At 38.3% G+C, this 72,089-nt stretch overlaps 4 protein-coding genes and 1 long non-coding RNA gene across 8 annotated transcripts in view; 4 read left to right on the forward strand and 1 right to left on the reverse strand.

The window, feature by feature from the left end:
- The first annotated feature begins 464 nt into the window (after positions 1-464).
- creb3l3b (cAMP responsive element binding protein 3-like 3b) lies at positions 465-24,476 on the forward strand. Its single transcript, XM_027150889.2, has 10 exons — positions 465-623; positions 6,147-6,263; positions 6,636-6,990; positions 7,465-7,589; positions 14,068-14,178; positions 16,197-16,303; positions 16,723-16,791; positions 18,018-18,102; positions 19,306-19,402; positions 21,868-24,476. Exons 1-10 carry the CDS (start codon positions 603-605, stop codon positions 22,101-22,103), a joined length of 1,323 nt encoding a protein of 440 aa, XP_027006690.2. The 5' UTR covers positions 465-602; the 3' UTR covers positions 22,104-24,476.
- A 2,064-nt stretch (positions 24,477-26,540) lies between these two features.
- rxfp3.2a (relaxin family peptide receptor 3.2a) lies at positions 26,541-29,106 on the forward strand. The gene has a single exon (XM_027150891.2). It carries the CDS (start codon positions 26,782-26,784, stop codon positions 27,991-27,993), a length of 1,212 nt encoding a protein of 403 aa, XP_027006692.1. The 5' UTR covers positions 26,541-26,781; the 3' UTR covers positions 27,994-29,106.
- A 17,998-nt stretch (positions 29,107-47,104) lies between these two features.
- Positions 47,105-65,886, reverse strand: sirt6 (sirtuin 6). 2 transcript variants are annotated; one of them, XM_027150779.2, is made up of 8 exons: positions 65,676-65,886; positions 64,085-64,212; positions 58,644-58,826; positions 56,376-56,435; positions 53,044-53,139; positions 52,822-52,902; positions 51,366-51,489; positions 47,105-50,467 (listed from the first exon to the last, which is right to left on the reverse strand). In XM_027150779.2, exons 1-8 carry the CDS (start codon positions 65,739-65,741, stop codon positions 50,045-50,047), a joined length of 1,161 nt encoding a protein of 386 aa, XP_027006580.2. In that variant the 5' UTR covers positions 65,742-65,886; the 3' UTR covers positions 47,105-50,044. The 2 variants fall into 2 exon arrangements, with proteins under 2 accessions (XP_027006580.2, XP_027006581.2); XM_027150780.2 differs by lacking the exon at positions 56,376-56,435.
- Positions 60,997-69,450, forward strand: LOC113645340. Its single transcript, XR_007139119.1, has 6 exons — positions 60,997-61,489; positions 66,318-66,587; positions 66,668-66,970; positions 68,368-68,418; positions 69,245-69,272; positions 69,356-69,450. It is a non-coding gene; the product is annotated as an uncharacterized LOC113645340 (long non-coding RNA).
- A 1,931-nt stretch (positions 69,451-71,381) lies between these two features.
- Positions 71,382-72,089, forward strand: part of LOC113645089 (low affinity immunoglobulin gamma Fc region receptor III-A-like) — a 3,552-nt gene continuing 2,844 nt past the window's right edge. For 2 of the 3 annotated variants that reach the window (XM_027150379.2, XM_027150377.2), the window contains exons 1-3: positions 71,382-71,578; positions 71,663-71,689; positions 71,771-72,076. In XM_027150379.2, the coding sequence (XP_027006180.2) occupies positions 71,542-71,578; positions 71,663-71,689; positions 71,771-72,076 (370 nt within the window). In that variant the 5' untranslated portion in view covers positions 71,382-71,541. The remainder of the gene's footprint in view (positions 71,579-71,662; positions 71,690-71,770; positions 72,077-72,089) is intronic. The other variant, XM_027150378.2, reaches the window with a different exon arrangement.

Below are 72,089 nucleotides of genomic sequence, written 5' to 3' on the forward strand. Positions count from 1 at the left end.
GGAAACCCCCGAGGCACGGGGAGAACATGCAAACTCCACACACAGAAGGCGGAGGCGGGAATCGAACCCCAACCCTGGAGGTGTGAGGTGAACGTGCTAACCACTAAACCACCGTGCCCCCCCTGCATCAAATCAAATAATTATTATTTAATGAATATGTAATGAATTCAATAGAATAACTTGATACAACCATTCAAAAACATTAATCATTTTTTATCTTCCTATTTTAATTAGCAAATGAATAAGTAAATGAATGTACATGAGGTCATATCTTAACCTATACAGGTTCCAGCAAATGAATCTTCCAGAGAGAAATGAAATCATTCTTTATTACATCTTGCTCAGATTAGATAAGGGAGTCATGCAACCCTCATAAAGGAACGTAAATCATGTACATCAATAACACAGGAAGTAGGTATTCTTTCCTCATGACAAATAAGCCTAGGCAGTCATAGCATTTGGACCAATAATATGTGGAATTCCCACGTCAATCACCCAGTGATATGGTGATTCAGACTTTACCCGAGGACATAGAGCACCAGAAGATTCCCAGAAGAAAACACAAGAGAAAAACACTAAACTGAACCAAGACAAGTTTGAACATGGCGCTGCTTTCTGACAAGGTACTGAAATGTTTATTTTTTTACTCATAAATCTTAACTTTCTCTCTGGGTAATAAAGAAACTTCCTTAGAAATATGTTAGAGTTGAAAATATATATATATTTTTTACTATAGATTAATGTTCTCTGTCTTTATCATATTCACCCGGTGTTATTCTAAGTGGCTAAAAGAACTGTGTGTAACCAAAATATCCTGAAAGTTCATTTGCAAATATACAAAACAAAAAGATACACAAGTTTATACCAATAATCTTCATTTAGTATTCCAAAAAATTTTGTATTTTTGTTTAATGGCACTTTTTACTAGACCGATTAGCAGCTATTCCTTATATGTCCACAGTATATAAGGGATTTGTGGCAAAAGAGACAAGGAATGGTTACAGATAAAAAGCAAGAAACAATGGGAAGAATCATGTCATGGGCTTTGTTTATTTCATTTCATAGTAATCACTGAAGAGAAAGCAGAAACTTTTAGGCCTCTAACCTTAAGAAGGAACATGTAGGGCTCTCAGTTTGAGCAGAAACTTGTAGGCCTCTAATATTAAGCAGGAACTTGAGCAGGAACTTTGTACGGCTCACACTTTGAGCAGGAACTTTTAGGCCTTTAACAATTACCTGGATGATAGTTGTTGAATGGATGGTATCAGAAATGAGCTTTTAATAAATGACCTAAAATGTTTTAATGGAGAGAGTAAAATTAAAAACAAAAGCAAGATCCACACACACTGGAAGACAGCTTAACAGCCTAATGGACTCATCCTAATGATACTGGAAAATTCATAGTGTTTTATAGTGAAAAGTAAAGCCTAACTCATAATTACCATGTATGCAGTTAATTAGCTGTTTTGAGGTAAATCTGAAGGTCATCTTCATGTCTGTGGAAATGAAGAAAGTGTGACTGAGGACACAAAGTCAGCAGACAGAAGATCTTTAATGGCTCTTGGTTGAGTGAAGAGAAAATGCTCAGAAAAGTAGCAACAATGCTGTGAAGCAGCTGCAACGTTTCAAAATGACAAATAACTCTAAGCATGACAGGCAGTTTAGGTTTCCTAAAGTTTATCACAGGGCAGATGAAGTGGTAGATACGGCATGATATAACAGATGAAAAGACTTTAATGCAGGAGGCTATGACAGATCTGGCAGAGTAAGTCAAGTAATATTCAGAGTAAACAGGAGATAATGGGACAGAAGGAAGGAAAGGAAAGGAAGCACCAGTTACAATAGAAGCTTGTTTGTAAAGGTGAACAGGGTTTCAGGCTAACTGGTGCACGTGTTGAAAAAATACACTAAAAAACTTTTTTGATTTTTCCAAAAAAGTAAACAAACATTGAGACAAAAAAATTGACAGTGTTTTATTGAATAAGGTTTACTCTATTTAGTAACTAAAGTCTGCAATGTGTAAATCCTATCTGATATTTTATAGTTTAGTTTAGTTATAAATTTTACCCCCCGTACTTACTACAAAGGTAAATTTGAAGATTTAAATATTATAAAATCCAAATTGTCACTATTATTCTTATCAGTTTGGATCATTGCCTTTATTATAGAAATAAATTAAAATCTAGTTCTGGTAATGCTATTTGAAGTATTCATGTTAATCATGTCAGTATTTTATTGATCAAGTTCTCAATCTGCTACACAGCAGAACACACATTTCTCAAACAGTCAGCATAAATGCTGATCGATGTTGTGCTTTAAACAAGCAAGTCCCCAAAACGAGTCTATTTTTGGTGCAGAAATCCAGTCTAGAAGCTTTGTCGAAATCCTACTGTAGAAGGTATAAACACTGTTAGAGCCATGACTTTATTTTTGTTTTGGATTTGTGCTAAATCAGAAATGAAGACGTTCTGAAAGTCTCTCAAATTTATCTATGGTCTATCTTATGCTTATAAGCTTCATAAATTTGGACTAAGTTGATAGTTAAAGATAGTGTTAGAGTTAGCTACATATATTTGTAAAAAAAAAAAAAATAAAATAAACACAATGCTAGCTCTAATTTTATTAACATATCAAACGTACTGTGTTGGTTATTACATAAGCTATTATTAGTTAGATCAAGAGGATATGACAGCTTAGCTTAGCTTAAACTCAATGAGGAGATCATTAGGAATACCGAAACTGTCTACACAATGAAATACAACAGAAATAGTGCTTAAAACCACCAACATTGTGTGTCTGTGTCAGCAAGTATGAATATTTAAGGATTGCAATTTAGTTTGTTAACACAAATACATCAGTGATATGTTCAAATGATCTAAATATGTTGAAAAATATTGAAATATATTATTGAATATAAATATATTTCTATAAATATAAATATTGAAAATATTGCATTTAGGATGTGTGACACTTTAACATGACAAGACAGACTTCGAACAGCTCAAACTACAGTATTTTGCTTCACTACTTTCACTTTTTCTTTATCTTACTACACAAACTCAGCTCTGTGATGCTTAGCTCTCCCTCGGTTGTTGTTTATCATCGCTATCGCTCCATAAAACACAGCTAAATGGTGTACATCCGTCCCACACACTTTTCACAGTTCTGTCCGATCGCTTTGTTCTTGCCCTCGAATCCACAGGGTGCAACATAAGTGATAACTAGGAACATTAGGAATACAGCCACAATTTATAGAGCTACATACTCAGAAGACATTTGACCACATAGCAAACAGAGCACATGTCGTTGATGTACTGTACTATACATACGACGTGTTACAACACAAACGGTTTTTATGACTTTAAATCAAAACAACTGCAACATTCTCTTACATGTGTTCCCATAGGAACACATTCAAAGAGCTATTAAAAGACTAAAAGCTGTGGGTTTTTGTTGAAATACCAAGCTATAACAGATGAAGCACAAACAACAACAAAAGACAACAAAGCCTTCTGTTATTCTACAATCAATAGTGCAAAGGCTCAAAGCAGAAAGAAAGCAGAAGTGAGACAGTCTTGTGGTCTTTGAGGACATCAACCTCCTCATCAATACAACATTTGTGGGACTTTATATTTATAATCACACCCTCCAGTGTCACCTAGATGAGGATGAGGTTCCCCTTTGAGTCTGGTTCCTCTCAAGGTTTCTTCCTTTACCATTAAAGAGAGTTTTTCCTCCCCACAGTCACCTCAGACTTTTATGTTTATATTCTGTAAAGCTCCTTTGTAAAGCTCCATTGTTTAAAATTTGTATAGTATACAAATAAATTTGAATTGAATTGAATTGCAGAAAAGAAATTCTGTTCGTTACCACTCTCTGACACCTGAGCTTCTTTCCAGAAAGCTTCATCGGTTTTTTATATATCACTAAATTACTATATTACTAAATAACCGATAAAAGAAATATTCATATTGACAGCAGCGCAATAACAAATTTTCCCATTTTTAATGTCCAAGAGCTCTAATAACATAAGTTCATTTTTGTCAGCAAGAGACAGAAGAGAAGATAAGAGGGATCTGTTTGAAACACAATATTATTAACACAAGCCTTCTGTGAAAATGTTTCCAAGAAAATGCATCTGATCAATAGCAGAACACACATCTGTTAAAACAGCCGTGTAATTGGTACTATACAGTAGATATCTGTCAGTGTTGGAGACAAAAAAATCGTCTGCCATGAGCCAAGTGTTAAGTAGAGGTTTTTTACACCCACAATATCAGTCTAAGATTTTTGACAGCTGCTGTGTCTGAATTTTAGCCCCATCACAGTAACTATGTCACAGAAACCATATATTTTCAAAAACATAGTAATAATCAAAGCCAAAAATGCTTCTTACAGAAACTATGGGCAATAGAAGATTGGCAAGAGATTTGAGTGATCCTGACATCTCTGATCCCACTTTCATTATGTGTCATCTGACAATTCTCAGTCAGAATAAAAGAGTAGGTTTCTATTAAGGGTAGAAATAATGGTGTACAGGGTATATGCACAAGGGGAAACGTGTGGTACTGTATTTTAGACTCATGGGTGTTTCTTTGTACTCCCAGGGCTCATACTCTGCAATCAGAAATCTATTAACACTTCTAGTTTAAGATAAGAGATCTGAAAAGGTGAGAATGCTCTGAAACCTTTTTTACCTTTCGCAATTTCCTGTCACTCTTTCTGCTTTTGTCTCTTCATGGATTCTGGATTATCACTCATACTGAAAGTGATTATCAAAGTGAAAAGGTCAGCTAATTTTTCTAATTTCTTTAATGTTTTATCTGTAGTTGTGTTATTCTTGCATGAGTAGTCTTGACACTTTACATAGTGATATTACAGTGATATCTTCTTATTATTATCATTAGTTGCCATGGTAATTTATGTCAATTACTGTATTCTAAGTACATGTATGCTTTATAACAGAGGTTGTGAGGTTGCGTACTGGCAGCATGTGGAAAAGTTTGAACTAAAAGGACCTAAAGGGAGACAGAAGGAGATCAAGGCACCAGAAATAACCGTTAGAATTGTTTAATAGCAGCCAATGAGTTATGGAGAAGAAAAATTGGATTTTCATCTATTTAAGTTTCTACTGTAAATGCTGCTGTACTTTGACCATCATTAATTCCTACATAGATTTTCCATAAATGTAATTTTTCTTGGACATTATCTTTTACATAGCAAATTAAAAAATATAATGGTACAATAAACAATGGTAAAGAAAAAAATAATATTAAAATAACATTTAAATGGTAAATATGGTAAATGTAAAGATTTACTTAAAAAAAGCCCAACATAAATAAATAAACAACAACAAAAATAAATAAATAATTATATTCATTACAATAATTTACAATCATAATGTGTTAGATATGCCAAATAATTATAAGCTTAATTGTTTTTTTTTTTATTTAAAGTGAATAAAACTCGATATTACGAATGTGAGAAGGGGCGGGGCTTCCTGCGTGTCAGTCAGTTCATAACAATTGTGTAACTGTCAATCATTCGTTCATGAAATGGAGGCCAAGATGGATGCAAATGCAGACTATTTATAAATTAAAGTGCTAAATAAACGGTAAATGACATAAAAACAAGTAACTGAAGTGAAACTGGAACGAAGCATACAGATTATGAGTGACACTGTGACACACATGACAACACAAGAAGGTTATCAAAGAAACACAGAGAAACTAGAAAATAAAAATAGAGGTGCTAACGGTGAGTAATATAAAAGAGGTGTAAAAGATTAGGACAAGTGACACCACATACTGTGTATTTCGCTATGTACAGTAGATAATAGGATGAGCTTCAGGAAGTTTTGATTCTTAAAGGTTTGATTCTTGCATGGAATCCTGATTGTGATTTTTAAAGAACTGTACAAACAGTGAAGTATCCAAGTATGACTTATTCTTTTGTTTATCTTAGATAAATGAATACACAATACATAATGAAGCCTTTCCTGCGTTCTGATGCATTTGTGGGATAGTCATAAAAAAACATTCTGTTTTTAAATGATGGATTAAATGAAAATGTTCATGTGATGGACAGCTTGGTTCAACCTTCCAGTTAGATATAATCAAAGTTTGTTTTGTTTTTGTCTCTGTCAGAGCATCAATGGGATGGAACTCTTAGATCTCCTCTTTGAGCAAGCTGATGATGACTCGGTTCCTGAAGAGCCTGAGGGTGGCTTTGTTAACCTGGCCTGGCCATTCCCCGATCAAAGTGTGAGTATAGTGGGATACGACACATCTGAACCGAAAGTTTCACTGACTTCTTATTATTAGATGCAGCACAAGCCAAGCTTCCATGTAGAGATTGTTTGGTTTGATCTTGTGGTTCCTTTTTCCTTTAAACAAGTGATCAGTGATGTCATACTTTTAGCAAAGCGAAGGCTTCATCTTGATTCACAAAGACATGGAGTGGGTGGTGTGTTCCTTCATGTACTCGCACTGTGGGGAATAAAGTTCCTTTGAAAACAGATACTTGGATCATTATGAGGATCTGACCTACTTTTGTGTGTGTGCGTGTGTGTGTGTGTGTGTGTGTGTGTGTGTGTTGTGTCCATGTGTTCTGTGTGCATGCGCATCTTTCTGCAGTTACTATCCCACAGTGATGATCATTTCCTGGACTCCTTGTTGAATGTGTGTGAGTGTGGATCAGGCTCAAGCTCACCTCTATGGGCCCCATCACCCTGTGATAGCGGAATCAGTGATGATCCCCTCTCTGACCATTTAGACAGTCCTCCTCCTCCTCCTCCTCCTCCTCCTCCTCCTCATAATCATCCTTCTTCCAACATACTCTTTGACTCCTTAATCTCTCAGCACCACAATATTTTTCCTGTTTCTCCTCCTTCTCTTCATCCTCCTCCTCAGTCCCATCATCAACTTCAACAACAACAGCACTCCACATGCGCCTCAAGCTCAGCAGAACATGATGTTTCTATTAATGTCGGTAAGAAATCTTGGTTCAATTTTAACATTTAATGTAGTAAAATTATGTAACCTGAATGTGATTGAAAGTCATGATAGGTTTTAAATATAAAAAAGAAGCAATTTCTTCTCTCAGTTCACTCACGTTTATAGGAAGAGGATAGCTGCTGAAAGACTTCGGGGACTAAAAAGAAAAGAACATTTTTAAAACATTTAGACATTTAGAAAGAATAATGAAGATAATGTGTCATACTGTAAATCTACTCAGTAAATTTATTCATTTTTTTTTTCTAAAATATAAATGTTTTTAACCGAGAAATGAAATGAAAGTCATATTTTTGTGTGAAAATGAACTCTTATTACTTAAAAAAAAATCGCTAACTATTGTGTGCTAACTAACGGATGTGTGTGTGTGTGTGTGTGTGTGTGTGTGTGTGTGTGTGTGTGTGTGTGTGTGTGTGTGTGTGTGTGTGTGTGTGTGTGTGTGTGTGTACAGAGACCTGGGAGTCCAGTCTATCTTTGTACAGTTCGACAGTTCCTCAGTGTGTGTCAAGCTCGGATGCCCCTTCAGTTTTCCATCTCAGCGTGAAAGATCTGCTCCTCTCTAATTTAGGAGAACCTGTGAGTGTGCTCATATTATACAACCAAACTGAATATATATGTATATTATATCCCAGAATACCACTTTCTGTATCTGTTCAAATATTGCTCCAAATATACGAACCTCTATCTGTTAGAAGGAGTCTCCAGTGTCAGTGCTTTGTAACGCTCAGACGTTAAGCTGTATTCTGCTTTGACTCTTAAGGGCTTTGAATTCTGAACGCTACCATTTAGTAGCTAGCAATTCCAGCACTGTTAGAAAGGCAAAAATAAATTCTGTAAATATATAATTACATTTGCAGTATTTGGCAGACTTCCTTATCCAGAGCAGCTTTAATTTTTTAGCTCATTTGATACATCTGAGCAATTATGGGGTTAAGGATCTTGATCATGGGCCCAGCAGTGGCAGTGGCAGTTTGGTGGACCTGGGATTTGAACTCACAATCTTCCAATCGGTTGTCCAGCACCTTAACCAATAAGTTACAACAAAGACCACATTATGCAACTTCCGTTCCTGAAATTAGTTTATTCCAGATACACATCTGCCCAATGAAACTTTCTGGCAAGTTAATTATTTATTTCTAAACAATTAAAAAGCATTTGCATGTATTTGGTATACCGTTCTAATCTTGTAATAGCAGACATGTAAACCAATAGTGCGTGTAGCTTTATATCCAGTGGGGTTAATACTTATGCAACCAAAAACAAATGTCTGCTTTTTCTTTGAATATTGGCAACTGATTCTGTACACGTCACTACAACGCACACACACACACACACACACACACACACACACACACACACACACACACACACACACACACACACACACACACACACAGTTATTATAATAAGGTTTGAAATGCAGCAGGGACGGGAAGAGAGTGAAAGCGAGATGTCTCTTATGGGGTTCACATGCTAATAAAGCTGAAAATGAGGAGGCAACCGAGTAGAGCGCCAAGTCGAGGGACTGCAGCAGACACATCGCACACAAGAGTACGTAAATCTGCATCTCACTGCATAAACAGAGTTATTCTGAGCCACTGATAATTATGTATGGCTTTGAGTAAGAAGCCTGTCTGTCAAAATTGCAGGAATTTTTAGGAGCATTCTGACAACAGTAGTGATGCACAGTGCAGCTTTAAGTATTTTATATATATATATATATATATATATATATATATATATATATATATATATATATATATATATATATATATTAGTCTCCATACACATTGCATATTCAATATAGCCTGATAATGTCACGGGATTTGATACAGAAAAAGTTTTGACTCAATTATACAAGCATCTTTACTGTAACTACTGAGGATATACTGTCTTATAGATGAATTGCTGCAGCACATCTCATGTAAAAATAAAAGGTAGGATAAAAAAAGATAGGTTCATTTACATTTACATTTACAGCATTTGGCAGATGCCCTTATCCAGAGCGACGTACATAAGTGCTTAAATCTCTAACATTGAATACATTAATGCTGGTTCACTAGGTTACATACTTAAGATACCATGAGTTTAAAACATTTGTTCAAAGTTACAATGAAAAAGTGTCAAAGGTTTTTTTTTTTTTTAAATGCAAAGGACAAGGAAAGAAGTGCTAGTTGAAGTGTTTCCTGAGTAAGTAGGTCTTCAACCGCCGCTTGAAAATAGCCAGTGACTCAGCTGTCCGGACCTCTATGGGAAGTTCATTCCACCACCTTGGTGCCAGTACAGAGAAGAGTCTTGTAGTATACTTGCCTCTTACTCGGAGAGATGGTGGAACCAGTCGAGCAGTGCTGGTAGATCGGAGGGTGCGGGGAGCAGTGCGAGGAATGATGAGGGCTTTGAGGTAAGAGGGAGTTGGTCCATTTTTGGCTTTGTAGGCCAGCATCAGTGTTTTGAATCGGATGCGTGCAGCTACCGGAAGCCAGTGGAGGGATCGCAGCAGCGGGGTGGTATGCGAGAACTTTGGCAGGTTGAAAACAAGCCGGGCAGCTGCATTTTGGATCATTTGCAGAGGACGGATTGCGTTCATAGGTAGACCTGCCAGCAGTGCATTGCAGTAATCCATTCTAGAAATGACAAGAGACTGAACAAGTACCTGAGCAGTCTGTGTGGACAAAAATGGCCGAATCCTTCTAATGTTGTAGAGAAGAAACCGACATGAGCGAGTCACATTAGCAACATGAGAGGAAAAGGACAGTTGATTGTCTATGGTTACCCCAAGGTTGCGAGCTGTGGCTGAAGGGGAGATCAGATCGTTGTGCAAGGATATAGCAAGATCAAGACCTGGGGATGATTCACCTGGGATGAACAGCAGTTCAGTTTTGCTAGGATTGAGCTTTAACTGATGAGCAGTCATCCATGATGAAATTTCTGCCAGACATGCTGAGATCCAGTCAGAAGCTGTGGCATCTGAGGGTGGGAAAGAGAAGATAAGTTGTGTATCATCAGCATAGCAGTGGTAAGAGAACCCATGTGATGAAATAACTTCCCCAAGAGAGTGAGTATACAGGGAGAAAAGAAGAGGACCAAGTACCGAGCCCTGTGGGACGCCAGTGGAGAGTCTGCGTGGAGCAGATGTCACTCCCCTCCATGTTACTTGATATGAGCGTCCTTCCAGGTAGGAGGCAAACCATTCCCAAGCTGATCCGCAAATCCCAAGACTCTTGAGGGTGGATAAGAGAGTCTTGTGGTTGACCGTATCAAACGCTGCTGAAAGGTCAAGGAGGATAAGGACGGATGATAGTTTGGCTGATCTAGCAGCATGTAGCTTCTCAGAGACATCCAAAAGGGCTGTCTCTGTGGAGTGAGCTGCTTTAAAGCCAGACTGTTTGGGATCTTGGAGGTTGTTCTGTGAGAGATAGACAGACAGTTGATTATATACAATGCGTTCAAGAATTTTTGAAAGAAATGAGAGAAGTGATACCGGTCTGTAGTTACTGATGTCTGATGGATCCAGAGCAGGTTTCTTTAGGATGGGAATAACCCTTGCTCTCTTGAAAGTAGTTGGTACCTGACCAGATGCTATGGATCTATTGACGATAGTGGAAATGAAGGGCAAGAGGTCTTGTGAGATGGTCTGGAGCATAGTGGTAGGGAGTGGATCCAATGGGCAGGTGGTAGGATTGCAGGACTGGATGAGTTGTAAAATCTCTTCTGCTGCCACAGTTGAGAAACGAAGGTGTAGGGGAATGCATACTCTGAGATGTAAGTGTGGTCTGGGCTGAAGTGAAGGTCCGTCAGATTTCCTCAATCTACTCCTGGTAGAAAGAAGCAAAGTCTTCTGCAGTCAGGGAGGAGCAGAGAAGAGATGATGTTGTGGAATTTCCGAGGGTCATGTGAGGAAGCTTCAAGCTTTTCCTTGTAGAAGGAAGTCTTGGCAGAAGTCACATCTGAGGAGAACTTGACAAGAAGTGTTCTGTAAAAATCAAGATCTGCATCAAGTTGTGATTTCTTCCACTTTCTCTCTGATGATCTTAGCTCTCTTCGATTGTTGCGCAGCACATCTGAAAGCCAAGGAGCAGAACAAGAAGTCCATAGTTGAGGAAAGAGATGAGAGGAAAGTATCTGTGGTTGAGTCCAAGGGTAGTGAGGAAAAAGACTCAGTATCAGGAAGGGAAGAAAGAGTGCCAGAAGCTACAGATGAAGGAGAGACAGAGTGAAGGTTGTGGCAAGTAAGAGCGAGGGGGTGAGAGGTAGTTCTAGGTAAGATAGGTAGAGTGATGGTGAAGGATACCAGGTGATGATCAGAGACGTGTAGAGGGGTAGCAGTCACGTCTGTAGCTGGAGAAGGACGGGTGAAAACCAGGTCCAGGACATTGCCTCCTTTGTGTGTGGGGATGTAGCTGTTGAGTGTGAGGGAGAAAGAGTCGAGAAGAGACAGGAGGGAAGAAGAATGTAGCTTGTCAGAGGGGAGGTTGAAGTCACCAAGCACTGTCAGGGGGGAGCTATCGGAAGGGAAAGCACTAAGCAGTGAGTCCATTTCTTCCAGGAAGTCTCCTAGGGGACCAGGAGGGCGGTAGACAACAATGATAACAAGATTGATAGGAGAGGTAACTGAAATGGCATGGAATTAAAAAGAAGAGATGGGATGAGATGAGAGAAGAGTAGAGGTGTAAAGCACCATTCAAATCCATTGGAGAAGGAAAAGCAAAAATATGTGTATGGTAGTACATAGTGCTTTTCTAACAACTTGTATCACCGAATTAACAGTATCACCGAAATAACCAATAAAAAAATGGTCATTTCTGTACATATAACATAAAACCCTACTGTATTTTGCAAAGACGATGTGTGTAAATTTCGACTTTTGTCCGTCAGAGCTACCAGCAAAGCTCGACTGGTTCTACCGTCTCTCAGAGTAAGAAGTACAGTAGGTATACAGCAAGACTCTGTCAAGTTTCTGTTCTGGCACAGAGGTGGTGGAATAAACTTCCCCTAGATGTCCAAACAGCTGAGTTACTGGCTATCCACAAATGACGGGTGAAGACCTACCTCTTCCTGAAACACTTTAACTAGCGCTTCTTCCCCTGTTTAAATATTAACAAAAAACAACAACTGAGTTTTAGGTTGATGGTATCGTAAGTCTGTAACCCAGTGAACCAGTATTCATCAATAGAGAATTAAAAGCACTCTGACAAATGACTTAAATGTAAATGTGTGTAGTCTCATAAATCTCAATTACTTGGCTGAATGAAATGAATTTATAACTCAGATGACATCCTATAATTTTTTTTCTTTTTTACTCTATAATTTCAAAACCGGGCACGGTGGCTTAGTGGTTAGCACGTTCGCCTCACACCTCCAGGGTCGGGGGTTCGATTCCCACCTCCGCCTTGTGTGTGTGGAGTTTGCATGTTCTCCCCGTGCCTCAGGGGTTTCCTCCGGGTACTCCGGTTTCCTCCCCCGGTCCAAAGACATGCATGGTAGGTTGATTGGCATCTCTGGAAAATTGTCCATAGTGTGTGAGCGTGTGAGTGAATGAGAGTGTGTGTGCCCTGTGATGGGTTGGCACTCTTTCCAGGGTGTATCCTGCCTTGATGCCCGATGCCTGAGATATATGCCCGAGAATTTCGGATAAGCGGTAGAAAATGAGTGAGAGTAAGTGAGAACAAAACCACTGACACCTGCTTGTTAGCTGGGACATTTTTACACCACTTTCTCACAATCTGCCTGCCTTACCCTCACCTTGATTCATTATCATTCTGGATTTGACACCGCTTCAGATTCTTATCTGTCACTATTTGACCCGATCTTGTCACGACTGTGCGTTGCCTTCAGCAAAGTGGGAAGAGTTAAAGTGTACAACAATCCTAATTTACATGCCCAGCTACAAGATACGATGGTGTAAAAACAGCCGAGCGAAACAAAGCAAACATACAAAACACAAAAAAACAAAAAACTTATAATTTACACTTAGTTTTTAATGAGCAGCACAAGGCTTCCAAGCAAAGTAGATGAGAATTGAACAGAATTAAACCCACTTTTGCCAACAGAGCAGATGTTCAAATGACTCCAGGGGACAGGGATGGGGATGGTGGGTGTTCAAGCTGTTTGTATATTGAATACAATGCCCTTGTAAAACTTTCCTGGCTCAAGATAAATCAGTTTTTGCATGTGACAGTGCATTTTAAACAAGATTAAAGCAAAGAGTCTCTCTTCTAATGAATCAGCAAATCACACTTTTCCCCAAGAGTCTGTTATGCACGCTTCAAAGCTGAAACTAGCGGGAGTTTTGTAATGAAGCAAATTTTCATTCATGCATGACACGTGCTGCAAATGATAGCAGTGTTGGCTAAAGTACAGCTAATAAATAAGAACAATAATCAAATTTTATAACTTAAGAGTCGGTAATTATGCTGAGATTATGTTAACACACCGACGTGGATTATTAAGTGTTTTATTCCTGTTATACCACAGCAATTTGCCACAAATTACATTTTGTATATATTAACAATTAATACAACATACTCTTCATTCAGTTTTAGTCACATTTATAATGTCCATGAGACTAATTATTAACAATAGATCCCCTGACCGGCACATGAATATTATCATGTCACCAACAAACCTCAAAGCCTTTCATCCTGAAGACTCCAAATTCATCCTTTCCTCTAACGGATATTAAATGAAAGTAGCCCTGTTACGACTGATACTTGAGACTGCTTCCCGAATGGAACAGCATACTTTTTTAAAATGTGGATCGTCCATCATTGTGGATTGTGTGCAAGTATGTACAATGAAATAGAATTCTGACCAATCAGAATGGAGAATTTAACCAGATGTGGTATAAAAGTTAATAGTAAATAGTGAACTACTCATAAATTGTGTCGTGAACTAAGTACTGTATGTCTTTTGAGCTAAAGAAGGGAATCGTGCTTTCGTGAAAGCTGACTAAATTATTATACATATGTATGTGTGTGTGTGTGTGTGTGTGTGTGTGTGTGTGTGTGTGTGTGTGTGTGTGTGTGTGTGTGTGTGTGTGTGTGTGTGTGTAAAGCCCAAGCAACCTTCCCACAACTTGCTGCAGGATCTTGTTCTTAATGAGGAAGAGAAGAAACTTTTAGCCAAAGAAGGAGTGTCTCTACCCAACCAGCTTCCCCTAACTAAGGTAAAACTGTAGCTTACAAATATATGTACGACATTTAAATATTTAATCATCTCAAATGCTTTTAATATGTGTAGGGTACTTTAGTGAACTTTTTTCTAACCTTTTTTCTAACCTGGGCATACAGTACACACATCCACACACATGTGACTAATATAAAATGTGCTGAGGTTAAACAAACCTCATAAATAAACAGATGGGAGAATATGACCAGGAAAGCAATGAGCACATTACAAAAAAGTCCTAATCACACACACACACAAACACACACACACACACACACACACACACACACACACACACACACACACACACACACACACACACACACACACACACACACACACACACACACACACACACACACACACACACACACACACACACACACACACACACACAATATCAATCACATTGATATTTTTATAACAAAGCACATATAACTGTGCATATTTTAATAAATTCAGAAAAAAGAGTTCACTGTGCGATTATGTCTGGTCAGTTATCGAAAGAACTTTAAAACATTTACACATTCATCAATTTCCTGGAACATGAGTGATGGCAGTATCAAGTTATTTGATACTTACTTACTTGATAATCATCAATATGAACTAATCACAGATTAAAGCATGTACCAGTCATGAACTAATGAATTCATGCGTGAATAACGTACATACATAATTTAGTATGCTAGAACTAGTAAAATGACTTAATGCATTCATTAACTCAACTAAATAAAAATGCTCTGTAAAACAGAATATGAATGAAACATACAGCATTTCAAACTCTTTATATAATTTCTCATATGCAGGAATGGTGCTAGATTGCTTTCAAAATCTACACTGATAATCTTCATCAAATGTAGTAATACTAATACTATTTATTAATAATAACCTCAACTCTTTTTTCTTCATCCTCCATACATTTCTCTGCAAACCCCTCTGTAATACAAGTATGTGCTCTATATAGAGCGCTGGGGAACAGTTAATCTTTTATCAATCATAATTATATATTAGGGTGGCATGATGGCTTAGTGGTTAGCATGTTTGCCTCACACCTCCAGGGTTGGGGGTTCGATTCCCACCCCCGCCTTGTGTGTGTGGAGTTTGCATGTTCTCCCCGTGCCTCGGGGGTTTCCTCCAGGTACTCCGGTTTCATCCAACGGTCCAAAGACATGCATGGTAGGTTGATTGGCATCTCTAGAAAATTGTACGTAGTGTGTGAGTGAATGAGAGCGTGTGTGTGTGCCCTGTGATGGGTTGCCACTTCGTCCAGGGTGTATCCTGCCTTGATGCCTGATGACGCCTGAGATAGGCACAGGCTCCCCGTGACCCGAGGTAGTTCGGATAAACGGTAGAAAATGATTGAATGAATGAATGAATTATATATTATATTAATACGTACTATAAGATGATAAGATTTCCACTGTTTTAATCTTAAATATAGCAGAAATGATTCATTTTATACCTTCGAGTTACTGACAAGCATGCACACAAGATGGTCGTTATTTACGCATGCTTCTTGATGAGCCCGTTAGTACATGCCTTAACTCATCATTAGTTCATGTTTAATTTAGTATTAATTCAGGATTACTGCAGGATTAATCATGAACTCTTATTGTTAAATGTTACAAAAATCTCTGTTAAAACGGCAGAGAAGGACAAGAATATCATCCTCATATCAGTACATCAAAGGATTTGATTTAACACAATTGAGCTTGGATTAAAACATCACATGCAAAAGAGATTACTAAAGAAAATAAAAAAAAAATAAATACATAAATAGCAATAACAACTTTAAAATTAATTAAGAGTAGACATTGTTGTGTTTTAGTCCTGGGCTTGAGATGAACATTTTTTAATCCAACTTATTGGCAGATGTTCTCTGTTGGATTAAAGAAACACGTCTTTTATCCTGTCTGAAATATTAATAAAAGCTGTGTGCTACACTTACTTGAGTCTAAGGTGTGAATTTTGACTATTTGATCTGAGTGTGTGTTGTTGTTTCTGTCCTTTCATTAGTATGAAGAGAAGATCCTGAAAAAGATTCGCAGAAAGATCCGGAACAAACAGTCTGCACAGGAGAGCAGAAAGAAGAAGAAAGAGTATCTTGATAGCCTAGAAGGAAGGTAAGGACTCTTGCTCTTTTTGTCAATGCTCAGAAATCCTTAAAAGCGTCAAATGAATAAAAGGCCTTGAAAATAAACAAGGCATACAAAGCATGAATGGCTGTAAAAAAAAATATGTATGGGTGTGAGAAACAGCTGGAAGAATAGCTGTCTAATTTATATGATCTCCTGCTGCTTGTCTGCCATTCAAAAGTTTGTGGTGTACAATTATAATTTGTTAACCTCACACTCTTCAGCGTGTGTTCAGGTGTGATAGCACTTAGGCTGAACGAAAAAAAGGCATAGGATACGACTTAGCAGAGAAGCTCAATACATACTGGAAGTGATTCATGAATGGTGTACGTACACGTGTGTATATGTCTGTGTGTTCCTGTTCTAAATGTATGAGTTATTAATAGGTGATAAAATGTATTATTTAGAATGGCTGCTTGCGGTGCCCAGAATATGGAGTTGAAGAAGAAAGTGATTCAGCTGGAGAAAACTAACACGTATGGCTCCTCATAACAACACAAACAATTTACACCATGTAGTGATGAAATCATGCACCAAAGTAGCATAATAACACTGCTCATGTGTTATACATGGTAAATTTCAGCATTCTTATTCCAATGACCCTTTTTTTTTTAAATAAATCATGGGTTTGTAACTTAATCTGTGATAAGAATCAATTCAAATATAGCTGTTTAAAGGGGCGATCTGAGGGGGTCCAAATAGTGGCCTCAGGTCAGTTTGTGTCAAATTACATAGAACGCTAAAGTGACTTTAAGTGCATTAATATATTGACTGATGGCAGGTCAATACATGAAACACAAAAAACTAATTTAATGTCTTAAATGTAAGTCTTTAATTTGTCTTTAAGTGTTTTCCCCAAATCATCCAAATCTATATTTATGCCATCTATGAGACCTTATGATCTAAGCATTGCTCAACTCAAACCGTTCATCTGTTCAGCTTTTTTAGTTTTTAGCCCTTTTACCAACAGTTATTACTGAACGTAGGGAAAAAATGCAGAGTGAAATCTTTTGAACATTTATTAAAAGTGCACTGAAAAACAGTTAGAGGTGGCTAGATAGATAAAGTCAGTTGACACATCTCCATTTGACATTCTCCGTTTCCTCCCTGGTGAATTATTCCAACGTTTGGAAGGTTTTGCACTTTCCACAAGTGTCTTTGAACCAATTTGTCGCTGCCTCAGAGAATTTCTAGGCTTTAGCACAGCTCTAGTGTGAGGATATGTCATAAAAATCACCGTTACCTAAACGTCAGCAGATTCTATCACTACAGAAGTATTCAGTGCACTGTTTATTTTTAACACAAATAATTTCCTGTGTATTTCTAAAAGCATAAAATATTAAATTCCACATGTCCCAGAAAAGCTGCCCATTAAAAATTAACCGCTAGTTTAACATCAGCATTAAATCAATACTGATTTTGAATCAGGCTGAAGACACAAAGTGCCACAGATAATAACTGAAGTATCTATTTCCTGCTATTACACCACTCTCCCATTATTAAACCACTATCTCTCTCCTCCTCTCTCTCCTCCTCTCTCTCATCCTCTCTCTCATCCTCTCTCTCATCATATGTCCCTCTCTCTCTCTCTCTCTCTCTCTCTCTCTCTCTCTCTCTCTCTCTCTCTCTCTCTCTCTCTCTCTCTCTCTCTCTCTCTCTCTCTCTCTCTCTCTCTCCCACTTACACACTCTTTCCCTTTCAGGTCTCTGATGGAGCAGTTACGAAGGCTGCAAGCCCTGGTTATGAGAAGCTTGAACAAACCTGCTCAAACTGGCACGTGTATCCTGGTGAGTGACCATGTGACAAGCGAGACATTATGTCATTGACGTCACAGAGAATGCAAACTTTGTGATTCGTCAAACTAGACATCAAAACAAAAAAAAATCTTACCCTAGTTGTTCGTCTTATATATCATCTTGGTCAGTTGAGTCATCTTGGTCAATCAAGAAATGTGAGGAACCTGTGAGGACATCACACAGTTTTTGAATTTAAATAAAGGATTTAGAAATTTATAAGCAGGCTAACTTGGAAAAACTAGCTCTTTGCGATCCTAATATCATTTTTGCTGAGGTAAAACATAAAAAGGAAATAAACATATTTATTGTTTTTCCTACACTGTCATATGTATTTACCAAATTGTATAACACACATTTATACTAAAAACCTGTTTATACTAGAATTCTAAAGCCAGTTGGTGGAGCATCAGTCAACATTTACATAAATCCCAAAACAATTATTGTCACTTGTAATTACAGTATGCATACACAACACATACGTTTAAAACAGGAATATTCCTTCCACCTTCAGCAATTTTGATGCTACAAGTCTGACATTTGCACTGTAGAGTGAGGTTACCACTAGATTGATATATAATGCAGTGGATGCTCGTGTATGCCAGACACTGCACTCTGTTCAGACTCGAACCTGCTCCACAGGGGCATCATGCCCTAGATGTGGAGTTTATTAATGAGTACACAAGTAAAGCACTCATTATCCCATAGTATTCAAGCTGCTTCATGTGATAAATGAATAATTTATAAGTGGTGTGGAAAGACTGATGCGAAAGACAGATGAATTCAGATGCCAAAGCCTTGACCTGAACTTTACAGAACTGACGTGTAGTAAATAGTAGATTCCTAGAATTTTTGTTCTTACACTTTAAGGCAATTAGTTCCCTAGACAACTTACTTGAGGGATGAAACACCCGAGGTTATATATTTCTTTTTCAATTTATATGTTGGATCCGATAAGATATTTTTACGGCTTCAATATTAATACTGGAAAGTCTCAATCAGAATACGAGTTGTTGGATTGCAATACAGTAGATCTTCTGTTAATATATGAATATATGGAAACTGTCTAACTACAAAGAGGAACAGCATAAAGATATGATCATCCAAATGATAAATTCAGATTAACTGAAAGCGATAAATACTGTGGAGATAAAAGATAATATTGCAATTAAATAATTTCATCTACCTTTCTTCCAGGTGCTACTGCTGTCTTTCTCTCTCATCCTGTTCCCCAGGTTCCAACCACTGGCCCACAGCAGGACGAGTGATCCTGCAGAGTTTAGCACAGACAAAGGTGCGTGTCTTAGTGAGCTGAAAGTTTGAAAGCATCACCTACTTGTATAGCAGCATTGGAAAATCCTTCACACTGTGAAGGTACAGTACTATTGTCACGGTTAGGCACGGTGAGACAAAGGCGATTGAGGATCCAAATGCAGTTTAAAGTTTTAATCCAAAACACAAATGAACAGGCAGGCAACACAAGGCAGAACACGGAACAAAACAGGAAATGGGAACATGGACATGAACACACCACATACCAACCACGACTAACACCAGGGAAGTGAACAAACAGAGTAGATGTAGTAAACAGGAACCAATCACAAAGCGGAGACAATCAGAGACAAAGACAAAACACCTGGGGAAAAGATTGAGTGCAATTAGTGTCCATGGTAACAAATGAGTGGGCGGGGCCAACCATTAACAGCAGGGCAAGACCGCAGAGCGAAGGCGCAACAAGGGTGGGAGGGCGGATCGAGTTCATGTTTTGCGGCAGAGCCGGCCGAGCCGGTGGCCAGGGCAGCGCCGGCAGAGCAGGTGGCCAGGGCGGAGTCGGCAGAGCAGGTGGCCAGGGCCAAAACCAGGGCGGTACCGCAGGCGGGGCCAGAGACCAGAGCAGGGCTGCCGATGCGCTCAGTGAGCTGGCCGTGATTGCAACCCATGGTGGTGCTGGGGGTGCTCTGAGCCTGTAAACAGGGACAGGAGGTAGAGGGGTTGGCACAGGACAGATAAAAGGAAAATTGGTTGGTTCAGGCCAGGCAGAGAGTTCAGGGAGCTTGGGTGTAACCATGTCGACTGCGTTTTCTGACTCAGTCATTTCGGTCGACCCAGCTGGTTCCGTCGACCCGGTCGGTTCGGCTGGTTCCGTCGACCCGGCTTGTTCCGGCGACCCGGTTGGTTCCGGCGACATGGTTGGTCCGGCTGGTTCCGGCGTCCCGGCTGGTTCTTTTTTTTTAAATTTTGGTCAAATTTTGGTTAATTTTTCTCACACTCACTCCTGGAGGAAGGTTGCAAATGTAGTTCATTTTATAAAGCATCACAAAAATAAGTACGACTAAAAAAAATATTCTTAAAATAAAAGATAAATGTGATAAATGATAATGATAAATGATAAATGTGAAATTGGTTAAAAACTATATATGTTATGCACGCAAAGGGGTCAAAAACAGGCACAGGTCAACCACGGTTACAATCAGATAGATTATATTATATTATATACAGACTCTCAAAATAGAAAATATATATACAGATATATGCCAAAATATGAACATAGGAAATGTACGGTCATTTAGGAAAAAACAATACATGTAGTAACAATATAATATAAGGCGGCCCTAAAAAACAATGGTTTTGTTTTTTCTTAAGCAAACCATTCACTGCTGAGAATTTGATCAGTTTTTTAGCAGGAGTTTGAAATGAGGAATTCGAAGCACTGGATAATTCATGAAGCTCAGAGCTAGACAACAGACCCTGAGATCATGTCTCATCTCAGAGATGTTTGAATTGGTTGAGGTGATAGCTTTATTTATCATTATTTTTTGCCCCAGGGATGCAGTGATTTCTTATCTTACACCAGGGATCATTTTTTTGAAAATAATCATTAGCTAGCTAATAAATGTATGATTTATTCACCCCTAAATGACCCAGAAATTAATTGAGCTCAAATTTGAATTTCCTTTCATTTGGTATGATTGAAGTTTTTTCAAGTCCTATTTTAAGATGGAACATAAAGCAGTTTTGGCAATTTATCTTGGGCTGGCTTATTACTTATTATACCTGATTATGCAGTCCAGTGTCCTCCTTGTTTCATGTTTGTCAGGCTGCCTTCACTCCTAAGGTGCTTGATCTTTTACTTGGATTTTGATTAAAAACTGCTCACATTAACATAAGCAGCAACAGCTGCAGCTTCAGAATCCAAATCATCTTCATTCACTTGGTGCAGTGAATCTGCAAAGACCTCTGAGAAAGACAGATACTTAGTGTTACACTTTGGTCAATTCTTACCAAGATCTTTATGGTAAAGGATGAGATAAGTTGCTTTGCCAACATTATTTGATACATTATGGGTTTATATATTTTTTATATAAGAGCTATTTCACTTTAACCTGGAACTTTACCTTGAACTTACAGTATAGCAAGTACTTTCCCAGTCTTTGTTGATGATTTATATGCAAAATTTAATGTCCAGCGTATACTGTAAATCAGTCCTGATTTGTGGGCTGACCCAGTGGCACCACTCCCAAACTTCAGGTCCATCAAGACTCATCCCATGCCAGTTAATCACTGAGCATTTGATTAGTTCTGTCAGGTGTTCAGTAGGTGACATGAGCCTGATATGTGAAAAGACCGGCATGTTCCATTTCCATTATTGGGACTCTGAACTGAATTTTGATAAGAAAGGGTGCAGAAGCCCTTACCAAAAGTTATGCATTGACTGTTAATGCACTAATGTAGATTCCTGCTTGTGTGTGTCCTTTCTAGTTCAGTCACGCTCACTACGCTCTGTGATCGAGGTCCATAGTCTGCAGCCAGCCACCTCCATGGACAGGCAAATTTCCAAGCTGCACATCAGGCCGGAATATGCTGATATGGACCCACTGCACCACAACTACAGTTATGGAGATCAGGAGCATCACCATGGTGACCCGATCACCGGGCACACGGCCATGTTGGGTTGGCATAAATCACAGCTGTGTTCTCAGAAAGACAGAAAATGATGTCATACATCAACTGGCATATTAAGTGTTGATAAGAAAGGGGAAAATTTTGTAGAACCCGACTGGTTCAGATAAAGCAATATCATGCTCCGTTGACATCTGACTTGTACTGATATGAGTAAACAAAAATGAAAAAAGAAATTACGATAAGGTTCAGATTTTGTTCACAGTATGGTTTGGTCATATTAACATCATCACTGTGGCAAAGTTGTATTTTTTTTTTTTTTGTTTTTGCTTTATCTGGTTGCATGTGTCATTTCTGTCTGAATCAGTTCATTGTCAAACAATGTTCAGGCTCAATGTCAAAACCGTGTCACTCTGTATAAGATATTTAAGATAAACAGCACTGGTGGAGTCTTTAGCAAATCAGAGCTCAGTGAGGACAAGGATTAAGATTAGGGAAATGTTCAGCACATTAAATAACTGAAAGCTTTTATCATGAACGAATAGACAAGAAAATATATCTCGCATATAGAAATAGCAAAAAAAAGAAATGGAAAAGCCTAATAACACATCTATAGACACACCCTATTAGAATTTAGCGAGTTGGGATGAATTAATGCACATAAATTGAAGATTAAAGAAAATAGGATATGTGCTTTTTATGTGCTAGACATAAACTTTCAAAAAATAAACCTGCTCAAGCACAAATGTTAATTCTCTATACATTTTAGTTTTAGTTCTCTCAATGCAACGTAACACAATGCCACCATCTGTGTATCTGGATCTGTTTACTGCCCCAAATAATTGGATCTGAATCTTTAATTGGATGTAAAAGAGATGTTGGTGTGGGCTAAACTACAAGGTTTATTTTTCGCATCTATATTTACTCATGATACTTTCTTACAAATGCAACCGGTTCTATTTTCCAAAATATAAATCCCTGAAAACCACTAAACAGGTTGTGTTTCACATTTCTCAACTTTATTAAGCTGGTGTATGTCATAGCTGTGCACCATAGAGGTTAAAGCCGTTCTTACGAATAATTGTACCTAGGGGTAGAAAACATGAAGCAAAAAAGTAGAGAGCCTAGAACATAGACTTGTGGAATGCCAAACTCTCCATTAACATTTACATACTGATAATACTTAGTCAGATAAGACACAGAAGTTGCAAATTCTTCTAGTCTGTCTAGATGAATATTGCGAACTAGGATCAAGCAACGCACGCAAGTAGAGACAACCCTGATCATAGACCAGTAGTCAGTCATTTATCACTTTAACCACTGTTGCCTCAGTATACAGATGAAGCCTAAATGGTGACTAAAATATTTCCTATGTACATATTGATTACAGAATTACAACTTAAGATTAAATTATTTTATGAAATAAGGTGAATACGTTGTAACGGGGTCTACATTTGATGTACATTTTGTAGATACATTTCAGACAGTATTCAGTATACTATTAAAGCTTCCTGGTTGTCGCCCACCGATGAAGGTGTTGCTACCCCATAACTGAACAGTTTTCTCATCTATGAAATAATCAATTTACATACAATTTTCTCAATATAGGAAAATGTGTTGAAATTCTTATACATGGATATTAACTTGGGAAACTCAATTTGCACTTTAGACATACTTTCATTTGGTTCGCTTGTGGTAATCTCCATATCTTGGGGAAAAATGGAGAAGATGATGGACACAACATCATCTGTGCTGTGCCCTGCATTGCAATCTTTCCCCAACTCGAACTGGGATACATGGCCTCTTTGCACACAAACCCATATTTCTATTTCTTTTTAATTAGATCCACTGAGTGTTAGCTACGTAAACAATTTGAGGAATTAAAAATTACATAGAAGAGAAAACTCTCATTGAAGGTCCCCACTCACACAGTTACGGGAGAGCGGAAATTGTGAGCATAGAGAACTTGAACTAGTTAAAGATGTTATTAGTTTACACTGAAGGTTAACACAGAAAATGAGACACGGCAGTTTTGTCTGCTTTTTGCAGAGGATGTGTACAATGTTGTAGAGCAGAGCAGCACAGCAGGACACCAGTATTTTGTAATTGCAGGTTAGTGTTTGGAGGGAAAATGTAGAGCAACTTTCAGTTTCTTTATTCCTTATGCTTAGAAGACCACAGTTTCCATTAAGCAAGGCTCAAGAAGGGTATATAATTATTTTCCTTTTCTTTCCATTTTGTGAAAGGAATCGCTGAAAGATTTTATTGGTTGGCTGCAGTCTGACAGTCTTGTGTTGTCTTCAATCTTTCTCTGTAAGCAACACATGTAAGTAACAGACTGAAAACCAGTGCTGTCTTAGTGCTTAGTGCACTAGCTTGTATGTTCTTCATGTGTTTTGGGGGATTTGTCTGTTGAAGTCTTTGGCTATAGCAATATAGCAATAAAGTAGTTTGATCAGTATATCTCATATATGTATCAGTATAAATTCATTATAAATAATAAATGGAGAATTGCCTGAAGACAGAGAGAAGGAAGAACAAAGATACCACAGATGAAGGAAGGGACGAAAATAAACTATTCCATTTGATAATGAGAAAACTCAGTTCCATCCCAGTCGTTAATTTTTCGTGTTACCTTTTCATGAGCAGATTTCAAACCACCTTCGACCTCTTTTAGATTTTATTGGGTTAATACTGTATATGTTATTCCATAACCTCTTTAATTAACCATACCTCTTTAATTTATTTGAGCAACCTTATAATTAATGGTGTTAATTGATGCTATGCCTATATATATGTATATATATATATATATATTTCTATTTCCATAGTACTTGCACATCTTACATTCTAATTGGAGACTGTATTAGCCTCAGGCTTCAAAGCTCGAATCTCCTGTGCACGTATGGCAATATTTTACATCAGAATTGTACATTCAATGTGCAGACCTAATGTACTCGTACATTGGCTACCTATGTAAAATCATATCTTATGAGGTCTAGCATCACCATGTGTGTCTTCAGTCTACTCCACTCATCAGAAAGGTGTTTACATTTTGATTGAAGGCTTATAGGAATATAGTGTGACTGTGGTCTGCCCATTACCTATAGGGGAAAATAAAAGATGCGGTGGGAGGTTTTGCAGATGTGGCTGAGGTTGAAGACATGCAATACAGACTGGAGAACAGAACCAACAGGCAGCTTGCATGGCAAAGACTGAGAGAGCATGAGGAATGCTAACGACTTACCTTCTCTCATCTCTCTCTCTTTTTCCCTCTGCCATGTTTGCATATCAATAAACCTGGCAGTGAGAAATGATATGTGACAATATTGACAAGATCTCAAATGAAATGTTCCAAATGAAAATTCCCAAACATTTACATGTATTCAGATGCATTTAAAGAATAAACAGAGACTAGAGTATGCATCTACAATACAGGATTAAATAAAACAATGATAAAAGTTAAATGAAATTACAGCAATGATACAATTTTCCATCTAGAAAACTCAAGTTGATCATTTTAGTATGTAAGCTATTAAGATGGCGTTTCAACTTCTATTGTAACTATTATCACTGTTACTCTTCAACAATTTCTACAAACTCCTTTTTCCTTTATTCAATTTTTAATCTGTAAATCCAGTCATTTTTCTATAAGGGGATTAATATTTACCCTGTGGTTTGACTTGAGTTTGACTTCTTCTCAGAATATCAGCACCATTCAATTTAATATCCTGTTATAAAGAATTCCCAACACAGATAACATGGAAATACATAATTAATAAAAAATTAATTATGGTCTCAGAAATGAAGGTCCTACACATTATTTTCCCTTGTTTATAAGGTGGTACCATCAAGGACATATATTTTGTAAGTATAGTATAATATTTACCTAGGAAAATAGATGTGGTAGATTTAAATTGTAGATGTAGTGATTTTTTTTTAATGCTTACAAATAAGTGTTGTGTATTTTTTTTTTTTTTTACAAATCAGCTAATCAACTCGACTGATATATTTTTTTTTATTTTATTGCCTTATAACTAAAGCAGAATTTACTTGTTTAAATAACAAAAATTATAATACTGAATTAGCTTTCGCTGCTATATGAAAGACAAGAAGCTAAAGAAGCTAAACGTCCACGATCATGTAAGTTTTGTTTTGGCTCATAACGAATAAATATTGTCCTAAATAAAATAAAAAACTGCAAGCAATTAACACAATGTTTTATGTGTTGTCATGAATAATAACTCATTCTGACGTGAAAATGACCGCCAGTGTCTGATGAAAACTGGGTCTCAATTCGTTCTCTCATTTGCGCTCACGCTCTCTCTCTCTCATGCTCTCTCTCTCTCACGCTCTCTCTCTCTCTCTCTCTCTCTCTCTCTCTCTCTCTCTCTCTCTCACACACACCCACTCATGCTCTCTCTCTCTCTCTCTCTCTCTCTCTCTCTCTCTCTCTCTCTCACACACACACCCACTCCCCCCTATAAACTGCAGCGCGAGCACGGAGTGTGATCAGTGAGCTGCGAGTGAGGAACAGACAACTCGACTGATTTTCTTTTACTCCTCTCAGTTTACCTTAATAGTAAAATGGAGATTTTAAAAACAATTGATTTTTAAGGCGTTCAACAGCAAGCAGAATCGGGTTTTTGACAGAAAAATGGACAGGATGGAAACTTCTCTGTTGTTTATCTTGTACAACTAATCATTATCCAGTATCAACATTTTTAAAAGCTTGCTTGTTTCTGTGATCTGTGTAAGTTTTTGAAGTCAGACATGCAGCACAACAGCAGCAGTACGTCTTCAGTACCTGGTTTGGGACTTTGTGGACTCGGAGTAGATGAGGGTGAAGACCTGTGGAACCGGAGCACGGGGACTCAACGCAACCTCTCTCTCCGTTGCTGGCTCCAGCTGTTGTCCAACGAAGCTATGCCAGAGCTATATGGTGACACTTCAAGTATGGCGCTGCGTGTAGTCATCGCCATGGTCTACCTGGTGGTGTGTGCTCTTGGGCTGGTTGGCAACCTGCTGGCACTGTATCTGCTCAAATCTCGGCACCGGCTAAAGCAATCGTCTATAAACTGTTTTGTCATGAGCTTGGCTATAACAGACCTGCAATTTGTACTGACACTTCCCTTCTGGGCTGTGGACACGGCATTGGACTTTCGCTGGCCATTTGGCAAGGTCATGTGCAAGATCATCAGTTCAGTCACAACCATGAATATGTATGCCAGCGTTTTCTTCCTGACAGCCATGAGTGTGGCACGCTACTGTTCTCTGGCATCATCCATACGCATGCACAGCCCCAAGATGGCATCGGCTGAGGTTAAATGGGCAAGTGTGGCCATCTGGCTTGTGTCTCTGCTGGCAACGCTGCCTCATGCTGTCTACTCAACCACAGCACAAGTGTCAGATGATGAACTTTGTCTTGTACGCTTCTCAGATCTGGGAAACTGGGATCCACAACTGTTGCTGGGTCTCTATCAGACACAAAAAGTGCTCCTCGGTTTTGTCATTCCACTGATTATAATCTGCGTTTGCTACCTGCTTCTACTGCGATTTGTGCTACAAAGACGTGTTAGCGGGATCCCTGGGTCGGACAGTGAACGGGGAAGGCACAAGCGCCGTTCCAAAGTCACCAGATCGGTCACCATTGTAGTCCTGTCATTCTTCCTGTGCTGGCTGCCCAACCAGGCGCTGACACTTTGGGGGGTCCTCATTAAGTTCGACTTGGTGCCATTTAGCAAAGCCTTCTATAATGCCCAGGCCTATGCTTTTCCCATTACTGTCTGCCTGGCACACACCAATAGTTGTCTCAATCCAGTGCTTTACTGCCTCATCCGGCAGGAGTATCGGGCCAGTCTCAAAAAGCTGCTGCTGAGAGCCACACCATCCTTACGCAACCTAACCAATATGGTTCGCAGAAATAAGAAAGTTGCTGATGCTCCACCTGGCTTAGCTGTCGTACAGGTGGATGCTGGGCTGTGAAGTAATTATATACATGGGACATGTGGTCGTCCCAGACCATTATACCAGTTACAATACTGGCAAGCTACCCAGCAAGTTATGTTTGGACTAATACTGGTTATACAGAAGGAAGTTTGGGGCACAAAGTTTGGGGAAAGTCCTGGAACTGTATGTATGCTCTATATGGGGCTTATGAACTTTGACTCTTAACTAGCCAGCAGGACTTTCTTCACTTGTAGCATACCTGGGTATTTAAACAGCCAGTCTGGTGTTTGACTCAAGAGCTCTGTCTTTTTGGTTTCTACTGTTTTGCTCTCTGTATGTCTTGGTGCAAAAATCTTGGGTTCAGGAATTTTTTTATTGGCTATTTTATTTGTAAATACAGAGGTCTGTTATTATGTCTTTCATTGTTCATAGTTCAAGCACAACCGAATATCAAGGACTTTCATCAAAGGAAACAGGTAAAACCACACTAACGTAAAAACAGTATCAGAAGACTCAATAGATTACCTGCAATAACAATTCTTTCTCTAGTCTTTTTTTACCATACAGTATAAAGCCCAGTGTGATACTTCTGGCTTATATGAGCATATTATCATGTTTATGCAAGACGTGTCTTATATGTTTTCACCTGCATATGATAAAGCATAAAAGATCAATCTGTAAATGCACTGTGCACAGCTATAATCTGAATGGTATACAAATAAAATATAACAGATGTTGTGAAATAAAAATTAGCAGGTCATTCTGTCTTATTATCAGACATGTGGCAGGGGATTGCAACAAGTTAATTATCTTTACACATCTAAAATAGATTGAACATTATATTCAGTCAATTTGTTTCATGAAGGAAAATGACTTCTCAATTGTCTCATTTGTCTTGAGCACATGTTTGCTGGTCCTAAAATGCACTCTCACACTGTGAAATGAGTATTGAATATCTGTGGTGGGTTAATTTTGCAATGTGTAACTCTCGCAGGGGAAAATAGTGTCATGTCCATTCATTGTGGATGTCATGACCCAATGTTGTCTTTCTTTCTGTTGTATTAGCGAAGATATTCAGTAAGGCTTTGCATTAATTGTCCCTACACTGACATTATTTAACACCTTATTTTACAAAAACAAACACATTGATAATTATGTATTATTATTATTATTATTATTATTATTATTATTATTATTATTATTATTATTATTATTATTATTATTATATTTAACATACCTGCATATCTGAGACTAGCTTACGGGCATTTGTTTATATTTAATGACAAATTAACATTTTCTAATTAAGTTTAAACATTAATAAATACATGTCTTCATTTACTTTGTTAACATTACTAATGCTTTATTAATGCCATGATTAACACTTTTTAATGCCGTATATGTTTATTAAGGGAACCTTAATGCTAAATGTTATTGATATTCATGTTTTTACAGTAAATTATTAACACATATTGGAACCTAGGAATGTAAATAAGAAAATGTAAATAAAGAAGATAAATAAAATGATATTTTGAAGCATGTACACACTGATTATCTTTGTTTTGTCTCATATTCATATAGTAGGAATGCTGGAGTATGTTAACTGAATGACGCTGAAATGAAACAACAAATGCAACAGGAGAATGATACGCGCGTGTGAAGATGCGTCTTATATCAATCAATGACACCGCTATGAACAGATGCTGACCCACATACAGCACATCTGTTCATTCAGATTCTCAGGCTTCGAGGAAAAAAAATATTGTATTTCCTATAGAGCATTTAATAAGAGACAATTTAATAAAGAAGCTTTGCAGAAATCTGGACTTATCCAGCACAGGATAGCGGTATTATGAATTATTAGAGCATTCAGTAGAAGTAATATTTTCACTATGTGCATTCAATATGTCACTAAGTCCTATGATCATAGGAGTGTTTTTTTTAATATTATAGTTCTACAGAATCTTCACTGCCACAAAAGTGACTTTTGTGCACATACAATTTTATGGTATGCCTTTGGAAACAGGAAGTGAGCCACATATGTGTAAAGCTTCAGATAAAGAAACAGTACAAATAAGGTAGGAGTAGAGCATCAGGATGAATCCCACGAGTCCACAGGCAGGAAACAAAAAGGTGAAGCAGGATCTGTCACTGGCATAACATCAGACAGCCGGGGTGCTCATACAGCTCAATAGCAATAAACTCAATAGCAATCTAAACTCTTAGATTAAAAAAAATAAAAAATCTAGGACATAAAGGAACATGTTAGATTTTCTGTGCAGAACTGAATAACAGAGGGTTTTCCTTTTAGGTAATGATGGTATTAATGATCCATAGAACCCTTATGGAGTTTCTTTACTTTTAATGATGTACTGTCTATTCAGGAGAACTGTTATGTTATCATCATATTGTGGTATTTTAATCATGTTCATAACATTAATCACACACAGACAGGTAACTAATTAAAGGGGAAAACATCCACAAGTCCACCACAAGGCACCAGAACAGTTTTACTTTGCTTCAGCACAGATTCTCTGGAAATGTACCAGGAGGAATGAACACCATCCTTCCAAACCAATTGGTGTTTTGATGATGCTGGTGTTCAATCTAATGACTGTGAACATACAGTATGGGGCATAACATAGACATATCATAACATATCATAGATGATTTATATTTTCATCCCCATCAAACCATTAAGTAAGCCTATGAGCCTTTCTGATGGGGCGGAGTCATAATGAAAGTGGCCACTGCCATCCGATCAAAAAGTTTTATCGGATAAAGGCGATCAGTCAGAAGAACTTCCAATTGACTTGCAGATTTTGTGGCTCATACGTAGCCTTTATTCAGGTCAACAAAAAAATTTATCCACCATGTTGATGATCCATCAATGTACAACTGGAATTACATGATTGTAAAAATGTAAATAAATAATTCATGTATCATCCTAATATGTTCTATAGGTTGCCCTTCTGGGAAAACCAGAGGATTTGCTTTCAAAGAAATTTCCAAGTAGAGCAAAGCTTCACCCATCCAAAGAACCATTGAGGAGCCTTATTTTACACAATGTAGTACTAAAATGACTGATTAAACCTTATATTTAGGTAGACATACTGTGTCTGTCGAAGCTGTGACAACACTGACCACTGCAAAAATATTACTCGCTAACTGAGATTAATAACAAGCTGCTAACTGAGATTAATTACTCTGCCAAGAACACCGTCACTACGTAACTTGGACAATTGCTGTTGCTATAAAACCAGTAATGGCTTCTAGATTACTTTAACTCTAGATTACTTTTTTGTCTATTATAAATGATGGCTTGGCCTTTAGAACAGAGTAGAGATCTTTGCAGTACTCTATACTTTTACAGTACTTTTATGTTGTGGGTTGTATAGACATATTAGTAAATGCCACAGAGTCACACAATGCCCTTCTATTATTGGCTACTTACACTCACTGCATTGAAATAGTCTGTTCCTGCCATTTCATCAGTTTTGAATTGACTTATTGTAAAAGACAATGAGTATCAGTTTTAGTAGTCAGGAGGAAGGACTGGTTTATATCATACACCGTTACTTGGTTTAAGTCTTGTTTAAAGGCAAACGTGGTGCAGAAAATTGCATCCAAGTGTGAAGGTACCAGAGGCACATACTAAATTAGGTCATGTCCTGTCAGATTCTTAAGATTAGACGTTCCGATGCGGTCCAAAAGGAATTTAATTAATTAGAAAGTCATAGAAAGTCGTTCTAAGTCATTTTGGTGTATTTTGGCTCCAGGGTGCTCCGTGTGGTGTTTCTCATGTTCTCTACATGTCCATGTGGGTTTCTTCTGGGTTTTCGCCAGCCTGATGCAATCACTAGCATGTTTCTCTAAAACATGCTGGTAGATATATTTTCTGCAACAAATTGCTTCTCTGTGTGAATGAGTTTGTGAATGTGTGTATGCCTGGTGGTCTATTTGGGGTGTTTTTTTCCCTGACTCAGACATGATAGGCTCCGGATCTTCCTTCAACCCCGACTAGGATAAAGCGGTTAACAAAGTATCAATGGTTCAGACACTCAGGGATCACAGATCTGTCACAAATTTGAATGCAAGTACGTTTCAAAATGATGTTGATATCCATCTTGGTTATCAGACTGAGGAAAACTGAGGAACTCCTACGAAACAGGTTCAAAAGGTACAAACATACACTGATGCTCAATGCAACACAACACATTAAAAGCCATAGGGGTGTAAAATTTGATTGATGTAAAATTTGATTGTAAAATGATGATTAGGATGATTGGTGTATACAATAAGGTCATATAAAGATATATATGTACATAACGAATCAAAAGACTATAAGTAGAGATTAATGTTAAGGGTGGGAGCAAAGAGGTGTTTTATTTCTTACAAAGAATCTCCAAAACATTGGAAATGCCACTGTGTTTTTCTCACGCTTCACAAAGTGTGTTTACATCAAATGCCCCTGCTGTCGTGACTCTCAGGGCATAAAGATAAATGAGCATTTTCAAAGGACCATAATAATTACCTAGTGGACCTTATCGGCCATGTCAGGCTGTGACCTTTCAAAACGGCCTGGCAGCAGATAGTAATTCTGATTGAGACGAGGAAGCCTTTGCCGTGTTCAAATATCAGCGCGATGGTGAGGCATCAGCTTTATCACCGTACTATTGTGCAACTTCTGTCACGTCATGGCTCTGATACTGTCACTCTGACAAGCCTAGAATATCAGGACATGCTTTAGAAGACAAGGCACTGTTTGGATGTGCACATGTGCATGTCAAATAGGGCAAATCAGACACTGACAATTGTTGTAACTGAGTTGTTTTTATATACAGAAGAACATGAGGCTAGAAGACAATTTACTCAAAATGGAAGTTTTCTCAAAATATACAGCTCTCCAGAAATACTTATAGTGTAAATCTATATGTTCTTTATATCTCTGTATTGTATCTATACTTTTTTCACCTTTAAATGAACACATTTTTCATACAAATCCTATTTTTATGGATTTACCTACGGTCAGAGCTGCTGCTATTGAAATTTAATCAATACCATCTTGCCATCTGAATCGAACACTCAGCATCACAATAGGACTATTGTTTTTTTTGTTGTCTTGGTCAATGCCCTAAAACACTAAATTATTGCCAGTTTTTAAGCTTATATTCTCCTTGTGGATTTATGTTGTTTGTTTTAGATGATTATTGTTTGTTTTAGATTCCATTACTGGAGATTGGATTATTAAGATTTTTTAAGAATCTTTACAATCTAATGTAAAAACATTGCCAGCTTCTGCAAAGTCATCCGATAAAGTCATCCGAACAAATCCTCATAAAAACAAAGGAAAAACTGCAATGTGCACGACACTTCGAGCGAATCCCCTCAGACCGTCTGTTTGCTTTTCAATCACGTCATATTTTTCTTAGAAGTCAGCAGAAATTCTTTACTGCATGAAGAATGCTGAGGCTTTTATTTTCTTATCTGCTTACTTTCATATGTATTATTGTTAGTTGACAACTTTTATATACTTTTATGAATAATAATAATAATAATAATAATAATAATCATTAGTATTATTAATAATTATTATAATAATAACAACAACAACAACAACAACAATAATAATAATAATAATAATAATAATAATAATAATAATAATAATAATAAAGCCACTTCATGGAGTAAAGGTGGGTGTAGAGCAGTGAATATGGGCCATTGCCATGGCTACACAGTGCAAGGTTAATGGATCAATCTAGTTTCTCTGCTCATGGTTAGACAAACACACAAAAACCCAAACACACTTCTAGAGTCAATAGACAAAAGAAACGCATCCCCCACATGGCATAGAAATCTCAAACACCTCATATGTTTACACTCCTCGGAGTAATTTGCGGAGAATGTATTTACCTGGTTCAGGATACAGTAAAAGAGAATCAACCACAGATCATTTAGTTTTGTTTAGAGTGAAAACAAATAAAATAATCAATAACCTATCTTGCAAGTCAGTATGCACACAATAAACACTGGGTTTAACATGAGTCGAAAGAACGTTACTCAATTACTCATATCCATAGTCCAAGCGCTTCGTTTCATGCATGACTGTGTGTGAGATGAGACAGAAAGTGCAAGAACTCTCTGACTACTGACTACTGACAAGTTTAAATCAAGTGGCTGATGTGTTCTTGGACTGCTGATTGAATTCGAAAAGAATTTGTGAAGGATTTCAGTGGCTCAGCGGGCAGTGTTAATGCCTCATAGCTCCAGGGTTTAATCTTCAGCTCCGTTTACTGCTGGTCCTCATCATGGCCAAGCCAAGCATGATTCCTTCCTTGGACCATTTATTCAAGAAATAGGCTCTTCACTGCAACAATGACCTGGACTTCTGGAGCTACTGAAGATAACAGAATGAATAAATAATTCATGTGTGTTAATAAATGTTAAAGTAAATATGATTTAGCTCATCTATCGGTTGGGTGAATAGGCTTGTTCAGTCTTTTCTTTCCTTAATGAACACTTATATATTTGACCAATGTTTATAATACATCCTTTTGCAAGATATTCTTAGATATTTTTGAATATTTTAAACTATTCTGCATTCTGATTCCCACTGTCTTTTTTTAAATTTAATAACGTTCAATGTGGACAACTTAAAACAAGCGATATTTCAAGGTCTAATATTGTAGCTTTTAAATTTTTTTCCATACACATTATTAAAATGAATAATGCGCTAGTTTCAAAAGTATTGGCACCCTGTACAATTAATATTTTGTCATGTCCTGGGAGAGAATAAAAGCACTGACTCTCTTTCTATGACATCTACCAAGTTTGCAAACGTATATCATATATAGTCCAATAATCCATGAAGAACATTTTAAGCTTCTTTATATGATGTTTTTTTTACATGTAGATTTCTATTTTCAGTTCTAAGCACCGAGATTCAGTTGAGTTTTAATTCACTGAAGTGAGCCAATAATTCTGGAGGACACTGTATATTTAGAGGCAGATAAAACTGTCAAATCTTTAAGTACTAAGATCATTTTATTGGTCAATCAGGCTGGACTCACCAAACAGGGGACACTAATGGGTCTCATCAAAAATGCATATTATTATACAGCTATTATACAGTTATTTCACAGCTGTTTATAGCTATGACCTGTGAGGAGCTAGTTTAGAAGATCAGAGAACCAAATGCCATCAGGTGGTCTCAGAGGGAAGCACGACATGCATGACATTTTAAAGAGTGTTCGTTTCCTTTCCAGAAATTAATTACTCAATAGACGTTTAGAATACAGTCTTTGAAAAGAATAAAAATGAATGGCAAATGTCAGATCAGCGGGTGACCACATAGGTGTCTTACTGTGTTGCACAATCCTGAAAACATGAGGATAATTTAGATATCATTTCTGATAACACTTTCCACTGTGCAGAGATTAGACAGGGACATCCAGGCAAGACAGGGATCTCGACTCTCCCCAGAACTCATGGAGGATAAGCCAGAAATCCTGTTCGTTATTAAATGCAACTCAAAGTCCATTTGGTGAGCTTTTCTTCATTCTCTCCCTTTGCTTTAGTCTTAATTAAACCGAGTCACAAGCGTTTCACTTTCCTCTTGGGAGTTATACATGGAGACAAAGATATGAAGTCATATGGTGGCCAGAGACGGTCTGTAATAATAAATGAAGAAATATTCGATCTACTCGAAAATCACTGTGCAACTTCTCATTCCAGTGACTAACTCAGTAGCTGGGCTTTAAATGCTTTCTGCTGAATGCTTGATGGTCTATAAAGAGTTTGTACATATCACTCACTAGCTAATTGTTTTAATCATCGGACAGTGATGCTGTGCCTTAGATTGAAGTATTGCTGTCAAGTCAAAGGCAAGTTTTAGTGAAGCACAGGTCACATCAGGTCAGTCATCTTGCAGCTCAGGTGGCTTTTTTTTTACAGCCTCATTAATGTCACCCTTGGCCTATCTCAAAGCTATGCCTTGTACCAAAATAAAGGAAAAAATAGTTTGGTTTTGCTGTCAGGTTGCCAGTTCCAACTTTCTCAATTAAGACCATTGCACTATTTAAAACAAACTTTATACTCCTTCTTTCTTTCTTTCTTTTTTAGGACACACCCACTTTGGGGTAAACCTGAATGCAAATGCGGATAGTGCAGACTGTTAAACACTAAATTTGTGTATTGATAGAATTCAACATACAAAAATGTTTTTTATTGTACATAATTGGGGCAAGTCGTGGCCTAATGGTTAGAGAGTCTGACTCGTAATCCTAAGGTTGTGGGTTCGAGTCTCGGGCCGGCCACGACCGAGGTGTCCTTGAGCAAGGCACCGAACCCCCCAAAAGCCAGCATAAATGGCTGCCCACTGCTCCGGGTGTGTGTTCACGATGTGTGTGTGTTCACTGCTGTGTGTGTGCACTTTGGATGGGTCAAATGCAGAGAACCAATTCTGAGTATGGGTCACTATACTTAGCCGTATGTCACATCACTTTTTCACTTTAAAGGTTCCTTAATAGTGGACTGATGTGAATTTTTAGGAACAGGAAAACTTTTTCAATGTAAAACATTTAGTATTTGAGAAACAGGAGGTTAGGGACTATGAGGAATACTGAGGATGGGACACGAAATATGGGTCAAACCTCAAACTAGTCTGGTCTGGTAGTTTCCCTGCTACAGTAGTGACTCCAGCTGCGTGTCCTAACCTAAATAGAAAGACCAAGATACATAAACATGTACAGTAGAGTCAGAGTTTTAAGCTTTATAACTTTTACAACTGTGTATCTCTGTACCATGGCAATAAAAAAGGATAGAAGTGAAACAATAGGCAATAGACAAGATTTAAAATATCTCTGTCGTCATATATTAAAGTCTTTTTTAACCAGTATGGTGCTTCAAATGCAAACATAATAAGGAGCAATTTTCACAAGCCATTATCTCTCATTTAAAAGAGCACATATGGTCAAGAGCCCTGTTTCTTTCATAGGTCTCCAGCATTGTAATTACTGGAATTTAATGGAAAGGACTGAAAATATGGCAGTTCAATTTATAATGTATTATCCATCTTTATCTGCAAACACTTAGCTCTGAAAATGCAGGCCACATGCTTGGAGCTGGTTATAATATATAAACAGTGGCAGTTTTTTCCCCCAGTTTGTGTGTTTACTCTTTATTCAAGTGAGCTATTGAAAAAAAAAAGGGTTGCAATGGGTCACGTGTTTCGTAAACCTGCCGTGGATTGAAACTCTTAAAATGGAAGCATATCTATTAATGAGATGTGAGAAGAAGGAGGAAAAAGCACGTCAGAAACACATTCGGTGTGAATTAATAGGGGTTGTGTAGCTGGTGGATAGCTGACCATTTGTTGCCTCTCTGGCAAATCTTATGCTTGTCAAATTTTAAGAACTTTGTATAAAAACTTTTTGTACATTTTTATGAACTGAAGATGCTGAAGAACAGAATATCTAATCTGTGTCATCTCCAACATTGAGCACTTGATCGCTTTGGCATTTAGGATAAACCTTGAAAATTTCTCAAAATCTCCTTGTTACATATTTATATTTACATTTCTGGCATTTGGCAGACGCCCCATCGAGCAACGTACAAAGTGCTTTTGAGTCTTTATCATCGAATACATTAAGACTGGTTCATTAAGTTACAAACTTAAGATACCATCAACCTACATAAAGTCTGTTCAGGGCTTTTTTTGTATTTTAGGTGCTAGTTTTTCTGGAGAGGTAGGTCTTCACCCGTCATTTGAAGATAGCTAGTGACTCAGCTGTTCGGACATCCAGGGGAAGTTTATTCCACCACCTCGGTGGCAGAACAGAAAATGTCTTGATGTATACCTACCCCTTACCCTTAGAGATGGTGGGACCAGTCGAGTGCAATGTGAGGAGTAAAAAGAAATGAGAGAGAGCTGGTCCATTTTTGACTTTGTAAGCCAGCATCATTGTTTTGAATCTGATGTGTGCAGGTACCGGAAGCCAGTGGAGATGTCAGAAATGTCATAGCGCCAAATTATATCATTTCTGCTGGTAGAAATAATATAATTTGTCTCTATGACATTTCTCCGCTGTGTCGAAGATTTTTACATTTACAATTACATTACATTTATTATATTTATAACATACAGTTGTTAGCGCATCTCTAATATGATCGGCCACGGAATGAATCCCTACACGATATAGACTCAAATACCTTAACATAGAGACAAAGATGAAGGTTTATAATAGACATATTTTAAAAGCGTCCCTATATTAATTTTATTGAACAACCAATCAAAGTCTTCAAAAGATTTTGACATACCAGGAACGAGTTAAGCGCCGCCTCCTTTCTAAAATATATATATATATATTTTTTTTTTTTGCATTTGCCTTGCTCAGAGTTGCTCTGAGATTGGTCCTGAGTCAATTTTTTGCTAAGATTCGTAGTTGGACATTTTTCAGCTAAATTAGGCGCTCTCTAAGATCATTCTTACAATCTTTATGAATACGGGCCGTGATCTTTGTGTAGGGATACAGGGCTACACAATTGTACTTGACTATACATAGAAAGAGAAAGGATATGATTTATAATCTCACTCTCTGGTATCACACAGATGATCATGAGGATCCATTTTGAGTCTGGTTCCTCTCCAGGTTTATTCCTCATATCATTGATTCATTTATTTGTAATCATTCATGTAATCATATGTTCTTTTTGGAAGGAGTCTCCAGTTTAAGTGCTTTGTAACAGAGGAACAGCTCTTTTTTTTTACATCATGGAAAAAACCTCTGGTTTCTCTGGAACAGTTTGTTTGTTAAAAGTGAAAAAGATGCTGGTGAGGGGGAAATGAGAGTTTATAGCTGTTATAATATACACGATAACACGAACATGTCCTGTTGTGTTTTATTCTTTAACAAAAAAAATATATCTTAATAAACTCTCAGAAAGGCACAAAACATTCTACCTTTAGCAACAAATAACAAAGCACAACAGAGCGCCATTCATTAACGCCCCTTAATTAGCAATGATTCGTGAAATGAAGAGGTCAGTCAGGTAGATAATTGATCACACAGTGATGAATGATAAATGAATCGGCTTTAAAAATTCACTGAGGAGTTTGTTTCCTATGTTTTCATGATTTATTATTTGAAATTTCTAGCCTGTTTATGCCATATCTCTTTTAGGAAGATTGATGGTATGCCTCTTATTTAATTGGCTTCAAAACTAACTAAAAAAATGTCAGGTAACTCACCCAAGTGATGGATGGACCTAATGGAGAACTTCAAGCACATGTGGCTTTCTTGAGAACGAGAACAAGGGAGGGCTGGAGGGACAGAATGTCAAGAAAAAGAACATTTTTTTTTGTTAATAAAAGAAAGAAAGAAATAGAAAACTGTAGAAAGTTTCTAGTCATTAAGAGCTTCAACACCAAGTAGACTTTAAGAACCTAATCATTGCGTTAGAAGAGGCAACATCATGTGGGTTGTGCAAGTTTCCATATCCACCATTCTCAGAGGAAGGGTTAATGATGCCTTGCCTGAAGTGTGTGACGAACCGATGGTTGTTCCAAGTCATGTAGAAGATATCTGAACATAAAAAAGATTCAAACTTTCAAACTGTACACTAACAAAGACAAACATACAGAATATGTAACAGCAAAATTGCAACAAAAAAGTAGAAGTCACATAATTACAGGTTCCTGGCCAATGTAGAACTGATTGTATACACTGTCTCAGGGTCGATCAGAGTGACAATAACCAATCATGGCATCTATGAAGCGTTTTCCTCTAGTTGTGTTATGTTGCCTTGTGGCATGACAAGAGAAGGAATATAGTTTTGTGTGTCTCTGAAAAATCATGTGTTGATGAGACATCACCCTCATTGACTGGTAGCTGCTGGGAATTGATATCAGACATTCCAGACATTTGTAACTTATTGAGTCAGCTTAACTCTTTTTTTTATTATTTATTTATTTTTACCGGAGGCCAAAAATACAGTTTGTGCCAGTTTTGTTTGGTCCATGTTCTGCATTGAATGGTTTTGTCAAGTCAGTCTGCACAGTCGTGATTAGCATGGCATCCCATGGTATAACCGCCTATACTTTAACAAACCAGGTTTGTTGTTTTGTTTTATTTTTTTCTTATTGATTTAAAGTTTATTTATTTAATTTTTCATTGTACTTGTGTAGTGTATTTTTTCTCTACCTATTGATTTAATATTTTATTAAATTTTTTCCCCACCGATGCATGGTATAACCACCTAGACTTTACATGTGTATGCCCCTTGTATAACCACCTATACTTTAATATGAAGCTCATACAAAAGTAGACACTCAGAGATTTACCAGGCTTTGTGGTTTTTCATAAGCATTTCTGGGGTTTTTAGCCTACCAGGGGCAATATATTCAAAGAAAAAAAAAGTATGTTTTTTTTTAAAAACCATAATTGTTTCTATCTTAGGGGAGGCACTGTGGCTTAGTGGGTAGCACGTTCGCCTCAAACCTCCAGGGCCGGGGTTTGATTCCCGCCTCTGCCTTGTGTTGCATGTTCTCCCCGTGCCTCGGGGGTTTCCTCCGGGTACTCCGGTTTCCTCCCCCGGTCCAAAGACATACATGGTAGGTTGATTGGCATCTCTGGAAAATTGTCCGTAGTGTGTGATTGCGTGAGTGAATGAGAGTGTGTGTGCCCTGCGATGGGTTGGCACTCCGTCCAGGGTGTATCCTGTCTTGATGCCCGATGACGCCTGAGATGACGCCACGGGGCACAGGCTCCCCGTGACCCAAGGTAGTTCGGATAAAGCGGTAGAAAATGAGTGAGTGAGTGAGTGAGTGAGTGGGTGAGAGTGTTCCTATCTTCAAAGTAAATGTTGATATTAAACACGTTTCCTCTCTCTGAGACACCCCAAGTGTTCATTTATAAGCATCTGTAATTTGAAGGTGTTATCAACGACCAAAAAAATTGTGGGTAAGCTTCAAATAGAGGGAAAGACACAGGTCTCACACTGAAAGCCAACAGAGTCCTTGCACAATAAAATAATTAATTTGTGAATGATTTCAAATATTCCATAAGGCGATGGAACTCCACTGACTTGGTACCTTATGACCCAGCAGTTAAAGAACCCTGGAGATGGAGGAAGCAACAGGTGTAAAACTGCAGCTTAATGAGTTTGTTGTGCTTGATTCTGAGACTGAGTATTGTGGAAATAAGTCTCCATTGTAAATGAGAAGAAACAGCTTGAATAAATAGAGGAGTTTGGTATGGGTGATGCAATCCGATCTGAAACTTACATAGTCTTTGCCCAAACATTTAGAAGTGTTAACATCAAAGCACTAACAGAAGAGTCGATCAAGATGTATTATTTAATAAGTTTTTTATTAGATGTATTATTTATGAAAAACGATGCACAGTGGTGTGCTTGACATTAACTTCAAATAGGGACACTTTCACACAGTGTTGCAAACTCAGTGCTTAAGATTCTTCTGAGAAGAAAGTTTAGTTCACAACCGTTAATAGACAATTATAGCCAAATTCCTTAAATGTAAACATAAATGCTCTGTGAAGCCACTCACGGTTAACCTGTGTTATAGTCATGGCTTTATTAGATTTGTCTTTACCTCTTCAGTTTCCAGCTGTCAGATTTAATATTGGAACAGAAATGTCATGTCATGGTGAAAAAGGTAGCTACTATTTTCTAAAAATTTCTAATTTCTAAGAAAGCTAATCACAGTAAAGTAAACCAATCACAGTAAAGTAAGCTAATCACAGTAAAGCAAGCTAATCACAGCTAATCAAATTAAAGTAAGCTAATCAAAGTTAAGTAAGGTAATAACATTAAAGTAAGCTAATCACAGTAAAGCAAGCTAATCACAGTAAAGCACACTAATCACAGTAAAGCACACTAATCACAGTAAAACAAGCTAATCACAGTTAAGTAAGCTAATAACAGTAAAGTAAGCTAATAACACACACAGTAAGACTAGGCAGAATTATGATCACCGTACAGTACCTGTGTCAATGTTATCTGTGACTACAACTATTGGTACATTGGTATTGTCACTACAAATGCACATTAAAAAAAAGTGGAACAACGAAAGACAAACATATAAAACAAAGTATTTAACTGAGTAAAATAAAGCAATCCAATTGCAGTTAATGGAAGAAAAGACAAACAAACAAAAATGCAGGGCTCCTGAAACAAAAGGCACTCGGCTCACATAGCTTCCCAACATAATATATAAGCCACATTTTAGCATATAATAATAAAAAAAACAATCCAAGTGAAAATTTTGGCTTCTTAACTTTGCCTTTTTTCTATTCACTCTAATCTCAGCATCAAAAACTTTAGTGTACACATGAACATCACACAACACCGGAAACAACACTCCGACTCCCACATTCTCATTATAATGCACTTAATTCTAGCTCTCCGCTTTTCCCCACGCTCTACATTTATCTTCTCCAATCCGGCACCTTATCCGTGAAAGACGCAGCGACCGTGAAAAAAAAGTCGCATCACTGAAGAACGTTTATCATAAAACATTGTTATTTTCTGAGTCATTGACGCTTCACCATAAATGCATACAAATGTGATGTAGTAAACTTTTTTTTAGACAAAGTCACATTTAGAATTCAAAACTAAACTACTGCATGCAAACAAGTCCAATTTTCAGATTTTGCACTTCAAAAGGATATTAGGTATTGTTTCGAGTACAAGTACAAGTCACCTGATAAATACTATCTGCTTCTTTGTTATGAAATGGAACGTTTTGATATTAGGTTAGAAAAATGACTACAAATAATTTGCTAGATTGCATATGAATAAAGTTAGAAATGTAGAAAGTCTAATCAAACTCACTCATTAGCATGGACATTTAATATATTTGATAAGAAGATATGGTACCTAGGCTATCCATCCATCCTTCCATTCATCCATCCATGTTCTTCTTCTTATCCTACACAGAAATGCAGGGAGCCTGGAGTCTATCCCAGGGACTCAGGGCACAAGTCAGGGACACCCTGGACAGGGTGCTAACCTGTTACAGAGCACAATCACACACACTTTCACAACCATTCAGACACTATGAACAAATTATAGATGCCGGTCAGACCACAACAAATGTCTTTGGACTGGGGAGGAAACCAAAGAAGCCAAATGAATCCCCCAGCACAGAAAACACATACAGGGTAGAGACAGGACCGAACCCTGGAGGTGTAAGGCAAGGAAAAAAAAACCTTCCTATTGAATTTCACTTGCTTTCATTAAATTTTAGTGACACTATATCTGTGAATGCAGAGTTTATCATAGGAACAATCAAAGTAAAGCAGGAACATGCCCTGGATGGGACACCAGGCTGATTTTAAAGGGAATCCAAACTCATCTGGGTCACACTGAATAGTGTGGTTTTAAATCATCAGAGAGAAATTCATTTTGAAATTCGTTTTTAGCAATTCTAAAATTTGGATTTCAGTCACACAAGATCTCTGTTTAAATTGCTAGGTAGCAATATACTTCATAGACTTCATTTTAATACGCCGATAGTTGGTTTGTTGTTTATTATAAAGCACTTCATGTATGTGTACAGTATGTGTGGCTACTCAAATTACGCTTGATCAGTAATAGCAGGTTACATGACCACAGCGTATGTAACACCAGAAAATCCCCCTGAAGTGTCACATGGTTTCAGTTTGGTTTGGCACGAGATGATGCGTCTAAAAGTGTCCCTCCTGGAAAGTCTTGATAATCAAAAGCTCAATACCACTTTTCCCACAGGCTACAACAGAAACACAATCCAGCGTGCTAAGGTACAGCACAGCGGAGCCATTACAGATTTCCAGACACAACGACTGACATTGCATAATTCAACTAGACCGAAATCCCCACATCTCTGTAGGTTCATTTCATTTAATCCAAAAAAGGATTTAGATGGCTGAGTGGAAATTATACTCATTTGTGTCATTATTACTTCACTTAGCAAGCTAACTAGCTTACTAGTTTATTAATAATAACAGTATTTTAGATATGGCTTTTTAGCCTGGTCAATTTGGTTTCATTCATTCATTCATTCATTTTCTAACGCTTATCCGAACTTCTCGGGTCACGGTGAGCCTGTGCCTATCTCAGGGGTCATCGGGCATCGAGGCAGGATACACCCTGGACGGAGTGTCAACCCATCACAGGGCACACACACTCTCATTCACACACACACACACACTACGGACAATTTTCCAGAGATGCCAAGCAACCTACCTTGCATGTCTTTGGACCGGGGGAGGAAACCGGAGTACCCGGAGGAAACCCCTGAGGCACGAGGAGAACATGCAAACTCCACATACACAAGGTGGAGGCGGGAATCGAACCCCCAACCCTGGAGGTGTGAGGCGAACGTGCTAACCACTAAGCCACCGTGCCCCCAATTTGGTTTCTAGGCAACCAAAACATGGGACTGCACATCAATGCAGAGGTTACACTTCACCAGAGGGAAAATTGAATTTTTTCACATGTTGCTGGGGCATATATGGATCTTTGAATAACAAGGACTACCGATGGAGTGGGATGTGGGATGGCGAGTAGAAGGAAGCAATTTAGGAAGCATCAGCCGATGAAGGAAACATAGGGAAAAATGTATAGACCGAATGCAGAATAGCAGAGGTGAAGGAAATTAGAAAAGGACATAGAGACCTGATGGGAAACGAAAGAGAAAGATAAACAAAATATTTCTCCAGAGAATAAATGAGTAAGAGATTGTGTGAATAAAAGCCTTAAAAGATTCCAAAGGAGACATTGACCGAGAGAGAACGAGAAAGACGGGACGCATGAACAGAGGAGTTCCACAGTAAGAAAAATGACTGAAATGATAGTTGGATAATAGCCGAGAGTAAAACTATTTAAAAGTAAAAAGTTGTGAGAGCATTTCTATGCAAACAAAGAAAACAGAAGAGGAAGAAGAAAAAAAAGATCCACTCTGGTACGGAGAACAAGTGAGGGGGAAAAAATTCAATCTGTCGATGACAAGAAAGAAAAGTGTTCTAGCCAGAAAATTGCCGCTATATACCGAATAAAGCACTGTGATTATTTTGGTGTGTGTGTGTGTGTGTGTGTGTGAGCTCTGTTTACAAGAAATGACGTAGAGAGATGGAATTTAAAATAGTCATACCTGACAACAAAAACAGAAATGTTACAGGACTGGGAAAAGCTAACAGACTTAAGCTGAACCCAAATTTTTTATTTATTTTTTGTATCTGACTCTTTGCTCCTTGCTGCTAGAGCGCAATTGTGCTCGTGTACGTTCACATCAAACATCCGATATACGTCCAGACCCAAACCCCTACGGCGCGGATCGGCTCTTCTGTACCAGAGGAATTTCATGCCCAGGATCAAAGTGATTCTTCTTCAACTGGAGTGCAGGAAATACGCACACCCGTGCACACACACACACACACACACACACACACACACACACACACACACACACACACACACACACACACACACACACACACACACACACACACACACACACACACACACACACACACACACACACACACACACACACACGTATCGTATGTGGGCCAAGTGATGCTCTCTGTAGCAGATATAAGCCGTTTTCTAACAGACGCCTCAGTGGCTAAATAACCCCCCAGAAAAGGAAGGAGCTGTTTGAAAAAGTTTGATATTCTTTGGATTCTTGCTAATGGCTATAGATAAATAAACTGAATATAACTTTAGGAAGTGGTTATTAATGGGGTTTAGTTTAATTAGTGCTTTCGACAGGATTTTCATCCTTCTGTACCGAGTCAACGCCTGACTTCAGAGCATCTTCACCTGAGACCATGCTGCTGCTGAATTCTTAAATCTGATTGGTCAGGAACTCTTACAATAGTATTGGCTGTAATTCAAATCACAGCTACAGTATAGTATTATAATATGATTGTTTTAATACACCATGTTTTTAAATCATCATTTTTTTAATTAAACATTTAGTGAAGAAAACCCTATCATGGTGAAATGTCATGTAGAGATTATTATTTACCGTTAATGGAAGGAGTCTCCAGTTTCAGCACTTTAATATTCCAAGTTAAGACATGGCACTTGACAACACGATAATCTCGGTTTTCATTTGTGTCCGATTGTTTTATCACTTTTAAGACAAAGGAAACGAGGCAGGATTTTTCTTGCTGTCATAACGTAAGTGATAACAGGAACCAAGTCTTGTTTACAGATGTTTAGCTGTAAAACGTTCAAAAGCACGTGTCGCTCTTAATACATAAAAATAAATTGTAACTAATGACAAACCTACTGCTGTGGAATAAAACCCTGATAATGTTAGAGCAAAAGAACCAACTACAGGCTTTGTAAAAGATCAAGTAGAATCGCATCAAGACATCGTAGATTATTCCTTATCTCACCCAGACACCTAGCAATGCACCTCACTTTGGGGACAATCCCGACGGTATGAAAAGATTTAACGGTGGAAGCTCAGACATTAAAAATAATAGCTATTTTGCATGATTTTCCTCAGGTCAGATGCTTAGGATGTTTACATTACAAAGATGATTGTCAGTTCCTAAGTTGGCTACTTTCCAATTCCCACATAGCAGCCAGATCTCCAGTTATACACCAGCTACCGATAGGTGGTGAAGGTTAAGGTTTGAAGGTTTTCAAACTGTTGCTACACTGTTGAGTCACAGGAAAGCTCTGTTTGCTCTCTTCCACATATAAGTTCAATGATGATGAAGAAGAAATTATATCTGTAGATTTGCTGTACTGCTTTTCCTACACAGGGTCAATGGGAACATGGAGCCTGGATGGGTGGGAACTCATGGCACAACCCAGGGCACAATCACACACACACACACACACACACACACACACACACACACACACACACACACACACACACACACACACACACACACACACACACACACACACACACACACACACACACACACTGCAGACAAGTTAGAGAAGCCAATCAGCCTACAGTACAACGCGTGTCTTGAGACTTAGGAGAAGGTGCAATCCACACACCCATATAGGAAGCAGGAATAGAACACCTGAAGCTTAGAGGTTCAATGTAATCATGATGTATATATGTGTCATTTTGAGCCATTAGGAAACTGCATTCAAAATTCAGAGCATAAACAAAGCATGAAATCAAAAAACATTTTAATGGAATTTGGATCTTTTACAGTATAAAAGCTGTCCCATTGTGATGAAATCTCCAGACAAAGTGTTCTTCATGTCAGTAATCGTTCATCACAGCAGCTAACAATCATGAATTCTGTGAAACGGAGCCAGCTACACACTCAGATCTGCCACGCTGCTCGACAGCACTGCAGCCAATCTGACCCCACACTGGCTGTGTGTGTGTTTGTGCGTGTGTGTGTGCCTATAATGGGAAAAGCTGCACGCCTTTTCCTTTGTTAAAAAACAGCTTGAAAACAGCTCACAATAGTTTTGATTGAAATCACACGGCTGTTTTGTGGTTGAGTTTTACTTCAGCCAGATTAAATTCTCTATGCTAAATTAAATTCGTAGGCAAACACACAAAGACTTCAATTCAGTCTAACCAAGACATCAATTGACTTTTTTTTTTTAAAGACATTTATTTCCAAACTTGTGGCTGGTTATAAAAAAAAAAAAAAAAAAAAGATCCTATCTAATCACAATATTTTTAGTAAACAGTCACTGGAAGGAAATTCAGACTTGATGCAGTCTGGTTATTGTGTGGTGTGCAAGAAAAGCTTGTGTAGACCGTCACACATGTCACGCAATAATAGGATCACAGGACACATCCTTAAATCTGGCCTCCAAAGTTTTTCATTTTCAGCAGGTACATTTTGTGTCAAGAATCTCTTGAGGAGCTTTATGGAACTTTCTTACACAATAACAATATTATTCCTGGTTTGTGGTTTTATCCTAATGAAGGAACCAGGAGCATGGAAATAAAAGTGGTGTAAACTATACAAACCAAAACACAGCCAATACGGAGGACGTGGAGATTAAACCTGTTGCTCATTATTGCTTTTGCTGAGTTTCATAAATATCGTAATATTAACAGAGATTTGCACTTCATATGTTTTTGCGTAAATGTTGTCACACTATCTCATAATTCCAGCTAAGGATCAATGATGTTTATTAGAGTAAGTAACATCCCTGTAATTCCTGGAGTGGGAGATCAAATCAGTCCTGGCACAAGCACACTCACAGGCTGATTTCTACTTTTCAGAAGCTGCACATACAAATTCAGTATATAATTAGAGGTCGTAACTCGTGATTCCCAACCTCTTATAAAAAATAAAAAAATTTTAAAAAAAAAACCCTTTCAACTAAGAATTTTTACGTAGGAATTCTGAATTCATCAAGGAACATCGATTGTGTTTTGGATCAACCAACATACAGGCTGATTCACTGGTTAAATTTATGACCTTGTTGGTTTTCCTGGCGCTCTTGTTGCTAATAACAGACAAACACGGAGGCGTCTGTGTCTTTCCCTACTTTGTAGCTTGGAAGCAGACGTTTTAAAAAAAAAAATGACTGAATGAATTCCGACTTTTTGTCCCAATCTATAATTGGGTTTTGTGAGTAAAGCAGGCTACTGATGGAGTGAGGGAGAGAACGAGAGAGTTTGTTTTTGTTTGTTTGGAGAGGCTTTCGCGATGTCCTAACAGCCAGGATTCCCACACAACACGTCCGCTAAAGTCCGATTTGCGACCTAATGACTCCTTTGAGCCGATTCATTATAATGAATCTGAATCGGTGTATAACAAATCATTACTTCTTAGAAGAACATTTACATCTGAAATGAGAAAGTGTGCTTACCCCATTTAGCAAGAGTGTTTAGTAAAATTTAGCCTTAATAATGCACAGTCTGAATAAGCCTATGACAATGTGTAGTAAATTACCTATAAAATCGTTTAGTTTAAGGTTTTTTATTTTAGACTGGAGTGAGATGAAACTAGATCAAAGCACAAAGCAAGCTGTTGCTAGCTAGCTGCAAATTTTATTACATTTTATATGGTAAAAAAAATTACACTATTATTTTAAAAATGACACTAAAATTACGCTTTGTGTGGATGACCATGTCGGTCAGCCGCCACCACCGAAGACCAATTTTGACCGAGGAAAAACCCTGTGGTAGGAACATAAATATCCTATAGTCTTAAGTAGCCTTGATCACGTGAACATGTTGCTACACGGCAGAACACAAGTACAGCATAAAAAAAAATAATAATAATAAAAATGAGATTAAATAAAACTACTGCACATCACGGCTGTTTTCGGGCGAGGCTGCAGTGGGAGCTGTAACGCTGCGAATGCTGTGGGTTTAGTTATTTAAACATGGCTGATCAGACTCCCTCACACGTCAGAGTAAACTTTACACTTGATCCAAAGCTGCATCAGCGAGCAGGCTTAAAAAACTTAACAGCCTTTTTTTTTAATGCTCACATTACAATCTTAACATGATGCCTCAGCCATGATATCTTCAATCTAGTAAAACGTATCTATTATGTCTTATAAGATTACAATAATACAAATAGAAGATTAAGCCTAGGTACATTTTACTATTTTTAAGTTTTCAATTTTGTTTTATTTGATTTGCAGATAAAAAATAAAAATAAAATAAAACATTATGAGGTAATAATGATGTTTTGGCCTGTTTCCTTTACAGTTTATAGCTTTTAGCTATAAAGTTTGTAGCTTTTACTGTACATCCTGCTGTCTGAAGACATTTTGCCACCCGCATCATCCTGCTATTGAAGCCTTTTAAAGTTTTTATTTCGTTGTTTTTTTTTTGGGTTTTTTTTTACGTTTTATGTTTTCTGACCTCACCAGTACATTGATGTGTCAGTAGACGTGATAGCACATCGGTGAAGATGTTACATTGTGTGTCCAAATCTCAAGAATTCTGAAATTGTTTGATTTCTTTTTCCAGTGAAAAAAAAGGTAAAAGTGTAAAATCCAGGTTTAAGACATCCTGGCTGTGAGGAGATGTGTGATAAAGAACCTGCCTGAGATTGGATTGCTGTTTTTTTTTTGCACCGAGTTTCCTAAGACAAAGAAAAAAACCCTAAACCAAACAAAAGTTCTATGTGGATGGAGTGTCAATCCGTAGCTTTTTAGCTTGACCCCCAGACGAAGAGCAGAGTTCAGTCCCAGATTTCTCATCCACTCTGTTAAGCTCACTGACTGGTTTTGATCTACTGTCTCCTATACCCTTGTGTTTACATGGAATCTTTTCTTCCTCAACATCTTCCTCTCTTTTGACTCCTCCATCACTGTCCTTCTTTGGCGCTTTCCTCTTCACTGCAGGTTCTTTCTTTTCCTCTATCTTCAGTTCGATCTTCACTTCTTTTTTCCAGGTGCCGTAGGGCAGGATGTCTGCGTCACCACCTGAGGATTCGCACAGCGTTGGCCCCGCCCACTCCGGGATCTCTAGGCCCAAGTGCTTCATCAGCTGACCCATGACTTCATCCACGTAACCATGGATGATCATGTGGCCATGCTTGTCCTGAAATAATGCATCAAAACAAAAAGTGCAACTGGATCAGTAAAATCACTTCTGAGAGGGAAAAAAAAATGTGTTTAAACCCCTCCCAGTGAAGACAGTTACTCTACTCATACACATTAACACATCTACTCAAAATCTAGGAAGAGCAGAAACGGTGCATTTCCTCCCCTAACCAGTCATTCTACACGGGGTGTGAGCGTGAATGAACTGTCCAGTGTTGTTTATCAGTAAAACATCTAGGAGCCACATTTAGAAACACACATATCACTCATGTCGTGTAATACTTCTCAGTGTCGGATGAGATTAGCCGCAAACGAATCCAACATGGACTTTTTGCTGCAACAGCAAGCTGTGGCGTGACGTAAAAACTCTTCTAAATCGGTGAGAAAAATGAATCGATCATAAATAGGTGCTACACTTATAACAGGATTAAAGGATAAAGAGTTAAACTGTTGCAGCGTGAGGGGATTGAGTAAAAAAGGGGGATGTAGCGCAAATCTGTCAAACTACAGCTTTACAGATGCTTAATCGATTTAGATGAGAACTCATGGAGGCAGCCAACCTACAGACTGAGGTGGTGGAGTTCAAATATGCTGGAAAAACCCCAGAAGAGTTTGAGAGTATTGGCTGTGACATTAGAGCCACCGCCGACATTCTGTTGCTCCTCCTGATATTACTGTGGTGGTGCTGAACGGACAGCGCCGGTACAGCACCATGTCTGTTGTGAGTAGCTAGAGAGCACATGGCAAAAGGGCAGGCTGGCAAAAGTGAGCCCAAAATTTGGGGTTGGCCAATAAGAGCGGCTGACCACTCAATGGCCCGATAGACAACTTTATTCATTGGATCACACCAGATGTAAGTTTTTAACTAGCAAGGTGTTTCTGTGTGTGTAACTCACATGTTTGGTTGGTTGCAGGTTCACTATCACCACTTTGCCTCCAGTACGTTTGGTCAGAAGAGGCAGGTCACCACTAGGCTTAATTTGAAGAGACGTACCCAAAGTAAGGGCCAGGTCAGCTCGCCTGCACACACACACGCGCACACACACGCCTGAAATTAATCATTCTGTTGCATGAAAATTGAAATGTATTGGCTGAACTGCTTGCAGAATGAAATGCACGCACGAACACACACACACACGCGTGCTTATGTAAAATTTAGGTTCTACTGGGTCAAGAGAGTTTTCATCTCAATGACCTCACATTTATATAAGTCAGTCACACACACACACACACACACACACACACACACACACACACACACACACACACACACACACACACACACACAGTGCACTTCGAATAGAGGTCAGGAGTTACACTGTGTAAGCTTTTTCCACATCCAATCACCACCTTTGCTCTGTGAATCTCGGATGAGCGCAGTGTAATTCCAAAAGTGTGACTAGGTTGAGATGAGCAGGAATAAAAAAAATGTTTTTGGACCCAATGCTAGCTGATTTTAAAGCGGCGTGCCCGAAGCTATTATTTTTTGTAATATTCCAAATTTTTTCCACTCATATTTGAATTTCCAGCTTCAAAATTTCCAAACCATAACATTTTGGTGGCCTTCACTCACAAAGTAAACGTGTGTCTAGACAACTATATCAAACTTTATAGTGCATGCAGGAAGCTGCTTGTGTATTATTATTATTGTTATGGGAAGTATTTACATAAAGGAATAAGAAATCCCAAATAAAATTTTCTAAAGAAATAAAATAAGATTTCAGATTAAAGCAGAACAAACACCTGAATTGCATGCCGTATAATATCGTGTTTAGAAAACTAGTCACTATAAATGTTACTGCTTTCCACCAAGGAAGGAAAGGGACCTCTGGTGTTGGGTTTGTACACACACACAGACAGACAAAGACATAAAGATAGACAAAGACACAGAGACAGACAAAGACACAGAGACAGACAAAGACACAGAGACAGACAAAGACACAAAGACACACAAAGACACAAAGACAGACAAAGACACACAGACAGACAAAGACACACAGACAGACAAAGACACACAGACAGACAAAGACACAAAGACAGACAAAGACACACAGACAGACAAAGACACACAGACAGACAAAGACACACAGACAGACAAAGACACAGACAGACAAAGACACAAAGACACACAAAGACAGACAAAGACACACAGACAGACAAAGACACAGAGACAGACAAAGACACACCCACACAGACATTGCAGTGACTTACATTATCTCAACTGAGCAATTGAGGATTAAGGGCCTTGCACAGGGGCCCCAACAGTGGCAGCTTGTTAGACCTGGGATTGAACTCATAACCTAGGCTACTACCCACAGACAAACACACACCCACAGACAGACACAGACAAACCTGCTGGCCTCATCTGCACGGTGCAGATCTCTTTCAGGAAGCGAGTCCTCCCAGTCGAGAATAGTGCTGATCAGCTTCCCTCTGCCAAAAAGCAAGCAAACACATATCAAATACATCGAACCACACACACACACACACACACACACACACACACACACACACACACACACACACACACACACACACACACACACACACACACACACACACGAACCTACTCACCTGCATGCTCGGAGTCCTCTGGAGCGAGTGCTTTCACAGTAGCGCCCTGTGGGTTTCAGACCCATGACCCCAATTACCTTTTCGCGCACATACTGCCTGCAAAATCACAAAGCCCACACTGCAGTGACCTTGTCTAGACTCGAATGCTCGAAACTCATATTAAATAAGCCCGGTGGCAATTAAACACAGACACATTTAAACACATTTAATAAAAAGTAAGAACAATTGAAAAGGACTTCACAGTAAAAGGAAGACCGCTCTAATGACTTCTACTGAGCAGCGAGGAACGACTGCGTCTAGCACACAGGGCAAAAATCAACAAAACTTTATTTTCCGCACAAACGTACAACCACCACACTTAAAGAACTTGAAGAAAACACCTCTGAGGTTTATTTGGATTCTACACCGAGGTTGTTTATAGCACAGCACGAATGTGATTGGTCAGAGCGTGTGTATTGTTTTTGTAATTCTGTAGTTATTGTTTCAATAGTAACAACTCAAACGGCTGACGCTACACAGAATCTAACGATCGTTTAAAAAAAGTGGTTTGGAAAGAATGTAAATAATAAAAGAGTAAAAAAATAAATGCATGAATACATGGAGAGAGAGAGAGCGAGAGAGAGAGAGCGAGACAGAGAGAGAGAACACGGGTAACTCAGCTGAGAACACAGACTAACTCTCAGACTTTCCAGAACGTTCAACACCTCGATAAAGTTGTGAAAGTTGTGATGGCTTATTTTATGTCACCCTCTTTGTTTTTTTAGAACCAGTTTGAACCAGCTGTTGGTTACAGTTTTCCCTTCAATCGAAATAATACATCATCTCTACCTCTACCTCTCCTTTTCAGTTGCTGTTCTTCCTTAAGAACCCTCTGCATACACTCCACCCACCTGCCAGACTCTGTAAATATGCTTATACTTCTCACCTCTTCCACCAGGACAGAAATTATAAATCCTTTCTTAAGCATACAAAGCCTGAATGTATCTACACAAGCTCAGCTGTAAGACTAAACAAAACACGATTCCAACACGAACCACCAATTATTATTTTGTATTGATATTTCTGCTGTGTTTCATTCTAAGTACCAGAATTATTCAAATACTCCTTGTAGTTTTTAAGATTTACTCATTTTAAATTGAGCGTAAACAAAAGGCTTAAAAATAGGCCTGGGGTTAAACAGGTTAATAAACTTGTGATCATGGACTGGAGTGTGTTACTACTTGTATCATAAAACATCTTATTGAGCTGCAAGTTTAGCTGCAAGGCTTTACCACCGGACTTACTTACAGATTAAGGGATATTCCATTTTATCATATAAACGATAAAGATTACATCCCTCTGCTAAGCCTGGTGATCGTAGCTGGATCATAATAAATTCAGATAAAGCATTAATGTTAAAGATAACAAAGCACAACTGGGCTGTTGATGAACTGCTTAGTGATTTGAATGCCGGTGTGTATAAAGTATAAAAAATAAAGCATACAGCTCTGCATGTTAATGCCAGCTCAGAAACCCTGACTGACGGAGCTGCAGGCGGACGTCCAGCTGCCCGGGGAACGAAGGTGTAAACAAGCGGATACACGCTACTGGCTAGCTGAGTAACCCCGAGCAAGGCTCTTAAAATCAGCCTTCAGGGGAACTGTGTCTTAAACAACAACAACAACTTCTGTCTGAGTGCTGATATGACCGGGCTGGATGAAGACTAATTAAGAGCAGAATGATGCAGAGGGAAATGTAGACTGAACGAAATAAGCTATCTGTCTACGTTGAAGTTATTACTATTACACACTATTTAAAGTGTAATAAAAGAAATAAATAAGTACATTATTGTAATATCATTTTTCTCTCTGTTGTTGTTTACATGGAAAAAGTGATAATATCTTGAAACCTAACTTATCTAATGTCTTATAAGAATATGAACCAACTATTATTATTAAACATTATTAAGATTTTTAAGCATATTTCTAAAAATAAAAATAATAATCTACGAAACAGAACAAATACCGTATTTTCCGCACTATAAGGCGCGCCTAAGAGCCTTAAATTTTCACTGAGTTCCAAAATCTGTAAAAATGTTGTGTGACTTTGGAAAGCGCTCCGCTCGATTGACTGTCGGACCGTTTCCCGCTGACACAGGGACGTAATACATACACTACGTACGCTGGCAGCGATAAACCAATCAGAGAACATTACGTAATACTTACAGTATGTATGCTTACCTGCACCACGCCTCCGGTAGGTATACTACCGGTCTGTTGCAAAACAACATTTGTTTGTCTAAGGACCCCTGAAAATGGCACCAGTGAAGAGACATGCTTACGAGGCACAACCGCTCCAACCGCTGGACATATGTGTAAAGACGGACAGCGAACACACCATTACCAAGACTGGGAGGCAGCGCCAGGTGAGTTACACCACCATTTGTGAATGGATTGTGGATGCCTGGGCTAAGGTATCTGCTTTAACTGTTGTCTGAGCTTTTGCGAAAGCCGGCATCATTGCTGAACAGCCACCTGGCAACGAGACTGACTCCGACAATGATGAGAGGGAACCTGGCATGTTTGATGGCGAAATTGCTCAGCTGTTCAATTCAGCCACAGAAGATGAGGACTTTGGTGGATTTGTGGCAGAAGACTGATTAAAAAATAATGTGTGTGTGTTAAATAGTGGAATAAAGTTCAACTAAACTCACTGTTTTGCTTCCGTTACCTTTTTTTTGTAGACCGTATGTTTTAGCATGCGCCTTATAATCCGGTGCGCCTTATGTATGGGTTAAGTACAGAAATAGACCCGTAACTGAGACTGCGCCTTATAATCCGGTGCGCCTTATAGTGCGGAAAATACGGTCAGTGTAAAGCTTAACCAAAAAAACGTTAAATGAAGCCTAGGTTTAAATATGTTTAATCCTATAATAATAAACAGCAAATCATTTGAGCGGATATTTGCTAGTATTTTATTTTATACATTTTTAAGCTTTTAAAATGCCAGTTCCATCGAGTCTAACCATCTACTGTGAAGAATAATGAAGAATAAATGGTTTCTAGGAAAAAAGGCAGAAGGAAGTGAAGGAAAGAGATGTAGAAGGGAAAGAGAAGACAGAAAGAATATTCTACTATATATTAAAATATCTAATAATAAAATATCAGCAGGAGAGTTAGAGATCCATGCAGGGATTAGGTGCTGGCAGGAAGGAGACGAGCAGACAGCAGGGGAGAGTAGGATGGTGAGCGAGAAAACACGAAAGTGAATCTCAGCGGGAGAGAGAGAGAGAGGAGAAAAGACAGAAGTCGACATGCACCGATGAAGAGAAAAGGCCAAAGACAGATACGCACTTGCCGCACTTCTCACATTCCTCCACGAACATGTTTCCATGAAGCTCGGATAATCGGTCCCTGAAAAAAAGGGGGGGTGTGGGGTGTGGAAGTGCTGCTACTTGCCTTCCGCCCCTCTCTCCCTCGCGCGCCGCTCTCTCTGATTCTCCCCCCTCCGCGCAGTGGCTTGCTCGTCTCTCTTCTCTCGCTCTCATCTCTTCTCTCTCTCTCCCCTTTCTTCTCTTTCTCTCTCTCTCTCTCTTCTCTCTCTCTCCTCTCCCTCTCTCTCTCTTTCTCACCCTCCTCTCTTTCTCTTCTCTCTCTCTCTTCTCTCTCTCTCTCTCTCTCACTCTCTCTCTCTCTCTCTCTGCTACCCACAGCGGATGCTCGTTCGTGCTCACACTTCTGACAACCCCTCGCTAACTCGAGCGCTCTCTCGCTCTCGCCTCGAGAGAGAGAGAGAGAGAGTTAAAAAGGTAAGAGAGGTGGTTCAGACAGCTATAAAAAAGACAAACATCTGACAGCTTCTATTCGTCTCGTCCTCATCACAAACGCACTTCAGCATGTTAACGCGTTCAGACGAAGACCTGGCCCTCGGAGGACACTTGGGTTTTGAGATGATTTATACCTGTGGAGTTATAATCACGAGATCGGCACAGTTAACTGCGACCTGGGAGGAGAACCGCGGGGTCTGAGCAGCGCTAATCACGAGATCGTGTGCATATCAGAAATGTGAAACGCAGAGCTGTGATCTGAGTGATGAGAGCTGTCAAAACACATCAACTCTAAATCTATCACATTCTGATTTGCATCTCTGGATGAGTCATGTGTCTCACTCACACACACACACACACACACACACACACACACACACACACACACACACACACACACACACGAGCGCTAAAGCTGAGAAAGAAAAGACTAGAAACAGCACGTGCTCTCAAACACAGAGCAGACGCAGGAGTGTACGAACACACGTAGTCCTTTCATTATTCCGTTAAATTACACTAAACATTCTTTTTGTCTCCGTTTTTGTGTTGTTGAATCCCAACATGAGGTTACATGAGTTACTGCTATAACCCAGAGGTTAATTATTTCCCAGTAACTGCATGGTGTGGAGTTGTGGTTTCTATAGTAACAGGGTAATGTATAGTGGATCCTCATCCTAAAGCTCTACTTAATGATCTACAGACTCGTGATAATAGTAAATGGTGAAGTGTTCTGTTAGGAAAAGTATTCTGTTTTTGCAAGAACAAAAAAAGAGCATTTTTTTAACAGTATTTATAATGTAAGTGCTGACAGGAACTGAGGTGCTCATCTAATCAGTAACTGACTCACATTTGGATGAATCACATCCCCCTGTCGTGCTGTATGACTCATTTTATATCAGAGAAATTGGCCAATATTCCATGCAGTATAGAATGATAAACTCTTACTGTTGACCGTCTGTGAAATGAGTTCGATCCTGTTACAGTATCTATAAAGCATCTATATAAACCTCTCCTACTACTAAATCCTGACATGGGGGACTAAATAAATGTCTCCTTACACAGAGCTTCACTTTAACAACCGTTACTTTTTTTATGTGTTTCTTATTAACCTTAGATTGCATGCAGTGGTCGATATTCAAGTCCAAGCGTAAGCGGTTACTCTCCTTCTGCTTCTTCCTCGACTTTCGGCTTTTCCCGTTAGGGGTCGCTACAGCGACTTGTCTGTTTTCTCCTAACTCTATTACCTTCATGTCCTCTTTTAACAAATCCGTATATCTCCTCTTTGACCTCCCTCTTGACCTCTTACCTCACAGCTCCATCTCCAACATCCTTCTACCAATATAACCATCTCCCTCCTCAGTACATGTCCAAACCATCTCAGTCTATTCTCTCTGTCTTTGTGCCAACCTGAGCTGTCCCTCTGATGTGCTCCTTCCTAATCCTGTCCATCCTCGTCACTCCTAAAGAGAACCTCAACACCCTCATCTCTGCTACCTCCATCTCTGCCTCATGTCTTTTCCTCACTGCTACAGTCTCTAACCCATGCAGCAGAGCTGCTCTCACTACTGTCTTCTACACCTATCCTTTTCTCCACCCCCTCCGACCCTCCTCTTCACCTGTTCCTGTAGAACGCAATGCTATTAGAACGAGTGCATTAACATAAAGCTGTGATTTCTTTTCTGGAAGCTAGAACTAGAGACAGAGCAATAAAAAAAAACAAATAAAAGACAACTTCATCAATCAGCTCTGAGAATTCGACAGCTCTGAGGGGTCGAGTGTTAGTGCTGTTGTTTACCTGGGGAAACCCGAGCGCAGGTGAAGGCCGTCCACGTTTTGGCTGATGAGGTATTTGAGGTAGCCAGACCTCTGCAGCTGCAGCAGGGCCATGTGAGTTACGCTCGGCTTAGCGTCTTCAAAAGTAGTGTCAAACTGAGGGCTCTCTCCTCTTTGCTCCATCGTCCACACACCTTTCGGGCCTCTGCGGGAGAACACACACACACACACACACACACACACACACACACACACACACACACACACACACACACACACATTTCTAGGTCAGCGTTTATAGAAGTGGGTCTGTGTGTCCTTCCTGCACTAGACATTTTAGAAGTTTTCCCCCTCAGCACAAATATAGAATATTCTAGGCTAATTCAAGACAAATTTCTTTTTGCTTATTTGCTGGAATAGAATGAAGTCTCTCTCTCTCCCTCTCTTTCTGTCTCTTTGTCTCTCTCTCTGTCTCTCTCTCTCTCTGACAGACAGAGAGACAGACAGTCTGTCTGCCTGTCTCTCTCTCTCTGTCTGTCTGTCTCTCTCTCTCTGTCTCAGACAGACAGAGAGACAGACAGTCTGTCTGAGAGAGAGACAGTCTGTCTCTCTCTCTCTGTCTCTCTCTGTCTGTCTGTCTGTCTGTGTCTCTCTCTCTCAACCCTTTTCTTCGACAAGGTAAAGAACACATTAAATAAATAAAAAAATTGGAAACTTGAACGAATTTTGAAATTATGCCACAGCTCTATCGAATTCTCAGATTCGATCGGTCAATAATTCCGAGATTTTTATGTAGGCTGCGTTCTAATAATCGATTAAACAAAGACGCTGACGGTTCTAGTGCAAGTGGAAAATGTAAGAGTTACCGTAACGAGCTACATCAACTACGACTTTTAATATATACGATTTATCGAAAGGAATCTCCGTTGTCAGCTCTTTAGGTCGGTTGTTGGATTGTACGGATGCATACGTATTAGGTGAAAATAGACAGATAGATAAATAGATAGATATTCTCATATCTAAACATGCTCTCTCAGATACCTGTGACCGGAGAAAGTATGTTCCCGATCTTTCCCAGAGAGCACAGGGAGCAGAGAGCATGTTCTCTTGGACTCTCTTGGACCACACTTTGCTATTGTATCTTCTGGCTTTGAACGTCAATCTTCTAACAAAAAAGACCAACCCTCTTCTGTTGTGCCACACAAACATTGCTGTTCTTAAGAAGGTGTAGTATTTTGCAATACGTTGTTCTTTTTGACCTTTTGACAGCTCTCTCACGGGACCCAATCGGATGAGTGGTGCTGGTATGAGTGAACTTATGCGGGAAAAATACATCATGGTGCTTTAGATTTTTACTACGGTTTAATGTCACCAGTGACTCGTATCGATCCTGATAGGATAGAGATATTGATAGAGCCAGCAAAACATTAAATTCACTATATAAATAAAACATAAGGGATTTAACTATAGGCATGTTACAGAGAACTGAAGACTGTACCGTGATGTTAAATAATAAAAAAAAAAAGACCTTGTCCTTAATGACACACTTGGCAGTTAGAACTGAGGCTGTTTTTAGAGACGCTGCTCCTTTTCATGCGTCCTCTCTTGATCGTGCATGCAGACTGCCTTTCTCATGTCAGCTTCTGAGCGTAACGGCAGGAGGCAGAAGAAGCGGAGCGACCGCGGCGAGGAGAAATGAGATAGGGAGAAACAAAAAGATGGAGGAATAAAAGAGGCTAAAACAAAAAAGATAGAATGAAGAGATGGTAGTTAAGGCTGAGAAGGAGACCGAGGCGGATTTCTCATTCGATTAGAGTACGTATTGTGAACATCGGTAGGGTTTATAACGCTCTTTAACACCACTAGAACTTTTTTTAATACTTGTTAAGTATAAAAATGAACTAAAAGCCCCTTTTTGGTGCCATGTTTAAAGAAGAGAGTAGAGAGAGAGAGAGAGAGAGAGAGAGAGAGAGAGAGAGAGAGAGAGAGAGAGAGAACTAACAGAAATATTATAAATGACACTTAATTAGGAACATGGGCTCGTACTCAAAACAATCTTCATGGCATGGATTCAAGAGGATGTGAACATTTCTTTGAGATTCTGGTCCAGGAATGTCTGCAGATTTCTCAGGAGCATGTGTTCATGCTGTGTATCTCCAGTTCTATAACATTACAAAGGAGTTCTACTGGATTCAGGTCTGAAGAACACTGAACATGCGACGTGGAGACCTGCTGAAGAACACTGAACTTGCGACGTGAACTTAGGAATAGAGGGCGGAGTCAAGGAAAAAACAAGTAATTCCTAGACGGGGGATAATGAGTGTGCGAGAGGAAAGAGATGTTTGGGTGTGTGTGTTGTTTCCTGAACATGGCACTGAAAACTGGCCTGGTACACAGGAAGAAAAAAAGATAAAAAGTCAACACACACTTTTCGAAACCCACTTCCTGTGTCCTCATTCCTTGAAACACTTACAAAGATGTTTCACGTAGTTCCCTCACCAGCTTCAACCCACAGATTGTCATATTACCAAGAAAGCAGAAAGTGTTAAAGAAAAACCCACCATCCTGAAGACTTTCTGGTGACAGAAAACTTAAAGAGCTTTATGTCTGCTCGAGAGAAAGTTCTGAGACTTTTTACAACTCTGTGCTAAATAAACATCTCACAGAACAGACCGCTTTTATTGAGCGATTGTATACACATGACCGCCACAGCTGGAACTGCTGTCAAAGTGAATAGAGAGAATGGAGGCTTCTATAGTGCCGCGGTATCGACGGCCGATAAAACACCGCTTCAGGATCGGGCTCGGAGAAAGAGACTAGGATCGCTCAGAGTACACGGAGATTTCTGAGCCTTCCGGCTACATTCAGGTAAACTGGTTCAGACTACACAACATCCCACTACATATAAATGCTCCAGACCTCATCCCATATAAAATCATGCCAAATAATCATCTCTATATAAAGATGAGCTTTCACTCGCGGCTTTGGGTTTATTCGGTTTTTAGTCTTGCGGAAAGCCGATAACACAAATGTATGCCATGTTTGTGACCTACTTTCGTTTGCCTTTAAGCATTATGCTGCTTCAGACGTCCGACAAAACCGTTTCCTCTAACGGCGCTGGAGATTGGAGCCTAAGGTGTATTGAATGTGGTTTGAAGACATGTTTGTGTCAAGGGTTTGCCTAAGGGTGGTGGGGAGCGGTGGGGGGATTCCACGTCTCTGAATATCTGTGTGTGTTAGAATTATAAACTGTGTGTGTGTGTAGTGTTTACATTAAGATTCTTTTTTAAACATATCTGTATATGAGTGTGTGTGTGTGTGTGTGTGTGTGTGTGTGTAGTGTTTACATTAACATTCTTTTTTAAACATATCTATATATGTGTGTGTGTGTGTGTGTGTGTGTGTGTGTGTGTGTCTGTGTGTGTGTTTGTAGTGTTTACATTAAGATTCTTTTTTAAACATGTCTGTATATGAGTGTGTGCGTGTGTTATGTTAGCATTAATATAATTTTAACATGTGTGTGTGTATGAGAGAGAGAGCGAGCGAGAGAGAATGAATAAAAGTGGTTTAGAACCCTGTGTGTGTTTGTGTTATGCTTGCTTCAGAAAACACTCCCTGTGTGTGTGCTTGCTTAAGAATCTTTTCTCAGGTCTATATTTGTGCACAGCCCTGTGGGTTTGTTTTCTGTTTGCCTCAGGATCTTGTGTGTATATTTGGTAGGAGATTGGTGTGTGTGTGTGTGTGTGTGTGTAGTATAGCCTGCCATGTCTCAGGTCACCTAAGGACCCCTCCATTTGAGACTTAATTGCTCCTATTAAATATTAACTGTTAGAACACTGAGGCAAAACAAGCAGCTTCTCTCGCCGTCCTGACGCCGTAGGACACTTCCTCACAACTCATTCATGCAGTTATCCAATCAGCCAATCACATGGCAGCAGCACGACGTATAGCATCATGCAGCTGTAGGTCAAGACCTTCGATTAATATTTATATCAACCATCAAAATGAAGTCAGTGGTGATCTCGGTGACTTTAACCATGGCATAGATGTTGGTGTGAATGTGATCTCATGCAACTTTCACACGTCAAGTTTACACAGAATAGTAGAATAGTAACAGCAGGTTACTATTTCTAAACAAATCAAGAGGCTAACTTTATTTTCACATTAGTAGTACATTAAATGTAATAACGAAGACAAAACCTACAGCATGTCTATTCCGTAACATCAAAGTCAGCCATGTTTGTTATGTATTAATGCATCGGATTTTCTTTTCTTACAAAAACCCTCTCGAGATCGTTAAAAACGTCTAAAATCGGAAACCAAAACAAACCGGTAATACATCGATACTGAGGTACAATTATCATATCGATAATCTTGCTTATCGAAACCTGGTTCATCGGTGTATCGGTGCGTCTGTGTTTGTCTGTCAGATACGGTTTTCTGTTAAACACAAATTCCTCCATGTTCTCTAAAATGATCCTCTGTGAGCTGGAAAAGTTGCGTTACAGAAGGTACAGAGGCACTCTATCTCACTCTAGTGGTTTTCAGAGGAATTACGTGGCATTAAACAGATTTGTAATCAAATTCTGCTTTCTGTTTATTTATATACTGTTTATAGTTACGCTGCAATTACACTATATGTGTTTTATTACTAATGGCTGAATAAGACTGACATGTGCTGGATTCGGATAAATCGTTTCTGGCATTTAAACTTAAAACAGAAGTGCAAAAGAACAGATAAGTTCAGATAAATATCTAAATGTATGTACGTGCATTAGAAAAGTGTGTGCATAGGATTAGGTGCTAGTTAGTATAAACAGTACAGTATGTCTAAAAATATAGAATTATAACTGCTTTGCAAATGTGTCCATCATATGTACAAGAAATGTGACCAAGGAATATACAATAAATATATACAGATAATATACATACATACAGTAAATGGAGGTAAACAAGGCTAGGCAATGATTTGACTGCTATATACATTTATAACTGGTAGAAAAGATGGAAGAGTTATATATAGTTTCAATGACACCAAAAAAAACATCTTGAGTTGTCGTATAAATCTGCAAGAATACGTTGTTTGTTCTTGCCATGGTGTGAGGACGTATATCGGTTTTGATGGTATAACGTGATGTCATTTTTCTTTTTCTTTCAAGAAACATCTAGGAAGTTTGTTTGGAAAAAAAAAAAAAAAGGCGAATGATATTTCTAGGTTGTTTTAAACAAACTACCAGTAGAGACTAACAACAATCCTCTAGAGTTCCTTTTATATCTTAGCAGTTTGACTAATTCAATTGCATACACAGAATTAAATCGACAATTTTTTAAATTTTAGTTTTGACCAGGATTGAAAAAAAAATTAAAAAAAAAATAAATAAAAATAATTCTGTGCTGCATTTTTAAATTTTTTTTGTACTAGCAGTTCTGTAAAGACCGGACGCAGGGAGACGGAGCTGTTACCTGAAGTCAGGGATGCCTGTAGAGGTACTGATTCCAGCGCCCGAGTGCACCACCATGTACTGCGAGTCTCTGATCAACTGAGCCAAATTCTCCACTTTAGCTCGCAACTCGTCCGGATCATCGAACACCTGCAGTGTAAAAAAAAAGAAAAAAAAAAGCAGTTTCATTCACACATATATGACTTGTACATAAGACTCCTCCTTCTATAAATGCTAAATAAACGCCTCCTCGTTATAAAAAGACACTGTAAATAGTTTGCCATACTACTCCAGTGAATTAGGTGCTGCTATAGGAACGAAAAAGCGTATCAGAAGGAGCGCATTGAAAAATGTGTGCGATCAAAACAAATGGATCAACAGCTTTTGTCCAAACAGATGCGATAACTTGTATATAAATAAAAAAATATAGAATTATAACTGCTTTGCAAATGTGCTCATTATATGCACAAGAAATATGACCAAGAAATATACAAAAAAATATATACAAATAATATACATACATACGGTAAATGGAGGTAAACTAGACTAGGCAATGATTTTACAGTTATATACATTTATAACTGGTAGAAAAGATGGAACAGGATGTACAGGGTAGAGCGGAAGTGCGACATGATTACAGAAAGTGAAGTTTAGTGAGACATAGAAGAAAAATCTGGCCCTGAACCTGCTGATCCTGTATATGGGTCGGTGCTGTTCTTCATGCACTACTGTATTGTAATGTAGTGTATTGTAGTGTGTGCTTCACTGTCTTTCACACATTATGTGAAACTGTGTGATTGTACTCAGAAAAGTTAGGACAATTCTAAGGGCCCACGCACTTTTGGGGCCCCCAGAGACTTGTATGTTTGGTGCGAAATGGGTGTGGTAGGTAGGGGGCCCGGTCTCATTTTCTTTCATAGGGCCCAGAATTGCTTGTGGCACCCCTGAATGTACTAATCCCCAGTTCCTTGCTGTTGTATGTAGATTGATGTCTTTATGTAGCATAAAGCTCCTGAAGCTCCCATTGTTTCATTGCACTATGTACTGCATATACATAGTTATATATAGTTACAATGACAACAAAAAAAACCGTCTTGACTTGTCTTATAAATCTACAAGAATACATTGTTTGCTCTTGCCATGGTTTCATTATGTGTGTGTGTGTGTGTGTGTGTGTCGGTTGTTTTAACAAACTACCAGTACAGACTAACAACAACAATCATTCAAATGCATTACTGTTTAATGCTAGCACGTCTGTAAAGAGCAACAACGTGTAAATGCAAAGTTGGCTATTAAAATAGTAGGACATGGTTATTTAAGACAATCCATAACCTGAGGATTTTATTTGGTGATTTTTCTACCGTGCTTGAATACTATCTAATACGCTAACTAGCTAACTCTCCTGTAATTGTTAGTAATGTTAGCCGTTCCAGCAAGTTTGGTCAAATAAACAAAAGCCAAATCTTACTTGGGCTTTGTATTCCATACGTAAAGTGCACTATAATACTCATGAAATGTTGTATGCAGCCTATTGAGTGCCCTACATAGTTGAATAGTGAGCCATTTGAGGTTCAGCCAAGCTAACAGTCGATAGCTAACATGCTAACAGGTACCTCAGGGAGACCACAGATTCCTTTATCCGCGTAGGGAGATAGTCCAGCAGCATAGTTGACAGACATTGCAAAGCGTAATTAAATCTTAATTATTAAAACCATGCACAAGCACGAATTATATCCACTTATTTGTAAACAGCTGCGAGCTTTTTCAAGCTCTAGCTACAGTTGTGTTGGTCCGCCTCCTACGTCATACGCACTTTTGTGTAAAACGTCACGCGGTCGTGCGTCGTTCATTGTTTTTATTTATTTATTTATTTATTTATTTATTTATTTTATTTACGTGTAGAAGTCTAAATTTTTTGAAAAGTATAGTAACAAAATTTTATGATCATTACCAAACTGCATTGGTATAAAGTGGAATAAAACACTTTTGACCATGCTGTCATTGGAATATAAATAATCAAAATAAAATACAAAAGAGTCAACTTGTGATATTCATATCCCACATCACACTATCCGGTTGATTATTCTTCCTATAACAGAATGCCCTGTAAATGTTTTCATTACTTCATTTCATTATTTTATACTTTATGCATAAGAAAGTTAGAAAGTTACTTGGTTCATATGTTGAAAGCTTAAAACCTGTCTATTGGAATCCGTTAGCTATCAATGATAATGCCCATTTTTAACTGTTTACAGAATACCTGTCAGATCCCAGACTGTATTTTACAGTTTACCATGATGGCTCGGGCTGCTATGCTAACATCAGTTGTCGCTTGGCCTATGGTAGCCCTCCAGTGACATTCCGGCTGTTCCTGAATGGGAAGCTTGTTGATGTGCAGCAGGTGGATTTACTGGAAGCTTGGTTTTCTCAGCCTGTCACAATAGGACTGGATATAGGTTCAGTACAGTGCATAGCAAAGAATGACATCCAGCAGCTTCTCAGTAACTCAGTAAATCTAGAAGTCGGTGGGTAACAGTATGTATTTTAGATATAATATGTTAACTATTTATTTATACATGATTCATTTGGGTATATTTTTTCACAGCTCCAGTAACAGGGACTGCACATGTCAAAGTGGAATATCTGCACAGATTAGACTCTGTACATGCAGCTGCCCTGCTCCAGTGTGTGATCACTACAGGGACTTTTCCTGTCTTCCTATGGTCCTTCAACAGCTCCACCATTCCCCTGGATTCCAATTCACCTACTTTTATCCAACGTGACCAGTTCCTAGTTCTCACACACATCAACCCTGAGAACTTGGGGTATTACAGCTGTAGAGTGAGGGACAGTTTCAACTCTAACTCATCCTGGGTGGAGAGTGAGGATGTTTTGGTGGAGATGTCAGGTGAGATCAGGTTACATTCAAAAGCCAAGCCAACCCTTCCTATAAACATCTACAGAAATGCCTTAAGGTCACGGCAAGACAATGAATAACCTTTTTTTTCAGTCAAGAGTGTAACATTGCTATAAATAAAATTCCTTATGCAATGTTGTGTGCTTTCTATGTTATGATATACAAAGAATTTAACTACAGAATTTATGTCAGTACAATGTGTATGTTTGGGCTCAATATTCCAATCAACTGAGCTGGGGCTCTAAAGAAAACAGAAAAGAGTTCACCCTGTTATAAAAAGATCAAAAGTTGAAATCCTTACTTTACCACAGCTATCCAAGACTGAGTGATCTTTGAGTGCGAGGAATGATATACACTCTGTGACCTGTCAATCACTGTGGACACTAACCAATAGCTGGAACCTGTGAGCTAATGTTTGCAGAAGACAAGACATAGTCCATTCCTCTCAACATCTTTTTCCAACATGAGCAACAGTTTGATAAGTGATGCTGGCTACCGACCTGGTTGTCTCAGAGGAAGCATTTGTTAGCTTTCACCCTCCTTGCTTGGATGCTGAAGTGATATTTTGGAGATTTGTCTGATTGATGAGAATGAGCAGGTGATCAAATTAGGAAAAAATGTTTACAATGGCTTTTGAAATCAAACAAGTATCTGTACAGCTCCATAGGTAGGACTGAATCTTTATTCCATTGACTTTCAAACCCTGGTAATCCCCATCACCTCTGGTTAGGAACAGGAACAGTTTGGGCTTGCCTGTATGAACACTCAGGGGATGTTTTGTCTTGTGCCATGTGCTTTTGTTTTTGTTTTGTTTATCAACTGTGTTTGCCCCACCCTATACTTAATCCGGTCCACTTTTCTGCACACCTGTTCCTTGTGTTTCAATGATTGCTCTCCTCATTTATACCAGTTGTCTTGTGTCTGTTTTTTGCTGAGTCCTTGTCTCTTTTTCTGTTGCCACTTGTTCCCTGTTGTCACTTGTTCCCTGTTGTCGCTTGTTCCCTGTTGTCTCTACCATTGGTTATTCTTTCCCTAAATAAAACCCCTTTTACAGTATGTTATACCTGCATATGGATCTGTATTTTATCTCTTAAGGCACCCTTTTCTGTGAAAAATGTCATGTGCCAGGCTATAAAAGATTAACTAACACTTTGTTAACATAAGCTAGATATGACTGATTATGCTAGGTAATATTCATTAAAATTCGGTAGTGAATGAAATAGTGAACTCATCCCATAGCTAACACCATTAAATGTTTGCATTTATAGCACGTGAGCTATATTGTAATTACATTATCCATCACATTATTTAGATAACACTTCTCGTGTGTTACTTATATTGTGTTTTTAAATTGTCATTAACAATTTTTAATGGTTTTGTTATTCCAGATTCAACAACCCGCTTTAAAACAAGCACTGCTACAACATATGAACTTACTGGTAAGCTCAGATTAATAAATGTTATACTGATTCGTGTAGGTATTTTTTATTTTATTTTTTTGCCACACATTCATATTACATGGTAGTGCAACATGTCTAAAGTTAACCACAGACTTACCATAAAGAAGTTCCTTTATTATAGTGTGAGTTGATTAAAAAAATTTTGAACATACGAATAATATGTTAAAACAATAAATTTAAAGCTACAGTTTTAGCTCTGACTGTTAGAAAGCACTGATGCTTGAACTCCTTACAAAAATTCTAAAGAAATGTTGTCTGTGTGGAGCTCTTATGTAAGTTGCCTAAAAAGGTTAAGATATTATGATGAGGTCATAAAACCTGTGTTTATATGAGCAGAGCAGTGGTGTGAAAGAGAAAAATATCCAAAATACTGCATTACAAGATGTATCGTTGTAACATGAACAGTTTTTTAACAACAGAAGTCGCACTGATGACCAATTGAATAAGGATTTGTTGCCAGGTATCACAATGAGGCAGTCAGAACCAGAATTCAGAACTATGCAAATCAAGGGTCTAAGTCTGAATTTTTATTATTCAGTATTTTTCAGTACAGTGATCACTGGTCTGGGGTTTATTATCTTAAAGATTTAGAAGCAACACCTATAGAGGTCATTGCTGTGGTCCTCTGCTGCTTTCTGTTCGTGATGATTGTGGGCGGAGCTTGCTGTCTCCTCAGGAGCATAAACCTCGAGCGTGTACCCACAGACACAAACCGTATGTCTCAAACTACCCACTGACTGATGGCATTTCTTTTATTTGTGCTAGGATACATACTATGAACACTGATGTCTCTGTTTTTTTTTAGATCGTCTACACAGTCATGAACATATCAAGTAAGATCTGTCTTTATTTTAAGCATTTCTGACACAGGTCAGACTGATTTTTACATTATTAACTCATATCTCTTACTTTGTAGCCCTGAGAATCATCACACTAAACCGGAGACTAGAAACCACCCATATGTTGAAGAGATTGAAACATTGTTCATGGACACGGAAGTCTAGGCTAAGGCATGATTGCTAAACTGATCAGTTGTCTTGTAGATCAAATCTCATGCATAAACATGATGAATATGTGGCCAGACTCAAACGAGAATCCATCATCATCTGTGTCGCAACAATTGTGGCATTATAAAGACAAACAGTAATAAATGTGTGGAAATCATGTTCACTGTGAGCAGATTGTGAATAAGGGCACAAGACAAGTCTTTATGATTTCTGCAGCAGTTCTACAGTATCAAATCTACTTGTCTACTTGTTTTGATCATACACTATATTACTGTGATTATTATTATTATTATTATTATTATTATTATTATTATTATTATTATTATTATTATTATTATTAATAATAATAATAATAATAATAATAATAATAATAATAATAATAATAGATTATTAGTCAATTATTATGCTTAAGAAGTCCTTACCATAAGGACTTTTGTTAATCTGTATGGAAATAAAAGATATCTCAACACCCACGAACGCACACACGCTAAACATGCCTAGCCTGAATGGTAGTGCAAGTGGAGGAGATTTCTAAAGTGATGAGAAACATGACAGACTGACGGGTAAAGACGCCTCCTCCTTGTCCTGATGGGTTGTATCTTAGTGGTCTCTATCTTGCATTTCGTCTTGTTTCCAAAGCCAGTGTTGTAAGTAGAGACCAAAGTTTTTCCTCTGGGAAGATATTTTACTGACAGCATTAAGAATATGAGGAGAACTCAAACAAATATTACAAAAAGTGTTCTGATGTTCTGTCATCAATATCCTTGACCTTGTATTTAGGAACTGCTGCTTTCTGAGCTCTTTCTTATAAATCTTCTATTGGAAAATTAACAAGAATGTTATGTAAAAAAAAAAAAAGGGAATGGATTCTATGTAATGACAAAATGATACCGATATATAGTTAAGGCTTTGGGGAGGTCAATCAAGACAAGAGCCACCAATGAAACAGTATTGTTTGTTTGTTTTTTTGTTGTAGTTGAAATTTCTGTATTATTTAATAGATAATATTTTAGTGACTCAATCTGGAGATCATTGCAAAATATGAGAACACTGATAAAAGGCGAGAGATTTCAGTACTTAGTACTTACATAGTACTTATGTCCAGGTTGAGCAAAAAAGATTAAGACGAGAACTTATTTATAATATTTTTGGACAATCAGTTTGTAACAATCACTTTCACTGTATAAGAAAAAACACTTATGATGGATATAATAAAAATATTTACTGAATGTTTCTAAATATGTTTACTAGATGTTTATTACTAAAAATTTTAACTCATCCTGATTCTCATTAGCACAATATCTCAAGAATGAGTAGAGAAATATATATGGACTTAACAGTAACATAACAGTAAGTAGCAGATGATATGATTTTAGCATTTATGCAAAACAAGGTCAAACACTTGTAACAGATTTCTTCAATACCCTTCTTCCTGTTTGTTATTCAAAAACGTTTCTTACACATTCATGGCCTACTTTCTGAGTAGTTATTTTTTGCCATTGGTGCATCCTGTTGTCCATCTGTCTATCAACACGCCTGTCCAATTGAGATTTGTGATCCTCGTTAGCACAATATCTCTAATATTGTCTGGTTAAATTGAGGCAAACAAAGTCAAAGTCACTGCAAGGTCAAATGTCTTAAATAGTATCTCTTCAGTTGGTTCTTTTTTTTTTTCTTTTTTTTTTCTACAGTTTAATTTGTTTAGCAAGAGATACTTGTGCTAGAAGCATCTACAGCCAAACTGTGGGCATCGAGTTCTACTTGTTGAAGATATCAGCATTGTTCTAGCTGTTGTCTGGAGAGTACAAACAGAAAAATTACTTATAATGTTCAATACAGCTAAGACCTTCAAATTGGTAAACATTCCTATCAGCCCAGTGCACATGGTGAAGTAGGGAAAGACTTGATAGGGTGTGTCCCCATTATCAATCTCTTGCCAGTATTTGGTGTGCCCTTCATCGTGTACATGTATAAGTGTGTTTGCGTGACTGCCTGAAAGACTAAAGTTTGTCATTTCTGCATATAATCTAATGACATGTCTCATACATGTTGGCCTGATTCTTAGGAAATAAGCATCGATACATCCTACAGGAAAATGAACCAAAGGACTTTCTTTCTGCTGGTTGTCATGGGTAAAAAAAAACTCCTTCTTTTAATGGCAATTATTAAATATATCATATAATTTTGTTATGAAGTATTTTTTTCTTCTTCTTTAGGCTTTTGTGCCATGTGGCAGAAGGCAGGTAAGTGACCACGATATCCAACATCAACTCAGTCTTTTGAGTTAGTGCACTGTTTTGTAATCGTGTTATTTCCTGTTTCAGATGCTCAGATTATTGTAGGTAAACCTGAACTCAGTGGTCCCTTGATAAGTGTTATTGAAGATATTGTGGAATTTTTCTGCAAACTGGACCATATCCAAACAAACGAGACTATTCTGTATCAGTTGTTTCATGAAAGTAATTTAAATGAGGCTATGGCCGAGTACAGCACTTACAGCAAAGAGGAAGCAAAATTTGTTATTATAGTAGCTCTTGCTCATGATGGAAGGTTAATGTGCAATGCCAGCGTGCAAAATAATTCAAATATCAGTTCTACCTTCAGCAACTGGATGGACTTCCAAGTATTGGGTAAGTTAAAAAA

Source organism: Tachysurus fulvidraco, chromosome 22 (assembly GCF_022655615.1).
Source record: "Tachysurus fulvidraco isolate hzauxx_2018 chromosome 22, HZAU_PFXX_2.0, whole genome shotgun sequence".
In the NCBI taxonomy this organism is placed as follows: Eukaryota; Metazoa; Chordata; class Actinopteri; order Siluriformes; family Bagridae; genus Tachysurus; species Tachysurus fulvidraco.

Coding starts and splice junctions, on each gene's coding strand:
- creb3l3b (XM_027150889.2), top strand. CDS start 603: ATGGCGCTGCTTTCTGACAAG. Junction 14,179..16,196: donor ACCAGCTTCCCCTAACTAAG/GTAAAACTGTAG, acceptor TCCTTTCATTAG/TATGAAGAGAAGATCCTGAA. Junction 18,103..19,305: donor AAACTGGCACGTGTATCCTG/GTGAGTGACCAT, acceptor CCTTTCTTCCAG/GTGCTACTGCTGTCTTTCTC.
- rxfp3.2a (XM_027150891.2), top strand. CDS start 26,782: ATGCAGCACAACAGCAGCAGTACGTCTTCAGTACCTGGTTTGGGACTT.
- sirt6 (XM_027150779.2), bottom strand. CDS start 65,741: ATGTCTGTCAACTATGCTGCTGGACTATCTCCCTACGCGGATAAAGGA. Junction 56,436..58,643: donor CTGCGCTCGGGTTTCCCCAG/GTAAACAACAGC, acceptor CCTTTTTTTCAG/GGACCGATTATCCGAGCTTC. Junction 50,468..51,365: donor ACCTGCAACCAACCAAACAT/GTGAGTTACACA, acceptor GCATTATTTCAG/GACAAGCATGGCCACATGAT.